The 71455-nt window shown below is 39.3% G+C and overlaps 5 protein-coding genes across 8 annotated transcripts in view; 3 read left to right on the top strand and 2 right to left on the bottom strand.

The window, feature by feature from the left end:
• The window catches only part of mrps18a (mitochondrial ribosomal protein S18A), a 5413-nt gene extending 2919 nt beyond the window's left edge, over positions 1-2494 (top strand). The window contains exons 5-6 of the mRNA XM_004541982.3: positions 1764-1836; positions 1935-2494. Of these exons, the coding sequence (XP_004542039.1) occupies positions 1764-1836; positions 1935-2079 (218 nt within the window). The 3' untranslated portion in view covers positions 2080-2494. The remainder of the gene's footprint in view (positions 1-1763; positions 1837-1934) is intronic.
• rsph9 (radial spoke head component 9) lies at positions 2325-6139 on the bottom strand. The gene is made up of 5 exons (XM_004541981.5): positions 5724-6139; positions 5440-5608; positions 5101-5230; positions 4541-4684; positions 2325-2829 (listed from the first exon to the last, which is right to left on the bottom strand). The coding sequence occupies exons 1-5, from the start codon at positions 5948-5950 to the stop codon at positions 2669-2671; spliced, it is 831 nt and encodes a 276-aa protein (XP_004542038.1). The 5' UTR covers positions 5951-6139; the 3' UTR covers positions 2325-2668.
• Positions 6140-19666: 13527 nt separating this feature from the next.
• Positions 19667-36710, bottom strand: tmem63a (transmembrane protein 63A). 4 transcript variants are annotated; one of them, XM_076873785.1, is made up of 24 exons: positions 36428-36710; positions 33399-33486; positions 31781-31957; positions 31512-31591; positions 31309-31387; positions 30738-30775; positions 30462-30604; positions 30137-30188; positions 29917-30025; positions 29674-29744; positions 29484-29564; positions 28915-29032; positions 27143-27276; positions 26454-26597; positions 25508-25661; positions 25318-25424; positions 25128-25214; positions 24701-24766; positions 24152-24314; positions 23898-24003; positions 23613-23780; positions 21953-22068; positions 21813-21863; positions 19667-21291 (listed from the first exon to the last, which is right to left on the bottom strand). In XM_076873785.1, the coding sequence occupies exons 3-24, from the start codon at positions 31931-31933 to the stop codon at positions 21130-21132; spliced, it is 2382 nt and encodes a 793-aa protein (XP_076729900.1). In that variant the 5' UTR covers positions 31934-31957; positions 33399-33486; positions 36428-36710; the 3' UTR covers positions 19667-21129. The 4 variants fall into 4 exon arrangements, with proteins under 4 accessions (XP_076729900.1, XP_076729901.1, XP_012772097.1 ...); XM_076873786.1 differs by having other exon boundaries at positions 36432-36710; XM_012916643.5 differs by lacking the exon at positions 33399-33486.
• Positions 36711-41274: 4564 nt separating this feature from the next.
• LOC143412767 (G-protein coupled receptor family C group 6 member A-like) lies at positions 41275-49033 on the top strand. Its single transcript, XM_076874556.1, has 6 exons — positions 41275-41349; positions 41612-41721; positions 42033-42770; positions 44453-44668; positions 45385-45511; positions 45922-49033. The coding sequence occupies exons 1-6, from the start codon at positions 41337-41339 to the stop codon at positions 47076-47078; spliced, it is 2361 nt and encodes a 786-aa protein (XP_076730671.1). The 5' UTR covers positions 41275-41336; the 3' UTR covers positions 47079-49033.
• A 4223-nt stretch (positions 49034-53256) lies between these two features.
• On the top strand, positions 53257-68251 carry LOC101467649 (G protein-coupled receptor, class C, group 6, member A). Its single transcript, XM_076874539.1, has 6 exons — positions 53257-53407; positions 63078-63199; positions 63472-63634; positions 64091-64221; positions 66265-66415; positions 67119-68251. The coding sequence occupies exons 1-6, from the start codon at positions 53257-53259 to the stop codon at positions 68249-68251; spliced, it is 1851 nt and encodes a 616-aa protein (XP_076730654.1).
• Positions 68252-71455: the final 3204 nt, after the last annotated feature.

Here is a 71455-nt window from a genome sequence, read left to right as displayed (position 1 = left end):
TGTTGGTAATTCCATTAAAAGACGGCAGAGAGATGCAGTTCAGTGAGTCCTGTTATTGGAGGGAGAGCCTAGCAGACACTGAATGGCTCTAGCTGCCTGTGTCAACAAATGCAACTGTGTCCTTAACTCTAGTATTCAGGTGGATGAGTTGTTTTAAAAACAAGTCTGGTCATGAAATTTCCTCTCTGCTAAATATTTCACAGTTAGTATTATTACAATAAAGTAGAAGTGATTTGGAACGACAGAAAATTAGAGTGGGGTTATGGGATGCTAAGGCACTTACTGCACTGAGGTCAAATCAACTTTCTGCAGAGTACTCACTACAGACCTCCAAGCTTCATGTGGCCTTCAGATAAGCTCAAGAACAGTGTGTAGAGAGGTTCATGGAGTGCGTTTTCATGGCCGAGCAGCTGCATCCAAGCCTTAAATCACCATGCTGTCTGGCAATCCGATGGATGAGTCTGGGTTTGGTGTTTGTCATGAAACCAGTACTTGTGTGACTGCATTGTGCCAAGTGTAAAGTTTGGTGGAGGGAGGATTATGGTGTGGGAGTTGTTTTTTTTTTTAGGAGTTGGGCTTGCACCCTTAGTTCCAGTGAGAGAAACTCTTGATGTTTCAGCATCCCAAGACATTTTGGACAATTTCACTCCCCAACGGGGCAGGGATAGCTCAGTAGGTGGAGTGGTGGCCCCGTGATCGGAAGGTTGGGGGTTCGATTCCCCTGAACAGCTACCCTGAGGTACCCCTGAGCAAGGTACCATCCCTACACACTGCTCCCCGGGCGCCCAATTGCTGCCCACTGCTTCACTGAGTGAATGGGTTAAATGCAGAGAGGAATTTCCCCACGGGGATCAATAAAGTACACTTTCTTTCTTTCTTTGTGGGATCAGTTTGGGTTTGACCCCTTCTGGTCCAACATGACTACTCACCAGTGTACAAAGCAAGGTCCAAAAAGAAATGGATGAGTGAGTTTAGTGTGGAAGAACTTGACTGGCCTGCGCAGAGTCACCTCACCCGACAGAACACCTTTGGGATTAGAGTGGAGACTGTGAGTCAGGCCTGGTCGTGAAACATCAGTGTTTGACCTCACAAATGTGCTTCTGGAAGAAATGCCCAAAAATTCCCATAAACGCTCTTAAACCTTGTGGAAAGCCTTCCGAGAAGATTTGAAGCTGTTATAGCCGCAAAGGTTAGGCTGACGTCATATTAACGCCTATGGATTAAGAATGAGATATCCTTGAGTTCATATGCGTGTAAAAGCAAACAAGCGAATACTTTTGGCAGTACACTGCATTTTCTTTGTACTTTTCAAAATCAAGCACAAATAATTTTAACTTTTGAGTTCTGTTTATACCTTCATTTTACAAAGCATCACAGCTTGTTATGAAAGGTTTGAATTTGACACTGCCTAAAGGCAAATAATTGTGCAACCTGGACCAAGACATGATAGTAGGGTTGTAAACTTGTTCTTGCTTGTTCCTCAAGTCTTTTATTCATTTTAGAACAACCTGAATTTGTCTGCTTCACGTGTTTATCATCTACTACGCAGACGATAAACACTGTCAGCTGTAACATTACATTAAATGAAAACTGAGCAGTAATTTGGTGACTGTAATGACAGTGAGAAGTAAATCTTAATGTGTCATCAGTACATTGTCTTTTATAACTGTCTTTTGAGAGTTTGTAACAGTATTTATTTTTTTTAATACAAGTACTGAGAAATTTAAGTTAATAAATGCATCTTGTTATTTTGTGTGTTCAAGGTCTGCTTCCTGACCATAAACCCAAACTTCCAGAAGACCATGTCCCAAAGAGACCCAAGCCCAAACTTAACAGGTGACGCATGTATCTATGTCTGCGTATGCTTTTTTTTCAACATTTGTATCCAGCGCAGTGCTGTTAATAATTCCCCTGCACCTCTGTTTGTTGTACAGATACCTGACTCGCTGGTCCATTGACTCAGTGAAACCCATCTATAAAACTGGACTGAAGTGGTGTAAGAAGCGTATGCCTGTTGGCCACCCAATACTAAAGAACAATGTGCGTTATGGTGTCAAGCCCTTGTACATAAAACACTGAAGGACCAAAAGCCTGAAAGATTGGTACAACTGGAGGAAAGTGGGTGGACCCATTTATTCAGGGATGAAACCACCATATCCCTGACTGCTAACCTTGACCGTTGTCATACGGTTCTGAGAAGGGAGGAAACAATTCCTAAAAGCTTCATCCATCTGTGTTTATTCTAACTTTTGTTTATTAAGCTGAGTCACTCTTTTAATGAATCACACTCAGACCCACCCGACACCATCTATTCTGGCTGTTGCTTTTCAAAAAAAAAAAAAAAAAAAAAAACTCTTGAAGGAAACCTGCTGACAACTTAATGCAAGCAACAACCTGATCAGTGTTACAGTTTCAAAGTAGGTGGTATGGTGACTGTGTATACTCAATGCAACACAGATGTGAAAATAAAATGTGTGTTTACTCTGCCTCTCAACATGTGTTTACTGTGTAGGCACGGCCTTTGTGAATTGGAAGTAAACACAACAAAAAGTCTGTAGACACTAAACTGACTGTACCAACCTAGTTTTATTTGTTTTATAATACAACAAGATCTTAGCAGATTTTGGTTTTGTGAATTACTGAGAGTATGCAGCTTGAAAAAAAGCTTTTATAGCATGAAAGGAAGGTCCAAATTCTTGGTCCCGTCACCTATATAGATGTATCCATGCTGTGGTGTCATTGGCACGTGGTAGAAGGTCAGGCCGAACCACAGCAGACTGCGAAGCACGCACACTTTTCTTGCGAACTCAAACTGAAGACTCCAAGATCCTAGACACAAACACACAAGACTTGTAAACAGTTAATAGGAAAAGCAGGACGCTGCTAAATTATGTTCTCCAACAGAACCGTGAAGCTGAGCTGAAATAAAGGCTAAACACTAATCTTTGGAAATCTTACACTATTCAGCCAGAGGATACACCAATGAATCACGCTTTTGTGCTTTTGATGTCTATAGTCTAACCCGTTTGCCAAGTATGTTCGGGGTGTGACCATGAACGCCAAGAACCTAGGGAATTAAAACAATGATTTAATTGGACCTGCTACTATGAAAACGTGATTACATAAAAGAGTTTAAAGGCCAATATTTAAAAAAAAAAAAAAAAGTTGCAACTTTCCTGTTTCTGGATTTGATTTCAAAATATGATGCAACTAAAAGTAAAAAAACCCACGTCAACAGTATGTAATGTGCGTAGCAGAAGGCGAAACAAACTTAAATCAGGAGCTGGAAGCGGTTTGAGGGATGGTTAAGGAAAAGGGGGAGAGCCCAGCTTTGGGTCTCAGAGGAAAGCACCTGTCTTTTGGTGGAGATACATGATCCTGTTTTTCCCCTAGTGTCCCGTTAAGAAATGTTAACTCTTTATCCTTTCAGGCAGGAACATGCAATCCGCTGCAGTGAGCGTGGCACTGAAACAGCTGTGTGCTGTCTGCTTTAGACATGATGCAGCTGACATCCACATCAACACAACGAACACACACCGACTTGTACACATGTGGAAGCTCTCTGTCAGACATCTGCTGCATGTTTGGTTAAGGGTGCTAAACCTTTTTTTCTCTCTCTCCCTCACACACCCTGTTAAATCCAGACACTCACTCTTTACATTCACTCTGGTCTGGAGCATATCCAGTCGCTAACCTCGCAGACATGACTTTGCATGTCTGCTTTCACATTATTCTTTGCACAGTGTTCACTGTTGATGTTTTCCTGCTATGTGTGATAGTTTTTTTCCCCAATAATGTGCAGCCAGGATTATCATGTCATGCTTTCTGCTACATTGCCACATAATGATAGATGGTAGTAGTCCGTAGATGATATTATAGTTTGAGTTTGACTCCCATCCAAATGTGAGAAAATTCCATTAATCATGCAACATCAGTTTGGTTGGTGGTCCTATTTTACTGGTTTCTCTCCTGGTTCTCATTTTCCTCTCTCCCCTCAGGAATTGTTTATGGTAGAAGGCCAAAATCAAATTAATGTGCACCAAATCCTGTACTCAAAGCCCAGATATTCCAAATCCAAAAAGCCTGAGTGTCAGACCAAAGCATATAAACTCTGGGTAAGTAGACACAGGGAAATTCTTCTAAGCATATATTCCCAAAAATCCTTCCCATGTGGCTGGTATGTTAATGTCAGACGGTTTTAGAGGTTTGTGTTTATTGGTAGCCTCACTTGAACCACCGTTTTACTGGTAAAATTATGCAATTTGTTTCCACTTGGAAGAAGACCCTTATGGTTTTCAAACAGCTGAATCACCACAAGCGTTTTCTGTGAAAATCACCCCTTGTAATGTAGCACAGCAAATGGAACACATATTAACGTCAAATCACCGCCCAATTCTGCTGAGATCAGTTATAAAATAAGAGCAATTAGCAGAAAATGAAATACTTGTTAAAAACAAATCTTAGGACCTGCACTGTTGAATTTATGCAATGAAAAAAATGTGACTGTGTGTTCAGGACAGATTAAGCTCTGTAGTGTCACCTTTCGGAATGTCATCACTGAGTGCATCCAGATAGTCCATTGCTGGGTTCCAATCACCCATGTCCAGGGCAGATTTCTTCTTATTTTTTGATTGTCTGAAGTGAAGGAAATTGTCAAGCTTCCTTGCTTCTGCCTCAGACAGACCTGAAGAAAAAAAAAATCACACAATCTTGCCCATGTTTTACAAAAGATACAACAAAATACTGTATTTGTTGTTGATAAATGCAATAACATGTCATTTTGTATGACATCAACGTTCACCATCATGTTGGCCCAAAGGTAACATGAAAAGGAATAACAGAAACAATGCACTTGTTTTAGTAGCCAAAAGTTTGTTGGCTGGCAAACTTAAGACAAGCCTTTCATGTGCCTTCTTGACTAGGGGAACATTATGGGTGCTGCAAGGTTTCAATCCATTACAGTGCGTTACCAATGCTGTTCTTGATGACCGTGGTCCTCCCAACTGCCTTCAGATCATTAAGAGACTGTTCATTTCTTTGTAAGTGAAGTGAAGCAAGGGGATCAAATTGTTATTTCCCCCACAGTATATACATATTTACCACAGAAGCTGCGGTTGAGCTGGACAAGACCACGTGGACTCTTGATGAAGGCGCCACGAGGCACCACAGACACTTCTGCATCGATCTGATGAACGGACACTGCCAGTCTTTTTTCCTCAGTTACTGTTATCTGTAACCAATATAAGCCAGAAAAAGAAGAAGAAAAAAATCAAACATTTGTCTTGTTTTTTTTTACATTATGTTCAGTTTGGTTGCATGTAGATTCTTGTTTGAATTCATTGCATCATCGAACACTGCAGTAACACTGAATGGAACAGGAAAACACTTCATCCTGTAATTCAATTCGCTGTCTTACTAAACAGCACTGATCACACTTACCACTGCCTTCTCATTTACAGGCTCATTTCCCTTTCCTTGCCTGTGGATCTCTTGATGTTCATACACAAATGACGGGTCTCCCATGAAGCGACCCTTTGTAGCTTTGGACACTTCCTCTATCATAGAGTCTGAGGCAGGGGGAAGTAGGAACCAGTCCATGCAGTTCAAGCTGGAGTTAACACCACAAAATAGCAGCCCAATGGTATATCTCACGATCTTAAATAAATGTACAGTGGCTAAAATTAAAAATAAAATAAAAAAGACACTTGAAGCGGATGTCTTACCTATACAGGTTCTTTTTGTCTTTCATCTCATCTTCTCCTCTCCCCTGAGCAATAAAATAAACCCCATTAATTCCTAATATTTTACCCCAAAACAACACTCGACTGAACTTGTAGTTTTTCTTCAGGAGCACTAAGGAAGACTCCAGGGCGGTTCTTTGCTCGAGGGTTAAAATATGTCCACTACCAGCAACGAGCTCCAAAGAATAATACAACGAATTTGAGTCCATTATGTAACAGCTACAAGCTTTTACAAAGTCGTTTTCAATTAAATTAACGTGTTTTTTCCGACTATTTGTTAGCTAAAATAACAGCTAAAAAGCCCTACAGGTCGTGTCTTTGCACTCTAATGGCAACAAACACAGTTGCCATGGTTACGCAGGGTTATTCGCTCATCGTGTTTATTTACTATTTTGAATAACTCCCCCCCCCCCAAGTGTTTCGTGCCTCTACGGGACATAACGATTAAAACAGACACGAAACATAGTTCATGTCGGGCGTGTTTGCTTATGATGTTTCCATAAACCAGACCACGAGCGACTGACGTCATCAACTCAAGTGTGTGCGTGCTAGCAGCGGTTCGGGGTGAAGCAGGCGGATAAAGTGCATAAACTTATAAATGTCAACCTGTCTGAATATGGTCGAGTTTGTGCCGGAGGGAAGATTTAATGAAAGCTTTCCGTCTTAACTCTTGAGACAGGTATTAACACACAAAAACATGTCGGAAGAAGAGCCAAGTAAACTACTGTGTCCTGGCTGCTGGCGGATTGATTTATTTTCTGTACAAGCAGCAAGTAAAAGTGTCTTAACCGAAACTTTACACAGGGCGTCACAGAAGCCATTTTTACTCAGGTGTTACTAATAACATTAACTTGGCCTCTGTACCTAAATAGAAAAACATCCTGTCAGCGTGAATGCTTTCATTAAGATCTGGTCATGCTGCAGTACTGTAAAAAGTATTGTAATATGACTATTAACATGTAAAATGGGTACATTTGGTTGGGGAAAAGTGCAAAAGGTAACTTCTGCCCCCCCCCCCCCCCCAAAAAAAACAAAGCAAAACAAAACAAAACATGAAGCCAACATGGAAATGGGGCAAAAAAACTGAAGTTTGACAAAGTGCCACTAGAGCACTCACCCATCAAAGAGTCCAATCTGGCCCACTGAAGAGTTGGAAAATGTGAAGAAGGGTATAGATTTTGGACTTTTTAACTTTATTTTGATAAATATTACAGCTTTATCTGCTGATAAAAAGCAAACTCATGGTCATTTTCTCTAAATTATCAAACTATTCTTTAATTACAACACAGACTGGGAAATATGCTGACAGAAATATTTTCTGTAATTTTACACATTTGTTTCTTACAGTTTAAGCCCAAAGATTTGTGCTGACAGATTTCTTACATTTACCATCTCAGTCTTGATGCATTCTCAATCATCCAGGAAAGGAAATCTCCAAAAAGTTGATTCTGTTCATCTGGACGTAGCGTTTTGTGGGAGAAACGTTTCGTCACTCATCCAAGTGACTTCTTCAGTCTCAGCTGACTGCAGGTTTCTCCAGTCTTATAAACAGTATATTTGCATAATGACTGAAACCAGCCCACTGAAGGAACAATGGGCTGGGAGGTCAGTTCCTTAAACATAATTATGCAAATTCATGACACCTGGGTTAAAATAAAATCTCAGGATGTACCACAATTCACGGATCACATTAACTCGGTGGACCGGCACATCAAATTCACCAGGGAGGATATGAAAAGTGGCAGGTTAGCCTTCTTGGAATGTGAGATTTCCATCAGTATGGGGGACATCTAAAAGCTGATGTGTACCGTAAACCTACACATACAGATCAGTATTTAAAGTTTGACTCTCATCATCCACTGGAGCACAAACTGGGTGTCATTAGGACGGTACAACACAGAGCGAACACCATCCCCACTGACACAGCGGCCAGGGAGGCAGAACAGCAGCACATCAAGAAGGCCCTGCGTAAATGTGGTTATCCCAGCTGGACGTTTGTCAAAGCTGGAAAGGCACCTAAAGAAAGCTCCAGCCAATCCAGGAGAGAAGGACAACCGCTGCCCAAGCGAAAACCTCTAGTGATCCCATATGTGTCAGGAGTATCGGAGCAGTTGAGATGCATTTTTTCTAAACACCGGGGCTCTGTGGCTTTTAAACCCCAAAACACGCTGCGCCAAAAACTGGTCTACCCCAAGGATCGGGTCCCCCGACACAAACAGAGTAACATAGTGTACGCTGTTAAGTGCCAGGAGGATTGCCAGGATTTATACATCGGGGAAACCAAACAACCTCTGGCGAAGCGGATGGCACAACACAGAACAGCTACCTCGTCAGGCCAGGACTCTGCAGTCTATTCACACCTACAGGCCAGTGGACACTCTTTCAATACACATCTTGGACAGGGAGGAACACTGGTTTGAGCGTGGAGTCAAGGAGGCCATTTACGTGAAAAGGGAAAGACCATCTCTGAATCGAGGAGGGGGCCTAAGGGTACATCTTTCGCCATCTTACAATGCTGTGATTGCAGCCATTCCCCAACTCTCTGTGAATGGTACTCATGGCCATTGATCAGTGGTCTTTGATCAGTGGGTTTTGGTCAGTGGTTGTTGATCAATGGTCATGAGAATTTGCATAATTACAGTTTTTTCTGAATGCTTAAACCCTAACTGTGATTCTTATAGCACAATTTCTAAAACTATTAATACTTATAGCAAAACCACTCACTGAGTTTGCAAAACTAAAAGCACAAACACTGCTTTGCACTCAGTTTGCCATTTTGTAACACACTTTGAAAACCTGTAGCTACAATCCACTGCACGGCACTCTTTTTGCAGAACTGTAAACACAACTCACTGCTTTACACTCAATTTCCAAATGATCAACGCACTTCTAGCAAAATTATACACATTTATGGCCATTATTTACACTATTTTGCCAACTGTCTGGCACACTGTCACATGTGAAAACTTTTTTAGATAATTAGTTCACTTTGCAATCAGCCTAAGCACTATAATACAGCTAAGCTCTGTGTGTGGAGTACAATGGAGGGAGCAGGAAGGGTGAGAAGTAGAGGAGGCCGAGGAAGAGGATGTGGAGGTGAAGAAATAGGACAAAGAGGACGACAAGGACAAGGAGGAGCAAGAGGAGGACGAGGAGGGGGGAGAGGAAGGGTAAGAAGAGTAAGAAATAGAATTGCTGATGACATCAGAGCTATAATAGTGGACCATGTAATCATCCATGGAGTGACCCTGAGGGAAGCTGGCCAACGGGTTCAACCTAACTTGAGCCGCTACACTGTAGCAAGCATCATAAGGACATTTTGAAATGAGAGTCGGTTAGTACAGTCACTTTGCACTAAGATTTGTAGCACTGCCATATGCCAATGAGAAACACAACAATACCATAGATGTAAAATTCCAGAAGATATTTTCCCCAGTGCTTGGACTAGAGGACATTGCATGTGATGTAGACAAAACTTTGTGACCGGACCCAGAGAGACGACACGATGTAGACTGATTTCTTTTTTTCCTCAGTGAAATTACTATTTTGTTTTGACTTGGAAATAAACACTTGTGTTTGTTTTGTTGTGTGTGAATAAACACCAGTACTTGAAGTTTGGATCCGTCTATGTTTATGGACCTATGACAACAGTATGAGCTCAATCTGACATGGCCTACCTTGTGCACAGAGAAAGCAAAAGCCAGATGTGTTTTTCATTCATACCATCAGTGTGTAGTTGGTGCAATGTGTGCTTATTAATGTGATGGCTTGTGTTAACTGTTGGATACCAAAATACCATTTTTACAAAGGTGTGGAGAGTTAAGCAAGGGTTATTCGCTTTTACAAGAAAACTACAATGTTTTGCTAATTGGGTGAAGAGTTTCCTTATTTGTGTGTAGAGTTTTGCAAAAATAGCCAATAGTTACAAAAAATGTGCTTAAGCCATCAGAAAAAACTGTAAGATTAAGGAACTGACCTCCCAGCCCATTGTTCCTTCAGTGGGCTGGGTTCAGTCATTATGCAAATGTACTGTTTATAAGACTGGGGAAACCTGCAGTCAGCTGAGACTGAAGAAGTCACTTGGATGACGCTACGCTACGTCCAGATGAACAGAATCAACTTTTTGGAGATTACCATCGCACTTTTTCAATAGCATGTAGAAAAACTGAGAGATGCTGGTAAAATGACACTTCTTTCTTGTTATTTTGAGATATCTAAAGGGATTAAATGTGTAGTGTTCTTTACACAGACAGAAAAGCCAGTTTGGTCCATTATGTAAAATCAGTTTGATGTCCTCTGCACTAAAGGCTGGCTCTAAAATGGATCAGATCCACAAAGTCTGATGTTAAAATGTTCAATTTAACAGTATTACAAAGCATATTTACAGTCTTAACCTCACATTTCCTCCACTGTTTAACATGGCAAATTGGGCAAGATTAAAACACACAATTTTTTGTTAGTTAAACAAAAAAAGAAAAAGGTTTTTACCATATTTTATTCTTTTACATATGCTGACAGCCTCTTGCAGCTTGCAGCACTATTCCTGGACACCTTGACCTTTCTGCACTCATTCCTGGCTGAGGAATTGTAAAATTTGTTGCTTCTATAGTTAAATAAATATTTGGTACGTTACTAAATATTTACTATCATATAAGTAGGGATGGGGAGTGTTTCTTTTAGAGCCGTGTCTTTAGTAAAAGAAGTAATAAAATGCTGAAAACAGCTCTTTACATATGAAACTGTATTATTGGCAAATTGTGTAAAAAAAAATCCCCATCAGTGTTATATTGATTAGTAGTACTGCTGTAGATGTTTAGAACCTAGCACTGTGTCATGTTAACTGTATGTACCTACAGCAGGATTAAAAATATTAATGAAAAATGAATCTATAAAAAAAACCCGGTCAAGTTGCTGGTTATATTATACTGGATGTGCAGCCTGAGAAGTGCAAGCTACAGCTTTGGTGAGTGAAATTCTAGTCATTTAGTAGTCCTACTCACATTGACTTACTCAATATGACTGCATTGCACCTGCACAGTCTTTGAATACAGATTGCTAACCAAGTTAGTTATCCTGATGAATTATCACTCAATCCTCTGATTCGTATAAATTAACCTCTAGCTGGAAAACGCAACATGGTGGCAGCGAAATGAATACACTGAAGCTTCAAGAATGCTGAAGTGTCTAACGTTGGCGTCATGGACGGGTTTCAAGGTTCCAGACCAATCTCTCCCGTTTGTCTTCTGCTTTGCCTCTGCAATCTAAGAGAGAAAACTGTGACTACATTTCACTGCGAATGTACTGTGTGTGGATGGTTGTAAGCGTGCAGTGAAAATCCATTATTTATTTCTTTTTTGGAATAGCAAAGTGACTTGAGCCCTCCTGTCAAAGTTGGTTGCTAGTTCAGTTCAAATGGTCTGCTGTCAACCTGTTGATGTCATGGTGGCTATGTCCTTTATTTATACTGTCGATGGAAAAGACCAAGCACAATTCCAGGTTTTCTAAATGGTGTGTCAAAGAGTTCAAGAATACAGTTAGATTTTCAGGCTCAAGTGCCCTCATACAGATGATTTTACATGAAAAGTGGCATGGCTTTGCAAAACTAGCCTTTTGACCTGTTACTATATTTTGGCTTGGGTTACATTCCTACTTAATTGTACAAAAGTATGCATTATACAGGGTGGGCTATTTATATGGATACACTGTAATAACACGGGAATGGTTGGTGATATTAAAGTCCTGTTTGTGACACATTAGTATATGTGAGGGGACAAACTCCTCAAGATGGGTGGTGACCATGGTGGCCATTTAGAAGTCGGCCATCTTGGATATGACTTTTGTTTTTTCAATAGGAAGAGGGCCATGTGACACATCAAACTTATTGGTAATGTCACAAGAAAAACAATGGTGTGCTTGGTTTCAACGTAACTTTATTCTTTCATGAGTTATTTACAAGTTTCTGACCACTTATAAAATGTGTTCAATGTGCTGCCCATTGTGTTGGATTGTCAGTGCAACCCTCTTCTCCCACTCTTCACCCTCTTCAGCCAGCACAGGCATCCAGTACCCGTAGTTTCAGGTGCTGCACATCTCGTATCTTCACACCATAGACAATTGCCTTCAGATGACCCCAAAGATAAAAGTCTAAGGGGATCAGATCGGGAGACCTTGGGGGCCATTCAACTGGCCCACGACGACCAATCCACTTTCCAGGAAACTGTTCATCTAGGAATGCTCAGACCTGGCACCCATAATGTGGTGGTGCACCATCTTGCTGGAAAAACTCAGGGAACGTGCCAGCTTCAGTGCATAAAGAGGGAAACAAATCATCATGTAGCAATTTCAAATATCCAGTGGCCTTGAGGTTTCCATTGATGAAGAATGGACCCACTATCGTTGTACCCCATATACCACACCAAACCCTCACTTTTGTTGTTCCAACAGTCTTGGAGGGATCCATCCAATGTGGGTTAGTGTCAGACCAATAGCGGTGGTTTTGTTTGTTAACTTCACCATTCACATAAAAGTTTGCCTCATCACTGAACAAAATCTTCTGCGTGAACTGAGGGTCCTGTTCCAATTTTCGTTTTGCCTATTCTGCAAATTCTGTGCGCCTATCTGGGTCATTCTTGTTGAGATGCTGCAGTAGCTGGAGTTTGTAAGGGTGCCATTTGTGAGTAGCTAATATCTGCCGAAGGAATGTTCGACTAATGCCACTCTCCAGTGACATGCGGCGAGTGCTACGCTGTGGGCTCTTGCTGAATGAAGCTAGGACAGCCACTGATGTTTCTTAATCAGTGACAGTTTTCTTGCGTCCACATTTTGGCAAATCCAACACTGAACCACTTTCACGAAACTTAGCAAGCAGTTTGCTAACTGTAGCATGGGAGATGGGTGGTCTCGTAGGGTGACCTGGATACTGCGTTCACCAGATATCAACACAATTTTGATCTGCTCCTCACGTGTTAACCTCTTCGACATGTCAATGGCTGTGAACAAAGAGAAACTTATAAATAACTCATGAAAGAATAAAGTTATGTTGAAACCAAGCACACCATTGTTTTTCTTGTGACATTACCAATAAGTTTGATGTGTCACATGGCCCTCTTCCTATTGAAAAAGTTGTATCCAAGATGGCCGACTTCTAAATGGCCACCATGATCACCACCCATCTTGAGGAGTTTGCCCCCTCACATATACTAATGTGCAACAAACAGGACTTTAATATCACCAAACATTCCCATTTTATTACAGTGTATCCATATAAATGGCCCACCCTGTATTATTGGGTCATAATCTTTGTTTTATTAATGTGTAATGAAACAAAGACAGACATTATTAGTAATGTGTATCATTTTGAAGTTCGACACAGGTATGATTCTAATGCAGGGCGTAATATAGGATATCATATTACTATATTTATATTTTAAAATCCATAAAATAACAAGTACTTGAAAAAAAGTATAAAATAAATCATAAGAAGTCCAATAAATTTAATAATAAATCAATTTAGTTTAGACTGTGCTCGCTTTAGGCACTGACTCTCTTTCACCCTTTAAGTTCAAAGAAAGGAAGACATACAGAGGACCCAAACCAGAGACTTTGGTTTGGCAATTTCGACCAAACTATGCATATAATTGGTTAAGCACTATAAACATCTGGTAGGACGCAAGCTTAGATCTCTCTGACTCGATGAGTGATTTGCACATGGAGAAAATAGCAATGCTAGCAAACCAGCTTAGTGTGCTTTTCCTGGGCTCACAGTCATTTTCTGTGTATGACAGTTCACTAAATATGCATAATTAGTGATGAGATATCATCCTTTCACAGACAATATATCATCACAGTTTACTGGATTGTGAAAATATATTTGTATGGGTGTCAAGCAATTTAACAACCAGGATCTAAGGCCTTAAAAGTTAACAAACAGTCTCTTCATTTGTCTGTTTCAAGGTTAAGGCAGTCTTGGCATGACATAATCTAGTGTAGGAGAGGAGGGAAAGGGTGCTATGTGTCAGTGTGTGCTGTCTGATTTTTACCATCATATTGAATATTTGCAGTCAGTTGTGCTATCTGTATTTGACAGTCAAATCTGTTTGCTTTTGAAAGATGATGCAACAAAGGGTTTTTATTTTGATAGAGAGATGCCTCCCAATCAGCTAAGCTGCTGTGGCTTGGTTTAATCACTTTTTGTAAAACTGTGTATTTAAAGGTCAGAATTTTGTGAAGAGACCAAACTTTTTTCCTCTTTAGTTTCTACCGTTATTCTTTTTCCAGTTCAAAAATAACTTACTTTCTCTCTGTCTTCTATTTGTAATATAGAGCTTTTGGACATCTTTTGTAGATTACATGGAACAATTAAATCTGGTTTCTCTTTCTTATGCTGTCAACTCCTTTCATTTACCATGCTGATTCACATCTGATCAGTCATCTGTTTACCAGTTTGCTCATTAAATGTCTTTGTAAATACATGGGCAACCATCCACCATCCCTTTCACCATGACAATTACCCAGCCATCTTGTAACAATTAACAAAGAGTCTTCATCTTCCAACCAAAAGGGTTTGACTCTAAATGATGATCCCTTCCTGTCTTTCTGCCTCTGTCTGTTGCTTCTTTTATTTGTTGGTATTCATACCAGTTTATTTCTAACAATATACAAACACTCACTGGTCACTTTATTAGATAAACTTTGCAAGCACTGGGTTGGACCCACCTTTGGCTTCAGAAGGACCTTATTTCTTTGTGGTACAGATATTTGAGCTTTCTCACATGGTGTAGTATCTTTCGGAATAAGTCATCAGAGTTGTTATAAAGCAGGGGTGTCCAACTCCCGTCCCCGAGAGCTACTGTCCTGCAGCTTTTAGATGCATCCTTGTTCTGACACACCTGAATCAAATGAGTGGTTTTTTTACCAGGCCTTTGCCAAACTTGATGACATGCTGACGAGGTAATCCAATCATTTGATTCAGCTGTGTTGGAGTAGGGATGCATCTAAAAGCTGCAGGACAGTAGCTCTCGAGGACTGGAGTTGGATAGCCATGTCATAAAGGACTGGATATAGTCAGGAACAATAGTGAGATCGGCATATTAAAAGTGTAGTGCCAAGAAAACATCCTGCACACTGTTATATCACCATAGTGATTCAAGGAAGGGTACAGCCATAATTTCATGTTGTACAACCAATTCTGACCCTACCTTCTGAATGTCACAGCAGGAATCGAGGCTTATCAAATTGATGAGCAGCAATTTTCAGCCTTCTCCTTTTCACGTTTGGTGGGCCTGTGCGAACTGTAGCTTCAGGAGTGGTACTTAGTGTGGTCTTCTGCTGCTTGAGCGCATCTCCTTCAAGGTTGGATATGCTGTGCCTTCAGAGCTGCTCTTCTGCATACCTTTTTTGTAACCAATAGTTATTTGAGTTACTTTTACTACCTTCCCATCAGCGCAAAGTAGTATGGCCATTCTCCTTTGACCTCAAGGATTTACAAAAACATTTTCACCAAGAGAACAGGCCTCACTGGATATTTCTTTTTTTCAGACCATTCTCTGTAAACCCTAGAGATGGCTGTTTGGGGAAATTTCAGCACATCAGCAGTTTGTGAAATACCTGTTTCAAATCAACATGCTCAAAGTCACTTAAATCACCTCTCTTCCCCATACTGATGCTCAGTTTGAACTCCAGCAGATCGTCTTGAATATGTCTACATGTCTAAATGCATTGTTTTGCTGCCTTGTGATTGGTCGATTCCATTATTGTATTAATTTGAACAGCTGTTCCTAAAACATTGGCTGAGCATATATACTGTATTTACAGTATATAGAGAGACTCAGCAGTGTTGGCCTCCTTATTGAGTATTGTATGAAGCAAATCTTGTTTGAGAGACACTAAGCGAACATCGGTTGTTTGGTTTATCCTGGCTCACATCCAGCAGTCTTAGCCAGAACAAGCAGCATGAACTTGGCTTAAGTTACACAGAAAAACATGATTGGCTACTGTCCAATGAAAGATTCTGGACAGTCTGCTGGGCAAATCTTGGCCATGATGATCCCATTGTAGGCCTTTACATTGCCTGACAGCTGAGCTTTCCACTATGTAATTTGTGCCATATGACTCGTATGCCCTTGCAATCCAAGAATGTGAGGGTTTCTGAGTTAGAAACCTCAATTACATACATACATGAAAACAACACAGCAGAATACAGGGCATTGTTTTCACTTCTCACCTTTGCACATATTTTATTCTTACCCAGCTGTCATAACCAATGAGAAAATAAATCCATATTTTTGGTCACATTTATAATCATTTTTTTTAATGCACTAATCATTCAATTACCTCCTTCTCTACATGCAGTAGTTTTAATTTTAATTGCGGGGTCCAGTTCACTCACTCTACAGCAGATTTACTGTAATCAAGTCAGCATAAAGGTTTGCAACTGTATCTCACTTACACTAGCTTCAGCGCTCACACTTCACTCACTCTTCACAGCTGCGTAGAATTACTGCCAATTCAGCTAATTCAATATCAAATAGAAGCGGTTGGGTGTGTGTGCACCCTGTGAATACTGTGAAAGCATCGTGAATTCGTTTACTAACAATAAAAACAACTGCATGGAGGATTCATTCAAAAAATGTAAACGCCTTTGGATTTTCACCCCATTTCTGATCACATTTGTGGTCAACAGCTTATTTGCCAAAGGGCTGTAACTCTCAGACCCTTGCAGATGTTTCCTCTCAGCAATCACAAAACGGATAATCAGGTTTTAATTATTACTGCCGTCCATTCATTCCCATGCTCGTCTATTCCCTTGTCACGCTGCATTTCCAGGACTGTGTGTTGGCTGTAACCATCCAAACAAAGGGGCCTCGGTCTGGAGTCACATGCTTCGTCAGCAGCGGTGATTTCAGCTGCCTGGCCCTCCGCCCTTCTGGCTAATGTAGTCCAAGAGAATGAGAGTGGGGTGACTTTTCTACAGAGAGCTCCACAGAGAAGAGAACACACAAGGACAGCCCCTCATCAACCCACCTACTCACCCACACAGACAAAACACACTTTGAGCTTGTGGCTCAAATTGGCACCTCATTAGAGTTGGCAGTCTTGGTGGAAGTTTTGGACTTACAGAATGACACGCACGCACATACACACTGCTTCAGTCCAGCTTTCCATTTGGCCAGAGAGGAAGTTAAGACTTGGACTCAAGCGGCCTGCTTCTGTGCTTGTCCTGCTGCTCTGGGAAACTCACCTCCCAGGCGACCAGCGTTGCCATGGCACTAATCCTGACGGACAAAAGATAGGAGTGCCACAGAGCATGATGCTTCCAGGGGTTCTCATTGGTTGGCACCATCCCACGAGATGTTGTGATTGGCCAGAACTGTGTTTATATACAAATTGCAGCAGTCAGAGGTCACTTCCATCGATCTTGGTGGTGACATGAAGGAAATCTGACCCCAAACCCTCAAAACACTAAATGGGCTTAATTCTTATTTGATACACACACACATACATCCACACACCCGAACACACAGAGCGGCTCTTTCTTAACTTCAGTGTCCTGGGAGTGCACAATTAACTGAATACTGAGAGAGAGGGAGGGAAGTGACATAATAGCATCTGTGGTACACAAAAGCACAGACGTCAACAATACTAAGAATGCATTTAGGGCACTGAGTTCAACGCTTTACACACCTATACAAAACAGCCAGAGAGGGTTTGGATTAACAGTGGATAAATTGTATTGTGTATGCAAGTACTAGCTAAGTCTCTGCTCTTTCATTTGATGAGGGGCCCCAAGAATCTACTCAAACACAGTAATTACTATAATCAATAGGCTTACCCACTCTCCTTAAATTTGCTTATTCTTTTTCTTATATACTTGAGAGTGATATCAAAGTTCCTAAGTCTTGGCAAGACAGCTAAAATAATCTCATTTTAATGCCAGTTAAAATAAAATAGTATTTCTTGTCATCCAGATAATTTCTGAACGATCCTTATTAACTGCTTAAATGGTTCCACTAAGCCACCATCCCAGCTGGTACTAATAGAAGCTGTTTAGCTGTTTACTAGCAAACCTTGAGGGCTATTTAAAGCTGGTTGGCTAAACATGGAAAAAAAAAAAAAACAACAGTGTAAGGACAGACACACGGTAATGCGCAGACACAGCATAAGTTTCCAATAATAAGTGAAAAAAAGAGGAATATTTGCCCAGGTTTAAATGAAGCATTTCTCCTAAAGACATTATTATTTTCCCGGAAATTTGTACCAAATGACACAACTGGTTTCCAAGAAAAGTCTTGGTAACTGTTAGGAAATAAATTAGAAAATTACAGCCATATAAATAAAGCTTTAGCAAACAAATTTATGTGATCAAAACGATATTTTTTCCACGTTTCTCTTTATGCGCAGTGTATGAATTCAATACTCAGAGGAGAAAGAAAATGAGAATAAAAGAATATGTGACTATCCAAGTGAATTCCTTGCATGTGAAATGCCACAAACGACTCCCAAGATTGCATGTGACTGGATCAAACTTCAGACTTTCACACACCCATGACATAAAGTCGAGCACAATGTGGGCCAAAGCAAGAGCCAATGAGTTTGTGGCGTTTTTAACATCGGGTCAGAGTTTGGTGTGTGGTTTTGGAAACTTGTACTGTACACTGTAGTTCTGGCTGCAGCTCAGAGCTCCTTCCCAGGCTCCTGCAGCCTTTAACATCAACATTATTGCCGCTCCACTGAGCTAGCAGAAGGCAAGTTTCTCCAGCAGCGACCATGCATTACATGTTCAAAGCACAGAGGATATATCAGGTGTCTAATATCAAAATCTAATCTTATTTCACCATCTCATCTTTGGAGCCACATGAGGATATGTGCAAGTTATTAGTTCCCCTGCATCCTGACCCTCTACAGCTTTTCTCATGTGACTTTCTCCAAGTTTTTCAGATCAGTTTCCAAATCTCTTTGCGTGAGACTCAGGCAGGTTTCCCCCTTTTCCTTCTCACTATTAGCTTTTCATTAAAAAGGTTACACTGAAAATTGTGTTATGACTTTAAGCATACTGGAGATCGAATAATACTAAGAACAGAACTTTATTGCTTAATCACTTTCACACAATACTAACACTTGAGAAAGGGTAAACATGTGAGAGGCTGTTTTGTAATACTTAATCTTTGTCAGACATTGGGGTAAAGCACAGTCAGTAACCTTTGTGCTCAGTGCTTACAAAATTTATATTGCTCAGGGGGAGTTTTTAAAAAAAATATTTCTTCATTTCTTTTTTTTATCATCTGGTACCTTCACTTAAGTAGCTGATGTATAAAGCTTCCAAGTAAATGCATGCACATTTATACTGGATTCTTGGGCCAGGATGTACGAGGACATAGTTGTCCCAAACCTCTTCAATAGTTACTCTTCCTGAACAGATTTTTTGTTCTTCAAGAGCTACTGCAAGGCTCCGTTAGTCTGCGCTGATATTCGTCTGGCAGGTCCGTACGTCTCCTTTCACCACAGCTACTAGATGCTTAGCACTTCATTACCCATATTTAACAACTACGGCACCCTAAAAGCCTTTTATTTGACAACAGTGGTCTTTCTCAGCTGAGGCAGGTACCCGTGGTGAGAAAGGGGAAAAGGTCAAGAAGAAGAGAAAGGGAACAGAAAAGGAGACAATAGCGAGGGATCAGGTGAGGAGGTGGAGCTGCTGGAATAGTTACCCAGTAAACTGGCTCATACCGATGTCAGAGTAAGTTAGAAATCCTTTATGTAGCATTGTGCATTACTGCTCTATGAATATTTCAGAGATCACACAAACCCACTGCAGCTCAACAGTGCCCCCCAATGACAAAACAGACTTATGAACGTTAATGTGTTGCCAATAACTGCATGATCTGAGAACATGTTATCTATTATAACTCCAAAGAATCAACACTCTGTTTACCCGCCACTGAACAAGTTTTCTTTAATAATTTGTTTCTTTGTTAAATGCTTAATTTAAGCTGCAAAAGATACATTTGACGCAGATAAACATTGACCTGTTTATAACATTCATTAAGTAATGCTTCAGAAATTTTATCTGACCTTAGACAACATTGTATATGACACCAACAATCAAAACATTGTTTTGGTTTCCACCTCCTGTAGAACTGATTGTATTACAAAAAGCAAAAACTGATTTTTTTTAGTAAACACAAGAAAGATACAAAAAAGTGCAATATTAAGGAGACCCTTGGCAGGTGCTCTGGCAATAATCAGCAATCAATCCCTTTGGCATTTGTAAATCAGTATGTGTGAGAAATTAATTCTGGTGTTCCTTTGCAAACATTATGACTCATATTCATTTGTTCATGTCTTCCCCCTTCCCCCCTCATTTTGTTCCTTAACATATCTACATCAATTAATGCCCATCTAGTAGATGGTTTGCCATGGTTTTAAACAAAGAATGAGCAGCTGCCTCAAATAAATCTAAATGCTCATTGCCCACCATCATATTCCAGCCAGAGCCAATAATGCTAACCGTCAGTCTAAAATGTCTCAGCTCTGAGTAAACCACGCCAAATATTCTGCTGCTGGCTGCAAGGGTGAACAAAGACCCTGAAGATTTCTTGCTTTTTTGGTAAAAAGGTTTGTACATTAGCACGTTTGCTACCCTTTTTCTTCGTGTACTCATACAGCAAAGATTTCCAGTAAAGTGTTCTCATTACAATATTTCCCAGTTTCTGTTTTCAAACAAACATGAAATAATGACTCAAAGGCAGCCTGGTGTAATGCAAACCAGCTGCCACTCCAAAGCCTTTTTAACCTGCTGCCCAGATGTTAATACAGCTGTGACGTCACCTGAGAATCAAACCAGTTAGAAAGGTGACAGCGATGTATAAAATGCTCCTTTTAAACTTTTTTTTCTTTAGTTGCCTCCCTCATGCCAGCTGACCGGGCTTTTCAGGAGGGGAGAATTAAAGAGAAAAGCTCAGGAGTGTTTGAGAAAGCTCCTGCAATTTACACTTGAGGTGTATTGAAACATTAAACCATATAAAGCTATCCCAGTGGACCCCATAAGCTTGTGAAATGAGCATAATAACAACTGACATGACATGGTGAGTTGGTCCTTATCAATTGGTTGTGCTTTATGACAGATAATATTAAAATCTTGTTTCCTATGTATACTGGTCAAACGTATTCTCTAGATATCCAATAAAAGTCCCACCCATAAATAGTAATTTTTTAAAATGAACAACACATTTTCCCTGAAACCATAAACTTATCTCACAGAAGAAATTAAATAAGTTACCACTTTGTAACATCGTAGGTGCTGATCTATGAAGGTTTCTGGACTCAACGGGACTGTCTGTAAAACCTCGAAGAAGCAAATTTATGATCAAGACAAAGGATCATCTTGACTTCAAGGGTTCAAATCACTGTTGGATTCTTCCATGTTTTTGTCTACTGGTGTGAAGCTGCAGGCTGCAGTGTCATCAAAAGACCCATAAGATTGCGGAGCTTGATCATCATTTTGTGGGATGCTGGCAGGTGATTTAGGGTTGAGTACTCTGGGAAGGTAAACCTGTTAACGTACAGCCAAGACAAAATGGATGAGCAGTGAAAACAAAAGAAAAGCGTGTTTCTCTATACTGATTTTTGTAAATTCTTAACTCTATGTGATGTGATTCATGCAATGCTGAAAGTGGTGGCCAAAGTATGACCTTGTGAAGACAGAAAGGAAAGATACAGCTTCGAAAAAACAAAACTGGAGTCAGCTTTGAACATAAGTGCAGAAACTACTAATAAGGCTCAAAGTTCACGACTTGAACAACCCTCGGGATCCACTGGGTAGACTTCCATTTTAGCTCTCTCGGGTCTATAATCCTCCAATTTTTTGTGTTATTTAAGTGCAGTTGCATTTTCTGTGGCAGCTGAAGCCAAAGTAATTCATCATTATGTTAGTCATTGCTTATTAATGACTAACAGGACAAATGACAAATAGGGCAAATGAATGGACATGCAGGTTGACGTAAGTTCAGGTCCCTCTTAAATATGCCTGAGCTTTAGTTATAATGTGGACATTTTAAAGAACAAATACAGTACCGAAGTGCTTTCGTCCACGCCCTCTCCTGGATCCTCGTCCTCGTCCTTGACCTGAGAGAGAACGCAAACACATTGAGCACTGATTGTGCAGGACGACATAGAAACAACAGAGTACTGATCACGCACAAGAAAATACTCACCACATAGTTGAGTGGACTGAGGTACTTGAAAAAGCCAAAGCAGGTATAGCTGAGGGAGATGATGATGGTGATACACAGGACCACCAAAGTAAACAGAGATGTGGGTGCCCAGAAACCTGAAACATTGCATGCACACACAAACACAATTTCTACGGAGCCCCTCTGATGACATGGTCCAAAAAATAAATAAATTGTGGCCACAAAATACTACTTCGTGGGCACGAAATGAGTATAATGTGCCCACGAAATACTTATTTGTGCCCACGAAATACTTATTTGTGCCCACGAAATACTTAATTGTGCCCACGAAATACTATTTCGAGGGCACGAAATGCTAATTTGTGGGCACGAAACACTTGACCAATACCCGTGATCCTTCCCAGGCCCTTACAGTTGGTTGACAATAAAATCTATCCCGGCGTCCAGGTCGTACTTATGTCTGTAAAGCAACTTGGCTCTCAATATCCTGTTTAAATGTCTTTCCGTAATAATGGTTCCTTGCATTGCAGGCTTTTCAAAATGCATTTGTAGCTCATTCCCAGCCTAAAATAAAACTCAATCATACTGTCTCTGTCCATGGTGTATAGGTGTAGCCTACTCTTATGCTTATGTCTCTACGCAGCTGTCCAGGAATTGTATCAATATGATGTTCGCATCTTATCTATTTCGTTGCCACAAATGTGTAATTCGTTGCCACGTTATACCCGATTCGTGCCCACAAATTAGCATTTCGTGGGCACGAAGTAGAATTTTGTGGCCACAATTTATTTATTTTTTGGACCATGTCATCAGAGGGGCTCTGTAGATTTCAGATACAGGTATGGAAAACTTTAATTCATAGCTGACAGGGGGGAGGGGGGTGCCTTTGGGTTGAAATAACCGTTCAATACTGAAGACGTGGACTCAAGTAAGCATTAAGTGTGAATGTATAATTTATCATTAAAAACAGATGAGGCAAATCAATTTGTGTAATTTTCATTTTATCTTCAAAATAAGCTTGTCCTGTATTTTTGGCTGCATTTGGCTTATCTTGAACTACAACTACGCAGAGCTAGTCTTCTGATGCTTGAAGTAGCAGTTTTTCCCCCAAAAATAACATTTTAAAAACTCAGTAGCAATGTCTCTCTGCAGAAATCATGACTCAGCTACTCAATAAAATATCCATAAACCTTTTTGTGAGCTCAAACTACTCAAAACAACTTAAAGAAGCGAACTAGCACCGTAGTGATAAAACTGTGACTCTCACAGCAAAACAATGTAGACAGGACATCAAAGGTCAGAGGAAAAGCGTGTACATTTGACTCTGAGATAAAATGTCCCTCAAGCATTATTGGCCATGTTTAGGGTTAAACACAATGGATAATTTGTGTTGCAGAATTTTAAAAGTGGCAGTCAGTGCCGCCTCACAGCAAGGAGGTTTTGAGTCATCTATGCCTGGCTAGCTAGCACGCCAGAGTCCAAAGACATGCACATCAGATAGCATGTTTATGAGGATTAAAAATTGGCAGTTTGTATGGATATGAATTAAAATGGTATGGTATTCTACTTCTATGTATTCTATCATCTAGTGTCTGCTGGGACAGAGTCTGCCTCTCGTGACTCTTTGATAATTTGAGAAACCCTTATGAAAAAGGATGAAAAAGGATAGATTATTTCTCACCCATTCTGAGGGCAGAAAAGAAGTAAAGCCATATTAGGCAGATGATGGGTGCGCCCAGAGCTTGATTCACAGCCTCCAGGTGAACTTGGCGGTCTAGGCGAGCAGACAGGTAAACAAAGCACAGGTTGTATCTGTCCACCAGGTACTTCAGGACCATGTAGATGAGACCTGATACAGTCAGAAAAGAGGCGATTAAAAACTGAAAAGTCAACAGACTATTAGATAATAAAGAAAAAAACAACAACAACAAACATCTAGCGGAGCAACACTTGTGTAGTTACTCACCAAAAGGCACTATTACAGGACAAATGATGCTGTAAGCCAGGATAACCGTGAATAAACAAAGAATCCAGCCGTACATGGCTCCGTATTCAAACTCATATGCCTGATTCTGTAACACGATGTTGACAAGTTATTCACCTTCTAAATACGAAGGGGAGAATCAGAAAGATATTCACAAACAATATATTCTCTAACAGTTGTAGATTTATGACAGAATGAAATTAGAGCAAAGTATAACAGTTAAAGCCACTACAAACCTCTTTGACATATTTCCTTTCAGCAGCAGAGCGAGCAATCATCAAACGAATGACGTAAAGCAGTAACCCTGGCAACCGCAACAACTCCATCGCAGAGCCCACGAGGGCTGCTGCAATTACGTAGTTGACAAAAAATGCCCCTTGGTCAGGTAAAAACACACACCTGGTGTAATCAAACCAGAGACCACCAAAAGAGAAGAACAGGGCAAAACGTTAATTTCGGTAAATAAATAGTTTGTCCAGGATCATAAGAAGCTATATTTAAAAACATTTACCCATTTTGTATGATATTACACTATTACACTGTCTAAGCATGTCAGCTTCAATCAAACCATTATAATCTCAGAAAAGCATCTAGCTGTAAATAAAACAACCAACAATCCTACTTTAAATGTAAAATTTATATTCTAAATCAATGTAAAGAACACAGTACAAAATAATCTTAAAAACAGGCAAGTTATTAATATGTTAGTAAAGCTTGTATTATATAATATCAAAGAAATGATGACTTAATCTCAACTCTATTAACTTTCAAGATAGCTCACTTACTCAAATCTCACTGTCCCATTGGAGAGAAATTCTTTGTCAAATAGCCATTGGAAGAACACAGCAAGACTAAACAAAAACACAGAAAGTTAGCCAAGCTTTCTTGGCTACATGTACCGACACCATTAAACATCTCTACACTTGGGGGAATTTTTATTTTACTGAGCAAACTACATATGAACATAAAAAGGATTTATTTCATGCAAAGCATTTACACTTGGCTGTGGCGACTGAGCTTGGATAGTTTTTGTCAGCGAGTCTTATGAAATGTAGGCCAACAGTGAGTTATGGCTTCTGATACATGGAAGTGTTTGAGTTCCTCCATTTCTTGCTGTATGCGACATACTGAGAAGTAGTTTCAGTGAATAGACAATAAACCTAGTTTTTTTGTAAACTGGTGCTTATTCAAACTGGCAGTAATAAAAATTACCTGGTGAGTCCTAGCGAGGGGAGGAGGAGTACCATGAAGAGCAGAAAAAAGTACAGCTTGCGCATCATGCTCAGCTGCTCGCTGGACCTGAGACACAGATGGCAGCGGAATAAAACAAATTACCTCTGAAACCAATCAGTACACTACTGCTCTGTGTGTGTGTGTGTGTGTTTGTTTGTGTCCTTTCTACCTGCTCCAGTGTGCCTCTCCTAGTGTAGAATAGTACACTATTGTAGGAAGCAGGGCAGAGAAGGCCCACAGCAGGAACGTGGGGAAGAACTGACTGATGATGGGGCTCTAGGGCAAAAAACAAACAAAACAACCTTTAGACTTGCTGCAAACCTGTGATGGTTAACTGTGTTTGCATGTGCAAGTCTCACATTAAGAGCGTTGATGGGCTTGGTCACGTTGAACTTATCCATGGTGTTGATAATGATAGTGGGGGTCGTGAATAAGGTCAGCAGGATGAAAAGGAATAAATTTAGCGCTACATAGCGCGCGTACCATGAAAAACCCTGCACTGAGAGATTTTCCCTATGGGTTAGGAAAAACGTGAAAAACAGAAATAACAGGAGAGTTACATACAAAGAGACACTGCAAAGAAAAGGCTGGTGTGCACCGTGAATACTTCCTCATAAATGTCTCCTGTTTCTGATGTGAACAGTATACATTAAGAATACAAATGTTGTGTGCTTGCTTTCTCAAAAAAGATTAAATTACTACGCCGATAAAATGTGACAGCAAACGCGCTCTAGTGTGAACCCTCAAAGCGGCCCACATGCGCAAAAGAAGACCATTCAAACAGCAGTCGCTTTCTAAAACATCAGATATGTATCGGATTCAGTACCACATACGAAAGTGACCCAGATCAGATTTGAAAATATCGCATTTGTGCTGTTCACACGGTCATACCATGATTGGATATGGGTCGCAAAGGGTCAAAAAAGTCAGATTTGATGCGCTTTCGCCTGCAGTGTGAACGTAGCCTATGTGCAGAGTATAGGTTTTGATGTTAGTACAGGCAGAACTTAGATGCTCAAATTGTAAAATTCTGGGCTGACACAAATAAAGGTACTTTTGACTGCTCCCTTTTTTCTAAATGTTGCCACAGTTTGGAGTGAAAGATAATAAACCAGATAACTTTGCTACATTCCACAAATACTAATGCTTACTAACAATTTTGCCAGAGTCAATGTATTTTTTTGTATTATTATTTTGTTATTGTTGCCACTTAGTCCATCTACATAGATAAATTAGTTTATGAGTAAAATTCTACGGAGTGCATGGGGAGCATACAGTGTGAAAGGTTAGTGTTTCAGATCTTACCAGTAAACATTCCTTGTATATGGTGCAAACCCGACGCGCCACTTGTTCACTTTCAGACTTTGGCTTTTGGATGACGGCTGGCGCTGCGCTCCACAACAGCTGCTCATGGTACCACACTTGACTGCATTGAAGTCTTTCAGAATTCTGCAGCAGGTAAATGATAACTTTTAACGATTAACGTTTGCATTAGCTTTCAGAAAAATTGCCACGAGGCATTTTCCCATTAAACGTCAACAGAATAAGAAATCTGATGACAACGCAATTAAGAGATCATGGTCCTCATCAGGGAAGAGGATAAACCACACAGAATATTGCTGCTTACAGAAAAACACTGACACACTTGGCATGCCAATGTTGGTTACACTGTCAAAGCATGTTGCTCTTACAAAAATAAAAATAATGGAAACAGCAGTCAGTCACCAAATGAGTTACAATGCAGTTGGACCCATTACATACAAAAGTAGCACATACTGTACAGCAAGTAATGATAGTACAGATAGTAAGAACACTTAAGTCACCGTCAGTGACAACCCCAACTGTAACCCTAACCCTAGGCTATTAAAATATGTATGTAATTATGCATTTTTTGTAAATTTGTTAATTTGGAAATAATCTGACACAGGGCAGAGTTAAGGTTAGGGTTACCACTTATGACTATTTGGACCTCAAAAGGTTACACTAATACTCACAATTTGGCCATGGCCTCAGTCTGTAAGGTGACAAAAGCAATCCCTAGGGGGTAGTGTGGTGCTATTTCTGCCTCTTGTCTCACCTCTTCCAGCAGTAACCTTTCTTTAGCATGGTAATGCTCTATGGCGTCAACCTGAGAAGACACAAACACAGAAAATATTATTTTAATAGACAGTACACGTTTTCTGAATCAGTTTCATTTTCAGATTTAGCACTCTGCAGTGTAGATCTTTAATTATATTTCGAAGATTAAGCTAAAAGCTCACCAACTACTTTAAATGCTTTATGGATCTTGTTCTGCATAGCATTGAAACTGAACATTTAAACATATTCCCTTAAAAAAAATCCTCTTTTGTCTTATCATTTTCTAATAACATTTAATTTTACGATACTGGAATACAAAGCAGCAGATAATACATTTCTGAAAGCGCTGTAACTAGATTTAAGCAAGTGTTTCCTCCATTATTTCTTCAATATTATGTGCAAACACAATGCAAACCATCTAAACTCTACTCCTACAAAGGTTGATTGTCTTGTTAATAGTGTTAAAGCCTCACTGCAAACGACCCTGGAAACTGTGGCTTAAAAAGGAAGGCAACAAATCAAGGATATTTAACTCCCTGGTATAACTCACAAACAAGCACCATGAAGCAAATAACTCAAAAATTAGAGAGAATATTGAGTTGTACACACTTAAAACACAACAAAACAAACAAACAAACAAACACACACAAAACCCCAACAACATTCTATGAACAAGCACTTGATGACAGTGGGTCATCAAGTGCTCTGTTGCAACCAGACAGATGGCCAATGAGTGGTTAGAGCTCTGTTGAGCCAAACATTCCTTTAACCATTAGAACTTTAAAAAAATTCATCATTAAGGATAGCAACTCGAATAACTGCTGATATTTACTGTGACTTTCTCTCCCACTGATCTGAGTTAACTTGAATAAATGCTTCCTCTAAACCATTAAGGTCCCTTTTAGCCCACATTCTTACAAGACTGCTCAAAGTAGTTTCACCATTAATTAGTGATTCATTTTTAAATATGATTCATCTATCTTTATTAAGAGATTACATACCACAGGCTTTTAGGGTGGCAGTAATTAAATCTTTACTTAAAAAGTAGTCACTTGATCCAACTGTCCTAGCTGATTATAGATTTCTAATCTTCCTTTTATCTCAGGAAATCTTAAAAGAGCAGCTGTAAAACAGATAACTGATCACTTGCAAACAAATGTTTATTTGAACAGTTTCAGTCAGGACTGAGAACTCATAACAGTACAGAAAGTCTTAGTGAAGGTCTCACATGGTCTTCTTGCATCCACTGACTGTGTATTAATTTCTGTACAGTTCCAGCGAGACTTCAGTGAAGAGTTAAACACCGTTAACTATAATATTTTACTATAGAGATTAGAACCTGCCGGAGGTATTTAAGATACTATGCTGCAGTGATTTGAATCATATCTATGTGAAAGCTAGTTAATCCAAGTTGTGCAGCTGTTTACATTATATGTTTCCCTTGGGTAAATGATTAAAATATTATTTAAAAAATACTGCATACATTTTCATTGCAATGCAGATGATACCCAGCTTTATTTCTTCATGATACAAATTAACTAGTTAAACTACTATGTCTTAAAGATATAAAGACCCAAATGTCCTCTAATTTCCTACTTTGGTACACAACTGTAATTGTGAGCTGGCGCTATATACATAATACTGAACTTAAAATGGTGCAGAACTCTGATCATCTGGCCTGGCTCACCTTCACACAGCTGACGCAGCAACATAAGTAGCCACACATACGGGGGGTGATGAACACACGTTGTCCTTTTTTCCGTAGGACATGCTCATAGTAGCACAGGTTTTTCCCAGCACGTATCCTGAGATGAAAAAAACCCACAACAACAAGAACAACAAAAAGACAAACTCAAAAACCAATAAAAAAACAAAAAAAAACCCCACACAGACTGATTGACACAGATTGACACTACTTGACAACTATGTGTACATAAAAAAACCCGGTCACACTTCCTAATGCTTGAATTTGCATAAAAGTCGCCAATGCTCTGCTGACTGACTGCTGCTCTGCCTACTTTCTGTGAAATTAACATCAGCACAAAATCTGTGCACCATGAGCTTCATGACCTGGGTTGCTATGGCTGAGCAGCTCTTGTAGCTGTAATGTGTAGGCGGTCCGCTACTTTTGTAAAAAGTTGAATATGCTCTACAAGATAGTGTTTGAAAACATTTTGAGGTTAGAAAAACAAATGTGAAACTGTCACACATTTGAACTTACTGATAAAGTATAAAATACACACATGATTTTCTTACCTTTCCTTATCAAGGTACATGAGCTTGGTCACATTATACGCCAAGGTGACAGCACACACTTGACAGGAAGGGTATGCCTCTCTTTAAACAAACACAGTTGGTTACAATTACTTGTCTCCATGCTCAAGACAAAATGTGAACAAAACCAGAATTTCATTATAATTTTTATTATACAATTCTGTTTACTCACACGAAATGGGTCTTTACATCTTCTGCTGTTACTTCTTTGGGGAGGGAACACACAAACAAGGTGTTTCTGGCCTAGGAAAAGAAAATCAGAAGGGGAACTTAACACTTCTCACAGAAAAATGCAATCCAATGTAAAAGGATAGTGGGAAACTAACATCCCAGCCATGTATTATCATAAATTTACATCAAATAGCATCCAGTCTAGTCTGAGTACTCTAGTCTACTCCGGTGCTCTGACACTCACTATCTCTCTGCGCGTGCCCTTCATTCGTGACACGTGACGCTGCAGCAGCAGAGCCGTCAGGATCAGGTAGATAACTGCAAATACTGTGTGTAGCCATAACAGGTTGTTTCTACAAGAAAATACCAGAAGGACAGTTATTCAAAGTAGACAATAAAGACAAGAAAATACCATCCTACGGTATCAGGGTTTGTTCAAACGTCATAATTTATAAAGCAGTTACCCCTTTTTCAGATTTCCAATAGTTGTCTCTCCAAACTTCTGTTTGTCAATATCTGAAAGAAATAAAACCTTTTTTTTTTAAATTAGCAAAAATATGAATAGACACATATCACAGAACAATGAATTTAACCTTTAAAAAAATGGCTTAAAAACATGCTTAATGGTCTGTGGGTACAAATCACTGATTATGAAGTGGACAGCTCAGCTCCTGAGTTCTTGTTGCTTGACTCACGCCTGACCTTTAATCAGTAAATTTTTTAACTTCAGCCGTTAAGCTGATTTTTTTTCTTGAAACACAAGAGTGAAGGGTACACTTTGAAACTTACTCAGAAGGCCTCCAGTCATGTTGACAGGTAGTATGACACCGATGGACAAGACGGTGAGAATCACCAGCAGGTAAATCAAATGTCGCTCGTATGACAGGTAGTGAACAGCATCCATGCCACACTTGGCTTTTATCTTTTCATCACTGCGACATAAGCATACAAATACAAAATCACACCTCACATATTCTGCCTCATTGTTGAAAGGATGACAAAGTAGGTTTTTGGAGTGAAACAATGATTAAAACAGGAAAAAAAAGAAAAAAGAAAAACACTCACTCTATTGTGAATAAATACCACAGCCAAGAGCAGAATCCCTGAACAAAAAGAGAGATCTGTTATTGCTCTAAAATACCCAAAGAAGACCTGCGTAAAGCCCTTTGTCACCTTTCAAAAACACGCTGAGACTAAAACCAACTTCCTACAATTGCAAGTCATGGTCACGGATTCAAAAAGGGCATAAGTGTTAGCAAAGCACATTATATTGATATCTTTGAGCAACCAACATTCCAGTGGATTAAAACTGTCTGCCTGCAATGCTATTAGGTATATGCGGTCAAATGTATTAAGTGAAGCCTGTGAACCAGTTTAGGTGAGGAACTTGAGCTCACTTCATATCCCAAACACACATCCTAATTTGATGGTTTGTTTATGTTTTAGTGGGTTTCATGCATTTTCAAAAGAAGGTAGTGTTTTAAAAAACCAAACAAAAAAAATCTGTTTTTTGATCATTACTACATCGAGTATTAACTGAAGTCAGTTTAACTTAACGATACCATTTATCTTTATCAGTACAACCACCGTTTTATGCTTTATTAATTCTCATTTTTAGTGGCATTCTTTTACATACCGTGTCATAATCTGGTTCCTCCATGTTGGACCCAGTGGATGACTTACGTCCATAGCGACGGTGTGATGAGCCAGTGAACCTGATATACAAAGTGGCTGTGTCAAAGACTAATGCAGATTCAGTTTACAATTTCAAAATCTAGATTCTGGGTAGTATGTGCACCACATGTCCTTCTGCTTAGATTATGCTCAAACTTAACTGACCCGTCATCGTCTGCGACCAAAGCTAAACGTCCGTAGTCCCAGAACTGCTTCCTGATAATCGTGAAGATGATCAGCAGAATCTGTGGATAGCAATACAACTGACCATTTATCACTATTATGTCTTAAATTGCTCTATTGGAAGAATTTACTTTTGCTTTTAAAACATTAAAAGGAAAGAATGTATTCACAAGACAAAGAACTGAGTTTTAAAGTATTTGTAATTATGTCTCCCTTTATCAGAAGCAGATCAGAAAGGGGCAGAAACAAACCACAAAGACAACGAAGTTGATTAGCAGGACAGCTGGCACTCCTCCAAATTCGAGTCCTTTTAGGACGGTGCTCTGTGTGGAGTTGAAGCAGACAGTGCCATCGCTACGGTTTGCAGGCAGGTGGGACTCTTGCTCCCACCACAGTGATTTCATTACTGGAGTGGACCAGCTGTCTCTCTGTAGAGAATAAAAGCACTGCACGATTAAAATGAGATCTCTCATAGTCACAGAAGTGGAAGACATATTAACTCAACTACTGATGACTTGTGGGAGTACCACCATTAAGGCTTTAAACTGTGTGATCACAAACAAATCTCAAACCAATGGTCCCTGAGTGCCGACTTTTGAACAATGATTTCCCCGATTAGCAAACCTTTGAATAAGGGATGCAACATTTTCTTTGAAATTGCAACAATCAACCACCAATTACTGCTATTATTGAGAAACATGTTACGATAAAATAAATAAATAGTCATAATGTAATTAATTATTTAATGAATTATTTAATTAAATTTTATTTTAACTTAATAATTAATTAAATTAATTGTTTCATTATTTTTAATGACTGTATTTACTTTTTAGTAGTGGACATCAGGTCTTTTTAGATCACAAAAAAAAAAAAATGTAATTAATGTCATTCTACCGTTACCGTTTGTGTGGATTTCTGGCCAAACTTGAATGGTTAAATGAAGGAAACATATCTGAACACTGAAACACCAATAACTTCTCAGAGTCTAACTTAAAAAAAACAATTAAAATCCATTCTACACACCTAATAGTCACACAAAGCTGGGTTGTTAAGTCTTGTCACTCATGGCACAAACAATGATCATGGATGAAAGGACAGAGGGCTGAGTGAGGCAGACAGGATTTTACTCAGAACTGTCAAAGTGGAGTCATACTTAGTGCTGTCAGGAGAGGAGCTGGAGGAGGGCCAGACAGTACTGCTGTACATACCATCTTTTGAGGAGCATTGGCAAACTAACAACACCTGAAGTCTGTTATTGAGTAATGTGTAAGCAATGGCTCTGAGGTTGTAGGATTTGGTTTATGAACTGCCAAACAGGACACTAGGGGTGGGCGGTATATAGTAGAAACCATATGAACGGTACTGCGATAGCGCATGTTAATGGTGTCATCATGGTAAATGGTAAGTGGACAGATTCTTATATAGCGTTTTTCTACTCTCCCGGATTGCTCAAAGCGACAACATGCCTCATTCACCCATTAGCCACCCACACAAGCACTTCTAAACACAAGTGCAAACTAAACTACATTCACATTCCAAAGAATGCATCAGTTAGTATCTTGCCCAAGGATACTTGGCATGCAGACTGGAGGAGCCAGGGATCGAACCACCAACCTTCCGATCAGTAGCTGATCTGCTCTACCACCTGAGCAACAGCCACCCACCATCAAGCCGGTCAAAAGGATTATGGTATGGTCAAAAGCATTGCAGCGGCTGCAAGCAATATCATCTGCAAATTATGCTGAGCGACAGTAGGGAGAAGATGAAGCACGTTTTGGAATATTAGGAAAGCCAAAAACTGTGCTTCTTCCATTTCCCTACCATTTATTCATTAATATTTAATGATGACGCAGTATATTAATGACTAACCTCAGTATTGTGGATGGATTATCTCAGTTGTTCTCCTGACTGAAGTTTGGTCCATTTACAGCATCCTGCCATGTGATTGCATTTGTCCCTAAACATCAGGAACACTCTGGTTAACTTTTATCAAATGGAAAAAGGTTAGCGTTCATCATCCAGCTTCACTGTGTTTATGTTATGCTAACATAAATGTGTCGCTAGTGATCACATAACACATCATTATATACCAGCTAGCCCAACTTAGTAACCCTAAAAAAGACACTGCTGTTTAGTTTTCTGTCTTCATTTACTTTGGAAGTGATAGCAGAGCTGTACATTTGAATTCTTTCAGAAATATCTCAGTCAGAACATGGTATATCACTTTTAGGTGGAAACTAGTGAGCTAACTTCCAGCTAACTTCTAAATTTAATAAATTCTGTGTTCATGGATGCCTGGATGTTAAACTTAATTGTTACACTGAACATTTTATTATAGATGAAATAATTTAGACAGTTTTTAACTCTCAGTGATGCCGCAGTGTTCGTTTGACTTTGGAACCTGAAGCCAACAGAGTTTTAAACCCAGAATACTTCGCGAGCTCCTGAGTATGGTAACTGTAATGCTCCGACAATCCATCAAGCGGTGCAGCTTGTTAGCCTAACAAAGTCATTCTAAAACATTTTTTGACAGATTTTTGACACTGTCGATTTTTGAGAATATTAAAGGATTTTAAGTGCGCCTTATAGTGCGGGAAATACGGTATACAGAAGAAAAGAATATATCGCAACATATATTGTTACCGCACATGCTTCAAATTATACCATGGATTTCAGGCCATATCACCCAGCCCTACAGGACACGTATGGTTTCAGCTGATTGAGGAAGGCTTGTGGCATTCTGTTTAAGGAAGTATCCTCTTAAGAGGGACATCAAGATCATGGTTTATCCTGACGGACTTCCTAATTTTGAATCTGTCTCGACTTATTGAACTGGCTATAATTAGGACCCATTACATTCAGATACTAGGTTGCCTAAGTCAAGCTGTGAACAGAGATATGCTGAAGAATTTTTTCAATTTTAATTCTACCTTCAGAGAGGACTCTTCCCCTCTCTGGTTTGCCTAGTTTCTGTTTGATTTAGATCAGAGGACTACCTGTCTTGTTGGTTGTGGGCAGAGTTGTCCTGTTTTCATGTTTCATGCTAAAAAACAATTTCAAATCAATTTCAGTACCATTTAAAATGAATTGATAAATACAGGAGATGTACAGTTTCATGCACTTTTAACATATATATAAATATTATAAAAATCAACAGGGTAAAAGAAGAAAATCTGTACCCTGCCTTCTGCTTCCTGAAGGATGGCCACAGGTTTAAGTCCTGCCGTCCACTTTTGTTTTGGAAGTAGTAAAATTACTGTACATTTCAGAAATCCTACTAAGTCAAAGATAAGACTCTAAAATTGAGGAAACTATTTAATATTTTTTAAGCAAAAGAGTCATAATATTAGCAAGAAAGGATCACTTAGCCTCCTTTGGGGCAATAAAATGTGGAAGCTGCAAATTCTCCGTCATTTTGAAATGAAAGTTAATGTTCTCTCTTAGCCCAACCCCCACAAAAGTGGCAGCACAATTAAAAACAATTTACAAGATGTCCTCTTGACAGTGCAGCAGGACTCAAACTGCATAAATGGTGTTTGATGTAAAAGTCTTAGAATTGTCCAGCCCGAGTAAAAGGAGGATATATGCTGGAAAAGCTGAAACCAGCAAATGTTTGCTAATAATCTAGCCATTTTCTTCTGCTCATCCAAATCAAGGTTTCAGTAGTATTTAAGCCTATGCCAGCTGTCACAGATACTGGTACGGGTCTGTCACATGGGTGAGACAGACAGCAATTTATGATCACATTCATGCCAAGAGCCAGCTCAGAAGCACCAACCTAAGAGGCATGTGTTTGGACTGTGGGAGAAAGCTGTAGTACCCAGTAAGAAGGAACCTTGCTATGGAGCACTACATTAGTTGCTATTTGACTTAATGACCTAATTAGTTAATTGATTATCAGAGTTTTAAGTGAGCAATAGCAAACAAATAGGCCGTAGCGTTTCACAACTCTGCAACTTTCAGCATTTCAAAAGCAAGTTTCAAGTCTTGCGGCTCTAGATTAAATCAGAGGATATTCCAGATTAAGACACTTGAACCGTGTTGCGATAATCAGTTTTTGCTGTCTGTGCATGCATTGGCAGCTGCTAGTTATAACTCCGAGAAAAGCACTGCAGAGATCTTATAACAGAAGTAAAAGTAGTAAGAGTGTAGTGTAGTAAATGCATAACTTTTGTATATCCAGCAGGGTCGTCTTTGTAGCTGTTCATATTAGATACAGTTGAATCTATCAACTGCTGTTAGGTAGGTGGTATTTTATACAATTACTTGTTTGTACTATGTGACTTTTTAGACTGCGAAACTAAGTACATGTGCGTTCCCCTCTGCTTGATTAACACTTGACAGCTTCCTGTAGTGTACTGCAGTCTGCTTTCTGAAATGCGTGCAGAAACCTGATAAGGTCTGTGGCTTTTTTTTTGTCGTGTGAAGTAATACTGGTGATGTGTCATTTAGCCACTTAGCTCCATGTTAACTAACATTCATCTCTAGTGATCCACCTTCACTGAAACAGATGCGCCACGCTGAGTCACGCGGATCAAAACTGCAATATAGGCCACGAGTTAAGAACTTTACTCAACGCTAGCACAAAATAAATTTACGAGTAACAACATTCACAGTACAAAAGCGGGACAACGTTGTTTAGTCTTAATCTGACTGAGACATTTCTATAAGTAACACAAGGTGAAACAAGTGTCTCTGAAACAGCTGTTTGACAGTTTGACTGAACGCACACAAAGAGGCTATTGTTAAAGTAAAATGCCCAAGCTCAAAATTAAACAAACGCGTAGTGTAAACTGGTTAACCGAAGCAATGGTTACACCGAAATGAAGCAATGGTTAAAATAGTTAAAGAACGAAAGAGTTAGCTAGTGCTAATAAGGTAAACAAAACTTTGCTTACCTACTCAAAGTCACGAAGCTACGTCAACATCCGCTAAACAACTTGATTAACTTGTTCAGACAGGGTGTAGGCGTGGTTTCCAGATTATCCGCAAAGATTTGTGCTGAGTAGCCTTACCGGTATGTCAATGGGTTTGGTTTTTTTTTTTTTCGTTTTATTTTGCGTGGAACAAAACTTCAATCTACTTTAAATAACTGAAGTCTGGTAAAACTTCGCCCCTCTCCCGTCTCTGCCCTCCTTTAATGAACTGAGTATGCGCAGACGCAGCAGAAGCTTTCTTGCGCTCGGGGTCCTGTCATTCCTTCAAACTGCAGGGAAGCAAGTAGTAGACAGGAAGATCCGCTTACTGCAGACTTTCAAACCACATGCGTAAATATCTGGAGGGACTACATTTTTGAAAATATCTGAACTGGTGAAACATGACAGTAATGTGAGAAAGCAATGTCACAGAGAAAGTGAAAACACCCCCTAAAACTGGGAAGTATTTATACCACGTCTTTTAGTATTGACTAATGGTAACATTATTTTTTGAACCGTGATTCAGAAAACAGCATGCATAGGTAATGAGGTTTAAGTTGACAAAGTTTAAAGTTGTACAGAAGACACCTCTGCTGGGAGTACAAAAATGTTGTTTTTTGTTTCTTTTTCTTGATTATCTGTCACAAACTAACATGTCATTCTTATAAAGTTAATCTTTATTGTATTGTATTGTATCATTGGCATAACTAAAAATATCAATTTGTGAAAACATAATATACTCTAATCTAAAGCTGACAAAACTTGCATAAGTAAGGACTCTGCAACACTAGGTGTGTAGTGCGTTGTGCTTGAGAGTAGTGGCACTGTGTACACTGAGACTCCCTATCAATCAAAAGCTGGCAGCCTTGCCAATAAGTTTAAAAACTGGAATGAAGGAAACAACCTGCTGTAGTTATGTCTGTAAAAGCTGTACCTCCGTCTTACTGTTAAGTCTTATCTTTTTTTTCTTTTATGTGGAACAAACCTTCCTGCTATTTTTAATATCTGAAGAATGACAAAAGTCCTTTCACACCTTTAAAACCTGCAGAGAAGCAGGTAGGAGACTGGAAAATCCACCCTGTGCAGACTTTCAACTGACATGACTATTTAAGGCCTTACAGTTGTGTGAATGCTATTGTAAGCAAATGTGGGAAAGAAATGGCACAAAGAAAGTGATAAAAGTCTCAAAACCTGGGAAGTACATAGAGTGAGTTGGTTTGTATTAATGGTTATTAACATTAGTTTGTGAACAATATTGCTGATTGAAATACACAGCATGGCTACTTAGTTTGTGTAAAACGTAGCACAGCTCCAACATTACGACAAGTAAACAGATTTTAATTGTTATAATTCTGTTTCACTTTTAATTTAAGTATTTTCATTGTCATTGTTATGCAAACATGTGCTGCACTGTTTGAAATGACTAGTTTGCTTTGAACATGACGCCTCAGTGTGTTCGCGGGATATTGTACTGTAAGTCACTTTTGCAATTGTAATTATAATGTATCTAAAGCTCTACTTCAGGTTTTTCACACTAGAATTGAAACTGCTCTCAGGCCACAAACAACAAGCACTTCTTCAAACTCACATCATACACATCATATTTCTCTACAGACTGCATGCTTATCCTTTTATACAGTCTATGTTGCTAATACAAAGTTATTCACAAGAGAATAAGTTTGATATTCGACGAGTAACAAAAGCAGAGAACAACAGGACTGTGGCATCTTATAGCGAAGGAGATACTTTCCGCTCCTCATTTATTCACAAGCGGTCACCACAGCAAGTAGCTCCACGTGCGTGATTTGGCAGATTTTTTTTTTTTACATCAGATGACTTGTGACACGACTTCTGTCAGATGCTCCATGTTCCAGTTTTCATGTTGACATAGTGATTTAAATAAGTAAAGCAGTGCCTTTTAACAGTGAAATCATATGTAATAAAACTAATAAATCTGACTTTCCTTCTTCCATTTTGTACTTTGCACTTGGATTTAGTTATCAGAAAAAAACTTGTAATTGTTATATTGTCAGAATCAATCAAGAGACATGTAGTGAAACTGACATTCAGTGCACTGGATAGATGCAAGAATGTTACTGATAACCTGATACTTCTGTTTAACTTCCTCTTTCATATGTGTGACCGTAGCACAAGATTGCTCCTTAACCCATTTAAAAAAATGAACTTTGATCTTCGAGAATTTTATCTCTTCTTCATTAGGACCACTTGTTCAACTGCTTGTTAAGAGAAATATCTAATCAGCCAATCACATTGCAGCATCTCAGAGCATTTAGGCAAGTAGGCATGGTTAAGATGGCCGAGCAACAAAATGGGAATGAAATGGCATAATTGTTGGTGCCAGATGGGATGGTTTGGGTATTTCGAAACTACTGATTTACTGGGAATTTACCACACAACTATCTCTAGTGTTTATAGAGTATGGTCTGAAACAGAGAAAATATCCAGTGAGCAACAGTTCTCTGGCTTTTTGATGTAAGAGGAGAATGACTCTCTCCACTCATAGGAAGGGAACACGAACTCAAATAGCCACTTGTTACAATTGAGGTATGCAGAAGAGCATCTCTAAATGTTCAACACATTGAACCACTGAACAAAGAAGCTATATGAGCAGAAAACCACACCATGGCTCAGTTTTCTCCTTTTCGCTGTCAGCTAGGAGGAGAAAACTGAGGTTTCAATTCACACAGGCTCACCAAAACTGATGAAGATTGGGAAAACGTTGCCTGGTCTGACGAGTCTCTATTTCTACTGTAACATGCAAGTGATAGGATCACAATTTGGTGCGAACAACATGAAAAAACAGCTCCATCGGGCCGCTGCTCCTGCTGGTATTATAATGTGTAGATGATATTTTCTCTTGCACATTTTGGGCCCTTTGGTACCAATTGAGGATCATTAAAAACCACAGACTACTTGAGTATTATACCTGACCATGTCCATTAATTTATGATCATCTCTGACTACTTTCAGCAGGATAAAGCACCATATCAGAAACCTTAAACTTTGTCAGACTGGTTCACTGTACTTAACAAAGAGTGCTTTGTACTCAAATGGCATCCAAGGTCAAGAGATTTCAATCTAAAGTGGAACAGGAAATTCACATCATGATATTTTACAAACAAAGCTGCAGCAACTGTGTGATGATTACTCATTTTAATGGGGCGGCATGATGGTTAGCACCATTGGCTCACAGTAGAAAAGTCCACTGTTAAAATCCAGGCCGGGGACTTTCTGTGTGGAATCTGTGCTTGAGTTGTCCCTCGGTACTCATGCTTCCTCTCACAATCCAAACATCCATAGGGTGGTTAGGTTGATTCTAAATTGTCCATAGGTGTGAATGTGAGCATGAACATTTGTCTGCCTTTCTTTGTTAGCTCTCCAACAGATCGGCAGCCTGTACAGGTTTCACCCAACCTCTTCCCCCGTGGCATCTGGGACTGGCTCTGGCTCAAGTGTCCCTGAATTGTGTACATGGAAGAAAATGGATGGACAGCACTTTTATGTGTAAATACACACTTTTAAATCCTCAAAGAGACTGCTAACAGCAGCATTGATGTGAATGTAGTTAAGTAAAAGTATTAGATGTAGTGGAGTATCAAAAAGCACATAAATCTATAAATTAAGCTTAAATGAACTTAGATACTTTCTATGCTTGGATATTTGTAGCCTTATGTATTTTTAGTAGCACATTTTCACTTGTATTAATATGATGCTATTTTTTTTTTTTTTACATATTCTTCTTGTGTTCTTTTGTAACAGAACAATTTGGGGTTTTGTTGAGGCAATAAAATCAGAAAAGCAGCCAAGAGAGACCAGGAAATGCATGCAGTGCAGAGGTGTGTGCAACAAATCTTGTTTAACCTGATTAAAGATCACAGTCAAAATCACAAACAAGTGTTACAGATAAGACATAAGTTAAGAATTTAGCACCAGAGCCCTCTTACTTCTTTTTCTTACTTTAGCATCTATAGAATTATTTTTAAGCCTATTGGGGAAATACCTAGCATTGTCTTGCCAAGTATAGTAGGATAGTATGTCAGTATTATATAACAGCACTGCCAACAGATTGGTTTACTGAACTGTAAGCCAAATTATCTTTATACACAGTGGATATGAGTAATGTCAATACAACACCTGTCCAAATACTTCTTATCTTTTTTTTTAAACCACACTGAAACTTATCAGAATAATTACCTGGAAGTAGCGATAACATTTTCACATTCCATGTCTTGAAGTGACATCAAACCCCATGTGACCATAAAAAGCCACCCCCCCCCCCCCCAAAAAAAAAAAAAAAAAAAAAAGATAAGCAGTATTTCAAGTTAAAGAGGTTTATCCACAGCTCTGTCTTCTGCAAACACACTGAAGGGAAACACACAAGTGATTTTTCAGAGCACGTTTTCGGAGATTATTCGAAGAAGATTTCTACTAACAAGATGGACAGCTGGAGGAAGATGAAACATTCTTTCAGCTTCTGCATCTTTTTTGTAGTTTTATCACACCATGGTACCAAATCCTTCGAACAGGCCACAGCAGAAGGCGACATCATTATTGGAGGATTGTTTCCGATTCACGAAAGCGTTAATGTCACTGTGAATTATGATGGCAGTGAAAACCAGATATGTGACAGGTGCTGTTACTCTTTAGCAATGAGTGTCAAAGTGTGTATTAAATTAGGGTATATTTGTATATAACATATCTGATTGTGTCATGCAGGTTTAGCACGGCTAACCTGGTCCAGTCTCTGATAATGGTGCAGGCGCTGGAGGAGATAAATCAGAAGCAAGAGTTGGGGAACCTCACCTTGGGATATCTTATACTTGACTCCTGTGGTGACGTTACTACCTCCCTGAGAAAAATCCCGTCCTTTATGAGGGGAAACTGTGAGTACTCTGAGGGGGAAAAAAGTGAAAAATATGAGAATTTTCTGGCTAGTCGGTTTGATTAATTCCTTTGTCTTAATTGTAGTTTCATAAAAGTAATATTATGTACATGCTGAAAAGCTACACTTAGTCAAATTTACACCTAAATAAAGATTTTTGCCCACAGTTTAGGTAAATGTAAATGTAACTGTTTGTAATCCTACTGTCTTAATATAAGTTAATGTAAATGCCAGTAATTGTGTCACTGAATACATTTTTGCAGGTAACACTAGTGCACAGCAGTCTTCCCCTGTCCTTGCTGTCATTGGTGGTTACTACTCAGAGATAGCCATAGCAGTTACAAGGCTACTCAACCTGGAATATATACCCGAGGTATGACTGACTATTTGGGTCTATTATGATGATGATGATGATGATGATGATTAGTAGTAGTAGTTATCACTGAATGTAAAGTCTATTAATCAAACAGCAGCAGCTATTATTCAGAGAATGGATGAAATGACCTGATATACCTTTCCATTCTGTACTCAGCTAACAAGCTGTGATAATACAGTGCTTAATTTTTTCAAACTTGTTGTAAAACATAACCATAAATATCCTTGCACTGTAAAAGAATGAGTGCAGGCAGAATATGAAAAGCATGTTTCACTTGTCCAAACAATGTTTTGTGATTATTTCCACAGATAAGTTATGGTGCAACCTCTGGCCTTCTAAGTGATAAAACCCGTTTTCCAAGCTTTATGAGGACTGTACCACAAGATAATCACCAAGCTCGTGCCATCTCCGAGATTCTTGATAATAATGGATGGACTTGGGTCGGTGTGCTGACAACCGATGGTGAATATGCTCGCTATATAACTGAGCGGCTCTGGTACTATACAAACCAAAAAGGCATCTGCTTCGCCTTCACCTCTGTTCTTCCAGATAATTTAAATGATTATTTGCTGGGAAAGAGCATTGAGTCTACAGTCAAAACCATCATAGATAATGAAAACGTCAGTGTCATTGTGTCCTTCGCGAAACCTGACCATATGATGTATATTTTTCAAAAACTTCTCAATGATCCTCAAGGAACAAGGAGAATTTGGTTGGCCAGTGATATTTGGTCACAATCACCTGAAATACTGAATACAAAAAAACATACTTTGAGTGACATAGGAACAATCATTGGGATCACTTTTAAATCTGGAAACACAACCAAGTTGAAGCGATATCTCGATGACCTTGATGAAAATCCAAGCCACCACAACAACAACCCATTTTTAAAGCAGCATGGGTCAACTTCATCGGAGAAGTTAAAGACTATGATATATCCATCTGCTGTGTTCAGTATAGAACTGGCGGTTAAAGCAATAGCTCAGGCTGTTGAAGACCTCTGCACTGAGAGAGACTGCAAGACAAAACGCCCATCCCCATTGGAGGTAAATGCTCTCTCTCTCTCTCTCTCTCTCTCTCTCTCTCTATATATATATATATATATATATATATATATATATATATATATATATATATATATATATATATACATACATACATACATATGACAGAGATCTCAGATCTCAAAACCAACCAGCTTATCTACACCATGGCAGCAGTGACCACTGAGATGCTTGGTACAAGATGGGTGGAAGATGAACAGCACAAGGAGCAGTACCCTCCATGGAGAAGGAGGCTAGAGGCCAAGATGCAGGACTGCAGAAAGGTGATAATGAAGAAAGGGGTGCCTAAAATTGCAGCAAGCTGTGCAGACCTGAGGCCTTAAAAACTTAAAGGCGAAGACTCACAGCCTTGTCAATAAAGCAAATGGAAGGCCACAACCCAAAAAAGGCTCAGTGGCTAGTTGATTTAAGAGCAAACCACATCTCCCTGAACAGGATCCAGTGACCATCACAGATGCAGACATCTAAAAAAAGGGTCCCTAGTATGAAGAGTTGAACAGCACCAGGGCCTGACATAATTCATGCCTACTGGCTAAAGAAGCTGACTGGACTTCACGAGCATCTGGCAGCATAAATGAACCAGCTGCCAATGGACGAGAGACACCTGGAATGGCTAAACGAAGGCTTGGACAGTAGAAGGGACCTGTCCCATGCAACTACCAGCCAATAAGACAAGACCATACTCACCAAGCTGTGCACTGCCTGGATGCCATGCCATGGATCCTGAAAAGTCTGGATTAAGAACTGATGAAGTAAGACCTTCATCAGGAATACAATGTGGCTGGGGGAAACAACTGATTCTGATTCTGATTCTGAACACTAGAGACCAACTTCAAGCCAATAGCACAAGTTTTCATCAAGTCTCCACTGCTGTTCTGCATGGGCTGAACCCCCTCAGTGAGATCATTAAAAAGACTGGCTATGGATTCCGACTATGGAATGGAGTAGTCAATAGCCACCTCTTCTACATGGATAACATCAAGCTGTATGCCAGTAGTGAACGAGACATCAGTTCACTGATCCACACCACTTGATCTACAGCAATAATATCAACGAAGCTTTAGGAGATATAGCTCCTCTCTCAGCTGGGCCAGTGACCTCCACACTGGGTGAGTGGCTTTGGCAGATTCCAGGAACAACATCTGAGATCTCTGTCCAGAGAAATGCAGTCCTAGAAACAGCAAAGATATTGCACAGAAACCTCAAGAACCCTAAAGCTCCCTCCACAGAACTCTCAAGCTGGAGCTTCAAGAAAAAAAAAAAAGATTGCAGGAGAAATGGGGTATATATAGTAGTTCTACCAGCCTTCACTCCCCATGTGTATCAGTCAGCCTTGGCCACTCATGATCATGTCACTGGTTCTATTGTTGGACTACTTTTGATAGATACTGACTACTGCAGACCACGAAAAACCCACAAGAGCTGACGTTTTGGAGATTTTCTGACCCAGTCGGTTAGCCAATTTTTCTTGCTTTTAATACATCAACTTTGAGGACAAAATATTCACATGCTCCCTAATACATCCCACCCACTAATAGGTCCTATGATGAAAAGACATGTCTCTGGTCATAATGTTGTACCTAATCTGTGTGTATGATGTTTTGTCCTGTCCACTTTAGATACATTATTTTTAATCAATATTTTCACACACACTGCAATTTCAGTTACGAGGAGCCCTATGGAAGGCAAAGTTCCACATGGATGGGAAAAACTATTCATTTGATCCCCATGGTGACCTCAACACTGAATACGATATCGTCCTATGGAAGCAGACTTCAGAGTCTCTAGACGTAAATGACATTGTAGCTCGCTACAGTATATTGCAAAATAGCCTGACGTTCATCTCGCAGGAAACAAAACATGCTTTCTACATTTACATTGTAAGTAATAACTTGCCCTCCACTGTCAAATTGTTTTATTCTTCTTCCATTCATTCATTGTTTTTATTTTTAGATATTCACATTATCTACAGTCAGTGTTGGCAGGATTAATATATTGTTGGACTCATTGGTGGTTCATTCATAAGCCATGTTGAATTGATATTTAAAAAAATATTTAAGATGTGTAGAAGATGAATCTTACCAATTCTGGTGATTCACTAAATATTACTCTAATGCTATGCTGATATTGATATTTCATATTTAAAGAAATCACTGTTGATTACCATGTTATTTGATACAGACTTTGGGTTAAATTATTAACTCTTGCACTGTCAAAGGTCATAATTTGTCTCTCTACTGATTTTGTGAATGAAATTAAAGGCAATCTGATCATACTTAGTTGTGCTAATATTGGCATACTAAAATGATAACCTAAGTATTTGAAAATTACCATTATCATCAGCAAGAACATAGGTTTATTTTATTTGTCATATATTTATCAATGTCAATACTCAATTTAAGGAGTTTTTCTTGAAAACTGAATGACTGTGTGTACTGGATTAGCTCCTCAGTTTCTTTTTTACTTTCCTTCCTTGTTTTTTTCTTGTTCTTGTGTTGTTTAAGAAGCAGTTAGCATATAAAAACTTGTGTGTTAGAATAAAGAGAGTACACTATACAGACTGTAAAAAAAAAATCATGATTCTTTCTTCTCTCAGGGAAACGTGACTTCCAGGTGCACAGACAGCTGTCAGCCTGGCTACAGTAAGATTTCAGTTTCGGGCCAGCCTCGTTGCTGCTATCAGTGTGAACCCTGTGCTGAGAACACCTTTTCCAATACCACTGGTATGTATTATAAAAGAAACAGTAAACTCCATTTGTATCAGTTAACTGTAAAACTACATAAAAGTCAAAATAAGTGTTTGGGGCAGGGATAGCTCAGTAGGTAAAGTGGTCGCCCCATGATCGGAAGGTCGGCGGTTCGAATCCACTTAACGGCTACCCTGAGGTACTCCTGAGCAAGGTACCGTCCCTACACACTGCTCCCCGGGCGCCTGCTTAGTGGGCTGCCCACTGCTTCACTGAGTGAATGGGTCAAATGCAGAGAAAAACAAGTAATTTCCCCATGGGGATCAATAAAGTATCCATTATTATTATTTATTTAAAATGCTTATATTGCAGTCTATTGCATTGACAGTTCAAGGAGTTTGAATCCAACTTACATATTCTAATGATCTTGTTTTCTTTCTTTTCAGATTTGGAGAAGTGCAATCCTTGTGAAAAAAACTATTACTCCCTAAAAGGCAGTTCAAAGTGTTTGCCAAGAAAAACTGATTTTCTGAAATGGGGTGATGTATATCTTATTGTGCTGCTGTCTTTTACTTCTTTAGGAGCAGTGCTTACCATTGTTGTTGGGATCATCTTCCTTGCACACTGGAATACCCCTGTTGTGCGCTCATCTGTTGGCCCAATCAGCATCATTCTCCTCCTCTCCCTTATGATCACATTTACTAGTGTTATATTATTTGGTGGTCCACCCAATAGCTATCAGTGTCAAGCACGGCAGGTGGTGTTTGGCTTGAGTTTTACCTTGTGTGTCTCCTGCATCATGGTCAAGTCCTTTAAGATCGTCTTAGCCTTTGAGTTTGACCCGGTCATTCAAAGTGTGCTGAAGAAGCTCTACAAGCCTTACCTCATTATTGCAGTCTGCATGGCAGGTCAAGTGGTTATTGTTACAACGTGGCTTATACACAGTCCTCCAACTGCTGACTCAGAGATCACACAGAACAACATGAAACTGATGTTTTGTAATGAGAAATTAATTCCTGCATTTGGAGCCATGCTAGTCTATATTGGCCTTTTGGCTCTAATCTGCTTTGGTGTTGCTTTTAAGGGACGAAAGTTGCCTGACTGTTACAATGATGCAAAGTTCATCACTTTTGCAATGCTCATTTACTTCATCTCCTGGATCATGTTTGGTCCAGTCTATGCCAATGTCACAGGCAAGTACATTCCAGCAGTGGAGATGGTTGTTATCCTCATCTCAGCCTACGGCATCTTGTTTTGTCAGTTCTTCACAAAGTGCTACATTATTCTGTGTAAGAAGGAAGCAAACACAGAGAAATCATTCCGCCGGGATATTAGGAATTATTCCAGGGATCACAAAGGCAGTGAGGATGAGCTGTCATCTAAGGGAATTCAAAACCCTACTTTATCTTTATCTTTGGAGTCATTCCCAAATTCCCAATTTTCAGACTCAATCACTGATTGGAGTTCCACCAGGCAGCCTAGTGATTCCTCAAACTCTCTCTCCCCAGTCTCGAACCCACAGCAAAACATACTTCAGAACAACCTAAATTCCTTTAACACCCTAAAGAGAATTTCAAGCTTGCCAACATCACTAATAAAATAATTCACAATTATTAAGAAGGCAACATAATGTTTCGAATTGCAGCACAAAGTGGAATAAATATGAAAGTCTGTGCATTTTTAGGACTGCCACTAACATTTTAAGTAATGGATAATAAGCACATTATTTTCTGATTCATTCAATTAGTTTGTGTCTTAAAATTTGTAATTTCCAACAAATTGTAATGTGTTTGGTCCACACTGTTGATGTAAAAATCCCCAAAACTGATAATATTTAGTTGATTTCAACAATTTTAGGAATTGACAGCATTCTGCATCTTTAAGTAGATGGATTGACTGGTTCGCAGGAGGATGCTTGCAAAGCCACTACAGACTGTTTATCCATTCATCCATTCTCTTCTGCTTATCCTCATCAGGGCCGTGGGGTGTGCTACGACAGGGTACACCCCGTACAGGTCACCACCCAGATGCAGTGCTAACACATAGAAACAACCACTCACATTCACACCTGTGGACAATTTAGATTCACCAGTCGGGCTTGCTCAGAGTGGTATGGCTGTAAGCTTGCAGACTGTTTGGTATTCTTCAAATCATCATTATCTTGCAGATTTATTGTTCTATTATTCTGGAATCACTGACTCGTTGAGTCAGGGTTAAAGGTCAAAAAAATACAACACAATAAATATAAAGAAAACTTTTTAAAATGTAAAACATTTGAAAACTTGTAAGCATCTTTCTGCAATTCTGTAGGGCATATTTGTTGGTGGTGCCTTTTAACATTATGTTGATGATTTACTGACACAGATTTGTTACATATTTGAATTTGATCATGTATTCTGTTATATTTTTGTATCTAAAGGCTTAGTGACTATATATAAGAAATACACATATACACTCACCAGCCATTTCATTAGTTCATCAGTTAACTCTTTTCCGGACAGTGTTGGGAACCCTTTTGGCTAACCATAGAGATGGTTGAGTGGGAAACCTGTTGGATTAGCAGTTTTTGAAATACTCAGATAAACAACCATGTCATGTTCAACGTAATTTAAATAATCTTTCTACCCCATTCTGATACTTGCTTTGAACTTCAGCAGGTCATCTTGACCATGTTTACATGCCTAAATGCCTAGAGTTGGTGAAAAATGATTGGCTGATCAGATGTTTGCATTAACAAGTAGTTGAACAGGTGTACCTTATAAAATGGCCTGTGGGTATATATGTAAGAGAATAACTTTTAGATTTTTTTTTTATCATCTGCTTGTATTCAGTGTATTCGGTTCTTAAAGAGTACTTCAATTCCTTATAATTGTTCATTCTTTCAGTGTTTCAGCCAAATCCTGAACTTCAACAGGTAACAAACTGATGAGCAGGCAGCATCCATTTCTGTGTTCATGTTGCTACAGTAGAATCACTGTGGTGATTGGTTTAAAATGTCTCTTTGTGCTGGTTTTCATTTTCGCTCTGTGTTTTCAACTTGTGTTCATACCTAAATCCTTACTACTAATCCTCATTAGGATCAGGATTTGTGTTGGTGTGTGGGACTTTAGTCTCAGGTGTATATTGTTAAATGGTAACTATGAGACAATGCATTGCAGATAATGACCAATGGAGACCGGGAACACCCCACAAGAGCTTCAGTTCTGGAGATGCTCTTACCCAGTCGTCAAACTATCATAATTTGGTCCTTCTCAAACAAGCTCAAATCTTAGGCTTGACAAAATGTTCACTTGCTCCATAATATATCCAACCCACTAACAGATGCTGTAATGAAGAAACAATCCAATGTTACTGACTTCACCTATCAGTGGTCATAATGTTATACCTGATATGTGTATGTTTGTTCTTTCTTGAATCAATTAAAAGGAGAGTTTGCCAGACGTAGAGTTTATATTCCTAAAACCCTGCCCCTACTATCTGCCGCGGGAATTCTCAGTTGTGTTTTTGGCTATTGTTTACATTCAGCCACAAGCTAGCTCCGCAGCAGCGCTCGGCAAACTCCATGACGTCATCAGCGCATTAGAGACAACTCATTTAGACGCTGTTTTTATCGTCACTGGTGACTTTAATAAGTGCAACTTATGGACTGTACACCCAAAACATCACCAACATATGGCCATTCCTACCCATGACAAGAACACCCTGGGTCATGTCTACAGTACAACCCCACATAGCAAAATTGGTATGGCCCGGATCTGGCCCACACAATGTGCTTACTCATGGCCCACATACCGCAAAGAATGACGGCCCTTTGGTGGCCCAGATCTGGTTTGCCAGAGGTGGCCCATACATGCTTCAAGACCACAACCCTCAATCCGTCTCCCCAAGAAAAGCCCAGCCACCTGCCTAAATGACTACAAACCAGTTGAACTCACTCCAATCATTGCAAAATGCTTTGAGAGAGTGGTGCTGGCCTACATCCAGAGAAACATCCCAGACACTCTGGATCCCCTGCAGTATGCCTACCGGGCCAAAGGGTCCACGCCAGATGCCATCGCTGCTGCCCTTCACTATTCCCTCTCCCATCTGGAAAACAAAGACTCATCCATCAGGGTACTTTTTGTTGATTACAGCTCCAATTTCAATACATTCATCCCTAACAAACTCACTCACAAGCTGGCAACAATCGACCCACACCCCACCCTCTGTGACTGGCTACAGGACTTTTTGACTGGCAGGCCCCAGTCCGCCAGGATCGGCACCAGGACTTCAGCCAGCATTATTACAAACACAGGCGTTCCACAGGGTTGCGTCTTCAGTCCCATTCTCTACACCCTGTACACCCATGACTGTGTCACATCCAACAAGGACAACACCATATTGAAGTTCGCAGAAGCAGCTTTAGATACCTGGGTGTCTACATCACTGAGGACCTCACCTGGTCACTGAACACCACACAGCTGGTCAAGAAGGCTCAACAGCGGCTGTACTTCCTGAGGAGGCTGAGGAAATTTGGTTCGTCGGGCAAGATCCTCAGCAGGTTCTACAGCTGCATTGTGGACAGCACATTGACCAGCTGCATCACTGCATGGTACGGCAGCACTACTGCTGTGGACCGCAAATGCCTGCAGAGAGTGATAACAACTGTGGAGAAGATCATCGGGACCCCGCTGCCCTCTCTGCAAAGCATCTACCATCACAGAGTCCAAAGGAGAGCTGCCTCCATTCTCAAAGACTTCACACACCCCCAACATAGACTGTTCACTCTTCTGCCCTTGAGACAAAGGTTTAGAAGTGTGAAATCCAGAACATTCCGACTCAACAATTCCTTCTTCCCCACTGCTATCAGACTCTTGGACAGCTGACCTATTTTTAACTATAATAATAATTTGTGCACATCAGGCACATTAAGCCAGCACATTAAGCTCATAGATATTTTGAACACACATCCATTTCAAGCTTAAATTTGTGTCTTTATTTATTTATACTGTTTTTATTTATCATTTCTATTTCCCTATATTAACCGGCATTTTTGTGTGGACAGCAAAGAAAGAATTCCATTGCACAGAGAAATGCTTTCTTAGCACATATGACAATAAATGCTTTGAATCCTTTAATGTGGTATAAATTAAATGTTTATCTTCAAACAAGCTTCAGCGTCAGCATCATCCACGCCTGCAGCTTCAGCTTCAGCATCAGTCTTGCCTGGTCCAGCCTCTGCGTCTTCATCCTCGCCATTGCCAGCAGTGCCAACACCTGCTCCAATGCCTGCAGCTTTCACACCATCACCGATAGCGTCACCATCCGCAGCTGTCACGCCGCCGTCTAGTCCAGCCTCTGCTGTCTCTACAACGCTGTCCGATCCAGATCGGCTTGAACCACCTCGCCTTTGCCGGCCACTTTCCAGGCCTTTAGCTGGATGTCATCGCCATCTGGGGGGGGGGCATTAAACAAGGTCGTCGCCACCACTGCCTTCCGCGTAGCCGGCCTCCAGTTCTTTCTAGTGTGACAGATATATGTTTTACTGCCCTACTTAAAAAAAAAAAAACCTAATACAAAAATATTTGAATTATTCTTTACTTGAGTAAAAGTACTAATAGTATACCAAAACTAAAAAAAATTTAAGTGAAAAACTCATGGAGAGGATTATAAAGAAAGCCTCTTTTGCACTCACCACTTCATTAGGTACACCTGTTCAGCTGCTTAAGTTAAATATCTATTCAGCAAATCATAATGCAGCAAATCAAAGCATTTAGGTACACATGGTCAAGACACCGGCTAAAGTTCAAACCAAGCATTGGAATGGGGAAGAAAGGAAATATAAGTGACTTGAACATGCCACAGTTGTCGGTGCTAGATGGGCTGGTCTGGGTGTTTCAGGAACTACTGAATTACTGGGGTTTTTCCCACACAATTATCTCTACGGTTAACTGACTTTACAGCTGAAAAAGAGGAGATATTCAGTGAGCAGAAGTTCAAATAACCTCACAGGCTCGTCTGTTTAGTGATCAGACAGAATGGCTGACTCCATTAAGAGCAAAGGAAAAGGAGTGCGCATATATTTTAATGATGACCAGTGTACATCTACAGACATTATCACCATGCACTGAACTCCTGATATTGGATATCTGGTACTGAAATGCTGACCATTCTACCCACCAAGAGAGTTTCGTGCGGTCTTAATCACAGCTCTTTATGTTCCACTACAAGCTAATACTAAGTTAGCTCTGCATGATACCATTAACAACTGGCTGAGCAAATATCCAGAAGTAGGTGTGATTGTAGAAAGAGACTTTAATTAGGCATAGTGAAAGACTGTAATGCCCAAACTGTATAACAATATACATTTCTGAAAAACGGGAAAAGAATATGACGATCAGGTTTACACCAGCATCCTAGCAGCATATAAAGCTGTCCTATCTTGACACCCTAGCCTCCCTGACCATCTCATCTTGAATTAAGTCCATCATATAGACCTCTATAGACCATGGCCAGCTGTACAAACTGTCCAAGCCTGGAGAGAAGAATCCATTTTACCGCAGCAGGACTGATTTGAAAAGACAGACTGAGTGTTGTCTGTACAGCGCTTGAAGAACACAGCTCTTCTATTCTGGCATGTGTAGCCTTCTCTACTGACAGCTCAGACGCCGCGCCTTGTTGTCGAGGCATAATTTTTGGTTTGGGAACACTGATGGTCTTAACCACCAAGATCATCCATATTCCAAGACCAAAAATGATTGCTCGAGAGCAAGGCAAGGCCTCAAAGTTGGCTTACAGTAATGCCCAAAGAGAGCTAACGAATAGTATTAAAAAAGACAAATATCCTGGGAGGAGCCTGACTTATTTTAAGGTGCTGAACCAACTTGCAGTTGTGTTCACTAAGATCTTTAACCTGTCCCTGTGAGAAGTTGTATATGGTACTATTGTCCCCATGCCCAAGGAACAAGGAAGCAGTCAGGTGTCTCAGTGATCATTGCCTGTTACTTTGACATTGTGGTGGACCACTGGAGGGCTCCAATCACACAGTTTACAGGAAGTGTTGTTGCTGTGTTTTGAAGGTAAAAGTATTCAGTTGTGTGGTGATGAGCAATAAAGGAAGTGTTAATCGAGAGCTCTGGTGCCGTCTGTGTTTATGTGTTTGCGATCGTGGCTCAAGAGTTGGCAGTTTGTCTTGTAATTGGAAGGTTGCCGGTTTGAGCCACGGCTCCGACAGTCTCAGTCGTTGTGTCCTTGGGCAATACACTTCATCCGTTGCCTACTAGTGGTGGTCAGAGGGCCCGGTGGCGCCAGTGTCCAGCAGCCTCGCCTCTGTCAGTGCGCCCCAGGCCGGCTGTGGCTACAATGTAGCTTGCCATCACCAGTGTGTTAATGTGTGTGTGAATGGGTGGATGACTGAATCTCAGGCCTGGGTGGCGGTACGGCTCTCGAACTGATGGAGCACATGCTATCCTTGGGCCGCAGCTCATCGCAGCTAATGGCTTTCCCATTGTAACATTCAGGAAAAGGTTGGTGACTGTTTGTTTTCATGCTGGGATTTCCAGTGAAGCTTTGTTGTTGCCGCTAGCTCTGTGCCTATTTTGGGCGCCGATTGTCTTTGTGCCCATGGACTGCTGGTCGATGTCTCTAACAGATGCTTAATCGATGCCCTGTGCTTCTCTTCAATACCCTGTTTCACTTGGGCCATTGAGCCCCTGAATCAGGCTAATTTAGTGACTTTGGGGAATGTTTTTCAGCGTTTGTTTTTTGAGTTTCCTTCACTGACTGTTCCGAATTTCTCGAACATGGCAATGGTGTTTGCGCATGCACACTGCCTCGACCCTGCGAAACTGTCCGTCGCTCGGGAGGAGTTTGCGGCCATGGAGCGCCTTGGCATTGTACAGTCCTCGAATAGTGCCTGGGCCTCTCCGCTACACATGGTGCCCAAATCAGATGGTTGGTGGTGGTTGTGCGGGGATTTTTGCCATTTGAATAATGTCACGGAGAACGACCGTTACCCCATTCCCCATATCCAAGAATTTTCCACACACCTTGCCAGCACCTCGATTTTTTTCTAAAATTGACTTGGTGCAGGGGTATCACCAGGTTCCTGTGCCGAAGACGTTCCCAAAACTGCTGTAATTACCCCTTTCGACCTGTTTGAGTTTTAGCGCATGGCGTTCGGCCCGAAAGGCGCTGCCTAGACTTTTCAGCGGTTGATGGACTCTGTGTTGTGCGGCCTGCCTTTCGACTTCATGTACCTTAACGAAATATTGGTGGCCAGCTGTTCTGAGAGTCAGCACACGTCCCATCTGCGTCAGGATTTTCAGTGCTTGGCGGCACACAGCCTGATTGTAAACCTTCCAAGTGCCAGTTCAGGTTGCCCGTTCTGGATTTCCTGGGGTGCCACATTTCCGCTGAAAGTGTGGATTCGTGTCCCATGTCGGTGAAAACGGTGCAGGAGTTCTTGGGGATGATCAGTTTCTACAACTGCTATTTTGTAATACAGCACTGTTGGGGTTTTTTTTTTTTTTTTTGAGCAGACAGCTAGGAAATTAGACAATGGGGATCAAAGGAATATCTAAAGGAGAAACCCATGCAACAAATCTGGTTTTACCTGGTTAAATATAGCCTCGGAGAGACATTGCAGATAAAACAGCTCTTAAAACATTTTAGTCAAAAGCCTCTTAGGCTTACCTACCTCATACCTGACTCCTGTGGTGAAGTTACTACTGCCCTGATACAAACCAAGGCCTTCACAAGGAATTACTGTGAGTACTCAAGATGAGAAATGTCTCTTGTTATATACAGTAGACCTTATTAATTACATTTTTGGGATCACTCGGGAACATAGCATATTAATTGTAAGATATGTAATGGATACAAAAATGGGCACTTGTGCAAAAGTGTGAAAATAAAACACATTTACTTTGGGTAGTTAGCTAGCTTAAACACAATTCACATTTTAACAAATTATATAAAATATAAAATAAAGGGAAAAATCATTATGAAACAAGCTGCTGTGGCTCTGCTTAAGAACTGTGACATATAATAGTACTATTGGGTATTCAAAAGGCAACTGGAAATATGTCTTTACACTGACACACTGAATAGGAACTTATATTATTTAGTATAATCCAAATAATATAAGTCTCTGTCAGTGCGCCCCAGGGCAGCTGTGGCTACAATGTAGCTTGCCATCACCAGTGTGTGAATGTGTGTGTGAATGGGTGGATGACTGGATGTGTAAGGCGCGTTGGGGTCCTTAGGGACTAGTAAAGCGCTATACAAGTACAGGCCATTTACCATAATCTAGAAGAACAAAAAAAACATGTTACATGTCTGAGTCATGACCCGTGAGCTGGTGGCCTGAAAGAAATGCTTCATCTGGTTTTGCAAGATATTAATGCACATTATCCATGCTTGGGTAAATGGTTCAGAACAAAGCTTCAGCAGGAAAGAAAATGAAACTCAAAGTACATTTGAAAAAGTAATGAAAGGCTAAAGACATTACAAACACACCAAGGCGTATCGGCTTACATCTTTTGGCATGTTGAAAAACAAAGACACAAACAGTAATTATAGAGTAATTATAACTTCACTCACCACAGGTGTGCAGCTCTGATTACAGGCACCATTGTCTGTCACTTGCAGAAGCAATGACGAGTTATGCATTTGCCCAGTCTTTAAGGCCAGTAGGAATAGAACTGAGTACATTTATACCCAGAAAATTGTGCCATTTAGAATTTAATGACATCAACATGACTCAGAAAAGATAGGACAAAGCCATGTTTGCCCCTGTGTAGCACTATTCTATGAAACAACATCCTGTAAATGTCTGGGAGTTATAGAGACCAGACATTTTACCAGACAGAGACCTGGAATGTTGGAAGAGGAATGTTATCTCATTCCTAGAAGGCAGAAACTGAACTCAAAGAGAACCACATAAACCAGAGACAATAAATTTAAAAAGTAATGAGGTAAGTGGAAACTGGTGCAGAACACAGGTAATCTAAAAACTAATCACAGAGGACATGACAATGGAAACAGAACTAAAGCTTCAGTGAAAAAGACTATCAAGGCAAAACAGGGAGTAAATTAACACAATGAACTTGACACAGATGGGAAAGGCTAACAAGAATAAGATACTAAACCAGATAACCTAAAGCAGAATGCTTCAGCATGAACTGAAACAGTTTCTTGAAAAAAGTTTCTTAGTAAAGTCTCGATTAAATAACCATGAACAATCAAACTAAGAACTAGAAATGGCACGATACCACTTTTTTATGTCCGATACCGATACCGATATCATAAATTTGGATATCGGCTGATACTGATATGAATCCGATATAGTGTGTTTTTTAATCAATAAAACTGTTTTTTTAATATCTTGCTGCATTTTGTATAAGTTCATACTCAAATTTAAAAAACAAACAAACACTAAAGCTATTCTGTTATACCTGTATGCAAAAAATACACTGCACCCAAAATATTTCATAGTTCAGCAATACTGATCAATCTAATAAACTTAAACCTACTCCATCTTCCCTATTCTGGTATTTTAAAGAGTAAGCAACCTAACTAATAGGGTTGGAAACTCCCAGCAAAAAAAATAGGGAACCACCCCCCACCGCATGATGCTGCTGTTGTTCAGCCGCTGGTTTCCTTTTTCTGGCGCGAAGTGGGCGATAAAAAACAACAGAGACGGACTCGTGACAGAAAAGCCGATCAGCTGATCATTGATCAGTTTCATGATTGAAGTAGCAGCAGGAGAGGGAGAGAGAGAGAGGCAGTCGCTCCATATATCGGTTGTTAAGCTTAACGCTGGAATGCTTTACAAACATTCAGAGATGAACTTACACACTTGCTTTACTTCTCTCTGGGATAACCTTCTCGGAGATGAAATGCCAGTTTGGTAGCGAGGCTACAAATACTCAACCAGACCGCTGACAGGTCTCACACGCCACAGCCGCCTACGGTTATGAACCGAGTTATGCCATGTGGCAAGTTTTGTGAGGTGCTTTTTTGATATTTAATGGATCGGATTACATTTTTTTATTTCTCTCCGATATCCGATCCAGTAATTTAGGTCAGTATCGGACCGATACCGATACGTAATATCAGATTGGTCCATCTCTACTAAGAACCAAAGGGAATATTAAATAATAAAGAAGAATTTCAAATGTCAACAAAATGAAAGAGTCCAGGATCATGACACTGGATAGAGGCATACAGTATATTTCTTTAAAATCCTTGAGAACTGATAGTGCCTTTCAGATATCTAAGCTCCTCATACTATCCAATCTTTAGGTCTGACATCACTGGCTCCAAAGTCAAACAAACACTACAACATTACTGAGAGTTAAAAACTGTCTAAATTCTTTTATCTTTAATAGAATTATCAGTGTGGAGGTTCTACCAGGTGTAACAATTAAGTTTAGCATCCAGGCATCCATGAAAATAGAATTTATCAAGTTAAACAGAGTTAGAAGTTAGCAGGGAGTTACCTTGCTAATTTCCACCTTAACATAATATACCATGTTCTGACTGAGGAATTCCTGAAAAAAAATTATGATATTCCCATATGCAATGTTCAGTATTGAGCTGGCAGTTTAAGTAATAGATCAAGCTGTTAAAGTCCTCTGTACTAACCGGAACTGTTGGAGGTAAAAGCACACAAAAGCAAACATAAATACACAAAATAGCTTGACAGAAAATCCTTTAACACTATCTAATTATGTTTCCTATTAATAATGAAGCATATAAATGCTAAGACTTGGCAGAAACCCAGAAAAGAGCTAAAAGTAGAGTAGATGTTGTTCTTCTATTCATCAAATGGCCAGAAACACATCCTATATTCAAAATCTTATTTGCTAAAACGCTTCTCATGCCTGCTTTATGTATATTATTTTAATATTTTTTTTCCACATTGTGCAATTTCAGCTATGACAAGCCTTATGGAAGGCAACATTCCATATGAATGGAAAAGACTATTCATTTGATCAGCATGGCGACCTCAACTCTGGATATGATATCATCCTATGGAGGCAGATACAAGATTTTTTGGATGTGCGCGACATCGTAGCTCATTACAGTATAGAGCAAGAGAGCCTGTCTTTTACCTCACAGGAAACAAGACAAGCTATCAGCAGTCAGATAGTAAGTATTTCCCTCCACTGGCAAGTTATTTGATTTTTCCAATATTCATTCATGGTTATTATTTTCAGGTTATCTATAGTCCATGTTAGCAGGATTTGTCATCAATATTGGACTGACTTGGAAAAAAAGGGGGGCTGAATTTCACCAACTCTGGTGATTTGCTGCATGCTACTCTATTGTTTTGCTGAGACTGTAATATGCCATCCTTAGTTAAATCTCTTGACAGCTGCTCTGATCATCGCCATTTTGTGAATGGTCCATCCCACTTAAAATTAAAGGTAGTACCATTAGACTTAGGCTACGTTCACACTGCAGGCGAAAGTGCATCAAATCCGACTTTTTTGACCCTATGCGACCCATATCCGATCATGGTTTGACAGTGTGAAAAGCACAAATCCGATCTGGGTCACTTTCGTACGTGGTACTGAATCCGATACATATCTGATGTTTTAGAAAGCGGCTGCTGTTTGAATGGTCATGTCGCATTAAATCCGTCTTCTACGTCACTGACACAAGACAGACGCCAATTATCAGCACTGGAGAAGACATTGCGAACGCTTGCTGGCCATCCAGTGAAACTGTTTGGAAGACAACGTTGGAGAAACGTGAACATTTCATTTGTACTGTATAATCTGCAGATTCTGACAGAAATCTGCGACTATCCTTTGAAGCACCGCTCCTCTCTAAAACAGCAATAAAGATAATTATTAGGCCATATCTAAATGACAAAGTAACTTAGAGCAAAATTGGGAAACGTAAAGTCCGAAACAAGTCTTTATATTAATGTCAATCAGTCAAACAATACTGTTTGGTCTGGGTCTAAACAGAGCGCGTTGTGTGTGACGTCTCCTTTTGCGTCTTCTTCTTTTGGGGGCCGCTTTGAGCGTTCACACTAGAGCACGTTTGCTGTCACATTTTATTTGTAGTGTGAACAAGCGCACAAAAAAATCAGATTTGATCAAAAATTCGGAATTGAGCATTAAAACCTGCAGTGTGAACGTAGCCATTGTTGCACGCTATATTCAGGGCTACTTGTTGGCTACCTTTTAGCATGCTAACATTTTGTTTGTGTAAGACGTAGCACAACTCCAACATTACGACAAGCAAACAGATTTAAATTGACAGTCTGTTATAATTCTGTTTTATTTTTAATACAGGGGTATCAGCTGGGTGTACATCAAGTGCTTTGATTGTCAGCGTTGTGCAAACATGTGTTGCACTGTTTTCATTTTGATGTGGTGAGACGAAATACCTAATGGGAAAGTAAATCAATTTGCAAATAAGTACAGCAATCCCTTTTAGAGATGATGTCATGTTGAAATACATATAATAAATCTGAGTATATGTTATGGTTAAATGGTGCAGAGGTAATGTAATTACCAGATCAACAACAGATTGTCAGTTTATGAAGACCAAGGCTGCCCACGTTAGTAAAATAAATTAATAACATATGGTTTATTAGAATAAACACATTGATAGATCTGAATATTAATCTAAAACTGAGCTTTACTTAAGAATTATCTACTCCTGAATCTGGTCTCTGCATAGTACAGTGCATCATCTCTTAGTTGAAAGAAACCCATAAACACTTTGCATCTGGTTGCATTATTTTTTTTCCAAGTTTCCTCAATTTCCTTCTTTATTTGTGTAATTGGCACCGAGATATTTGGTTATATGAAAATAATTGTGATTTTGTTCTAGAGTCATGATATTGTCATAATTATCCAGGCTTTCTAAGAAATGTGTAGTGAAACTAGTGTTCAGTCCACTGAATAGATCTATGAATGTGACTGATAGCGTCATGCTTCTGTTTAACTTCCACTTTACTGTGTGTCGGTTGCGTAATGTGGTTTCTTGTCTCATTAAAAAAATTACTTTGATTTCACAATTTTGAAAAGCAAATTATGACTTTTATCATTTCAAACAATATTATGATTTTCCATAATTCCCTGTGGCCACCTTGCCTCAGTTTTTTTTCTTTAAACCAAAGTTATTCTCGCTGTTGTACAATTCCACTCCAAGTCTTTCCCACTGAACGTCTTATACAATGTGAACCTTTACTTAAATGCGTTCAGTTTTATGTATGGTGAGATTGTGTATAGGCTACTTAATAAAGAAAAAAGTCTTGGATTATGTAGTATAAGTTCTACCATCAGAATCTTTATTTCCTATACAGTATCAAACATGTGCATTCAATGACTTCGTGATATTGCCCAAATTCTTCCTCTTTTTTTTTTTTTTTACTACAGATGTATTTTTGTTGTATTTAATGAAGTAGTTCTGTGTTTCTAAGAAATTTAGCATTTTTAAAAAAAGCATTGCCCTCTAAAATATACAATAGCGCAGTAGCATTGTGAAGTAATAAAAATTTCAAATGTAGCACAAGTACCTCAGAACTACAGTTGAAGACAGAAGTAGAAGTCAACAAAGAGCAGTAAACTGAGGCTACAGTGACTAATCGTAAATGCAAGTGGGTGACACCTTTTTGCCATTTAGGAGTGTTAAGATATATTTGTACATATATGTGTACAAATATGACATAATAATGCTGAGGAATTATTGTGTGAAACTTTTTAATGGGGTGGCGTGGTGGAACAGTGGTTGGCATTGCTGTCTCACATCAAGAAAGTCCAGGGTTTGAATCCGGGCTGGGGCCTTTCTGTGTAAAATTTGCATGTCATCCATGTGTTTGCATGGCTTCAATCCAGTGATATGTATGGGGGAAGATTAATTGGTGATTCTGAATTGGGCAAAGGTGTAATTGTGAGCATGAACAGCTGTCCACCTTTCTGGGTTAGAACTACAACAGCCTGGTGACCTGTACAGGTTCTACCCTGCCTCTTGCTCCATGTCAGCTGGGATGGGCTCTCGCTCAGGTGTCCCTGAAGAAAAGTGGAAGGCAATTGATGTGTAAGCACAAAATTATACATTCTCTAATTCAAACCAACTACAGCTGTCAAATCAATGTAGTTAAGTACAGAAATATAAAAACCTATATGAATTTGACACTACTTTATATAACAAAGTTTTACTTGTAATAATATAATAAAAATCTCAAATGTTTTGTGGGGACAACAAAGTCAGAAAAGCAGCCAACAGACACCAGGCAGGGCATGTAAACAAGTAAGAAAACTTTTGATTTGCAGACATACATGGCGGCTAATATATCAGAGCCTTTTTGCTTCCTTTGACTGCTATAGAATAATTTTTAATCCTCCTGGGAAAATACCTGGTATTGTCTTGCTAAGTATCAGATGCATAATATGTCAGTATTACATAACAGTACAACCACTGATAATACTTAGACTCAATTGTAACCAGAGTTGTCAAAGTGGATATATGTTGTGTAACAAAACTACAGCTGCTATAGTCCGAATAATTCATAAATCACTTGTTTTTTATAGCTCACAACTGTGAAACCTGTCAAAAATAATTACCAGGAAAAGTAAGTAAAGTAAATGGAAAGTAAAAGGACATCCCATTTCTCAGTGACATCGAACCCCATGTGACCAAAAAAAGAAAAGAAAAGAAAAAAAATGAAAGAACTGATAGTATTTCAAGTTCAAGAACTTTAACCACACCTCTGTCTTTTGCAGGAATGCTGAAGAGATACACACAAATTATTTTTCAGAGCAAGTTTTTGAAGATTCACTCATTTACACTCATAAGAAGCACACGGGGAAGATGAAAAATTCTTTCAGCATCTTTCTTGCAGTTTTATCACATCACTTTTCTGGTACAAAATGCTCCAATGAAGCCACAGCAGACGGTGACATCATTATCGGAGGATTGTTCCCGATTCATGAAAGCGTTACTGTTACTGTGAATGATGATGGCCGTGAAAACCGGACATGTGACAGGTAATAAACATACACAACTGATCATTGTACACATTTTATTAGGGTATATTTATATATAATATATCTGATTGTGTTGTACAGATTTAGCACAGCTCGTCTGGTCCACTCTCTGATAATGGTGCACGCACTGGAGGAGATAAATCAGGAGCGAGAGTTGGGAAACCTCACCTTGGGATACCTCATACTTGACTCCTGTGGGGACGTTACTACTGCCCTGATACAAACCCAGGCCTTCATGATGAGAAACAGTGAGTTCTCTCGGGGATAGAAATCTGCCTTGTTATTTGAGAATCATTTTTGACACGCAATAGTTCTTACTAATTGAATTTTCTTTGGAGATCATCATGGGAACATAGCACATCAACTAAGAGAGATAATGGATACTAAATTAGGCATTTGTGAACATTTTCTTAAAAGTTGTACATTTATATTTATATTGGTAACTGGTAATTATGGGACCGTGCATTTCAGGTAATTTTACAGAATCAGCAGGAAGTAATGTAGTAGTGTAACGAATAGTGTAGCAAATTACTTTCTCTGGCTTGTAATTAAGTGTTGTTCTAAATTACTTTTAACAAAAGTAAAGATTTATACATTCTTTGTCTGTGTATTCTCTTAAGTTACTCAATGTGAATAATGTATTTGGAATACTTTGGATTACTTGATATATTGTCATGCTTTTTAGCTTGTTAGCTGGCGTTAGCTGAGGTTAGTTCAGAGACCGCAGACTATTAGACTTGATGGATAGTATTAACAACCTGCTAGCTGCAAATAATCATGTGCAGTTCTGAAAGGAATACCAACTAGATTTTGAAATCTTAATATAAAATTAGTAACAGTAGGGTGGACATTAGGTAAGACAGCACTTCTTGCAGTGATCTGATATAGAAAACAATGTCTGTATCAGTAAAATGTTTTCTTTCTGCAGGTTGTCATGCAGCCTGTAATCCAGCCTTCAGTAATAGTAATAAATCACACAGCAATAGTACATCGAAGATACTGAAGTGGCACATAACCCAGGTAGCTACCACAACTATGACAAGGTAGTTGCAGTAGGGTAATGTTAGTTTTTAAAAAAGAACTTACTTCCAGGTGTTTCTTTAGGTTGGAGTATTTTCATGCTGAGAGCAGCTTGGTTGCTGGCAGACAGAGTTTGCATTGCACTCTCAGATTACATCCATTCCTTTCTTTGTGAAGTGGTGTTGGAATTTCCAAGTAAGAAATCCATCCCTGCCTGTGCACTGCTGGCTCTGTTGTGTTGGCTCTGGGTTCATTGTGTAACTGACGCCACCAAAATTAACAAGGCGCTTACATTAGAGCCTCTTGTTGCGTGTTTTGTTTGGATTTCCGGCAATATGTGGAATTACCAAAATTAGAGAAGGGATAGCCTAACATATGAAACAGAAAAGACCGCCGTGCAATCATGTATTTCAACAAAGTAGCTGTATTTTAATTATGACTTATTTGAGCAGTAACTGTAACTGAATACAGTTACTCATATTTTGTATTTTAAATATGTAACACCAGTACATGTATTCCATTAGTCCTCAACACTGTGTGTGTATCAGTTTAAATGAAGGTAATAGTATCAGTTAATTCATTTGTAGGTAATAATCGCCAAGCTTGTGCACAGCAATCCTCTCCACCTGTCCTAGTTGTCATTGGTGATTACTACTCAGAGATATCCATAAGCGTTACAGGTCAGCTCCATCTGGAGTACATCCCTGAGGTATGACCGACTTCTGAGGTTATGTTACCTAACCCTAAATGTAAAATCAATTGTACAAACATTAGCAGCTAATATTTGGATGATACATTTTGCATTCATGGATATGATGAACAGCAAAAAAAGACAACAAAAACGCAAATAGTATAGCTTAGCAACAAGAATTGAAAATAGGTGAAACAGACACACTTAGTCTAAAAATGAATGATATATGTGTACAGACAGAATATGAAATGTTTGTTTCACTTCATAATGTTTTGTGATATTTTCCACAGATAAGTTACGGTGCAACTTCTGGTTTCCTGAGTGATAAAACCCGTTTTCCAAGCTTTATGAGGACCGTACCACAAGATGATCACCAAGCTTGTGCCATTGCCCAGATTCTTGATCATTACGGTTGGACTTGGGTCGGTGTGGTAGCAACTGATAGTGAATACGGTCGCTATATAACTGAACGCCTCTGGCATCATGCAACCAAAAAAGGCATCTGCTTCGCCTTTGTCTCTGTTCTTCCAGATGCTTTAAATGATGAATTGCTTGAAGAGAAAATTAACTCTACAATCAAAAGCATCATAGATAATAGAAATGTTAGTGTTATTATTTCCTTTGTCAAAGCTTACTGTATGATAGATATTTTTGGGAAACTTCTCAAATATCCTCAAGCCAGAGGGAAAGTTTGGTTGGCCAGTGATATTTGGTCACAGTCACCTGAAGTACTGAGTTCTCAGAACTACAAATTGAGTGACATAGGAACAATCTTTGGGATCACTCTTAAATCTGGAAACACAACCAAGTTTGAGCGATATCTCGATGACCTTGATGAAAATCCCAACCACCACGAGAACAACACATTTTTGTCTAATTTTTTAAATGAGCATGGGACGAATTCATCAGAAGAGTTAAAGAAGTTGATATATCCATATGCTGTGTTCAGTATTGAGCTGGCAGTTAAAGCAATAGCTCAAGCTGTTAAAGACCTCTGTACTAACCGGAACTGTAAAAGACAGCCCTTACAGCCATTGGAGGTAAAAGCACAGAAACACATAAACACATACAGCACAGCATATTAGAAAATCTTTCAATACTAAGAAACTATATTCATTATTTTCTATTAATACTGAAGCACATAAATGATCCACAGAGGCGTGTCAGGTCTCACAGAGGACCTGACTTACCCATTAGTATTGAAACATCACCAATCTTCTAACTATATTCTAAATATATAATTCTATAGGTGCTATAGACATGAAATTCTTTCCATAATTCATAATCCAATTCCATGAATTAACTTATGTGTAATAATGAGAAATGACACAGGAATAAAATATTGAACACGCTTACTGAGATTTCTTTAATACTTCGTACAAAAGCCTTCATCGGTGATGACAGTTTGTATGGAGTCTAGTCGCATGCATTGCTCAGGTGAGATTTTGGCCCATTCTTCCACACCAGTTAAATCCTGGAGGTTCAGTGAACTCTGAGCTTTAGTTCTTTCCATTGATTTTCAACTGGATTCAGGTCAGGTCATTTTAGCACCTTTTTTTTCTGAAACCTCTGTAATTATTTTCTCCAAGCCATCAAGTTGTCCCCATTTCAAGAGTGCCCAAAGAAGTACTACTGTTAATGTTTATTCTTAAACATGATCAATTATTAATCGGCTATGTACCACAGGCCTTCAAATTGTTACTTAAAAAGTCATCATGTGACCCAGCTGTCTTAGCTAATTATAGGTCAATCTCCAGCCTTCCTTTTATTTCTATAAAGAGTATTTGTAAAACAGCCGAAAGATCTTCTGCAGAGAATTGGTTTGTTTGAAGAGTTTCAGACAGGTTTCAGAGCTCATCATAGTACAGAAAGAGCTTTAGTGAAGGTTACAAATGATCTTCTTATGGCCTCTGACAGTGGAGCCATTTCTGTGATTGTTTTGCTACACCTCAGTGCAGCATCTCACACTGCTGTCCATAATATTTTATTGCAGCAATTGAAGCGTGCTGTAGATATTGAAGATGCTGTGCTGCAGTGGTTTGAATCATATCTTTCTAATCTAATAGAGTCCATTATGTTCATCTAAATGGAAAGTCCTCTTCACACACTAAGCTTAATTATGGAGTTCCACAGGGCTCCATGCTAAGACCAATTTTGTTTACATTATACATGCTTCTCTTAGACAGTATCATTAGAAGGCATAGCATACATTTTCAATGCTATGCAGATGACACCCAACTTTATCTATCCATGAAGCCAGATAACACACACCTATTAGTTAAACTGCAGGAATGCCAGGAAAGACATGAGGACCTAAATGAGCTCTCATTTTCTGCTTCTAAATTCAGATAAAACTTAGGTTATTGTACTCAGCCATAAAAAAAGAAATGGCATTGAAATATTGTACCTAACCAGATGCTTACTCTGGATGGCATTACCTTGGCCACCAGCAACACTGTGAGGATTCTTTGAGTCATTTTTGACCATGATATTACCTTCAATGTGAATATTAAACAAATATGTAGGACTGCTTTCTTCCATTTGTACAATATCGCTAAAATTAGAAATATCCTGTTTCAGACTGAAGCTGAAAAACTAGTTTATGCATTTATTGCTTCTAGGCAGGATTTCCAAACAAACTACCTGAAAAGTCTTTAGTTGATCCAAAATGACAAAGCAAGAGTACTAACAGGAACAGAAAGAGAGACCATATTTCTGTCTTTCTATATATATGTTAAATCCAGAACTGAATTCACATTCTTGAATAATCAGGTCGCATCTTCTCGTAATGACTTTATAGTACTGTAGCCCCCGATTAGAGCACTAGATTTCATTTCTTTGCACGTGTTGATTGGATGAGTTGTTACATCTGGTGAGAATTCCATGTAAATAGCACCTTTAGAAATATATTTAATTTGTAAACTAGTTGCATGTTCAATACTTATTTTACCCACTGTATATTTTTGTGTATATGTATTGTACTAGATATTGAACAAGTGGCCAGAAACACAATCCACGATAAATGTTAATTTTTCTAACCGCTACAGGTAAATTATTTTTAATTTGTGTTTTCAAAACTTCAGCTACGAAGAGCTTTACGGAAGGCAACGTTCTACATGGAGGAAAAAAGTTATTCATTTGATCACCATGGTGACCTCAACTCTGGATATGATATCATCCTGTGGAAGCAGACTCAAGATTCTCTAGATGTGAACAACATTTTAGCCTATTACAGTATAGAACACCAGAATCTGACTTTCACCTCACAGGAAACACAACAGGCTCTTCAGAGACACATAGTAAGTGTTTACCTTTCACAGGTTATTTTACTCTTTAACTCTTTTATTACACTATTATTTTATCATTGGTACTGGGTTCCATTATAATAGCAAATATTGATATGCTAACATGCTAACTTAAGAGTTTGCACATGGCAAAAACTGCCATCATTGAGACTTTAGTCTCTTTTTCTGTTGATAATGTATATGTTAGTGTGTAAAAACATGCAAACCCTTGTGTCTAAGAACAGATGGTATATGCCACACTGATTTAAAAATAAAAGGGTGGGGGTGGGGTGGGGTATGATTACATATGGTCAGTAAATAAAATTGACGGCCATGATGGTGATTCTTTCCTCTATAAGGGAAATGTGACTTCCAGGTGCACAGACAGCTGTAGGCCTGGCTACAGGAAGACTTCAGTTACAGGCCAGCCTGGTTGCTGCTATCAGTGTGAACCCTGTGCTGAGAACCAATATTCCAACTCCAATGGTGTGTATTACAAAAACAACTCCTAACTCCATTTGTGTTGCAAACTGCAAAATATTATGAAAACAAGTGTTTTGAAATGCTTATATTACACAGTCTGTTGCATTGACAGCTCAAGGAATTTGAATCCAAGTTAAATATTCTCATGACCTTTTGTCCTCTGTTTCCAGATTCGGAGACATGCCATCCTTGCAAAGAAAACTATTACTCCAAAAACACCAGTTCAGTGTGTTTACCCAGAAAAACTGATTTTCTGAAATGGGGTGATGTATATCTTATTGTGCTGCTGTCTTTTACTTCTTTAGGAGCAGTGCTTACCATTGTTGTTGGGATCATCTTCATTGCACACTGGAATACCCCTGTTGTGCGCTCATCTGTTGGCCCAATCAGCATCATTCTCCTCCTCTCCCTTATGATCACATTTACTAGTGTTATATTATTTGGTGGTCCACCCAATAGCTATCAGTGTCAAGCACGGCAGGTGGTGTTTGGCTTGAGTTTTACCTTGTGTGTCTCCTGCATCATGGTCAAGTCCTTTAAGATCGTCTTAGCCTTTGAGTTTAACCCGGTCATTCAAAGTGTGCTGAAGAAGCTCTACAAGCCTTACCTCATTATTGCAGTCTGCATGGCAGGTCAAGTGGTTATTGTCACCATGTGGCTTGTACACGGTCCTCCATACATTGACTCAGAGATCACACAGGACAACATGAAACTGATGTTTTGTAATGAGAAACTAATTCCTGCATTTGGAGCCATGCTAGTCTATATTGGCCTGTTGGCTCTCATCTGCTTTGGTGTTGCTTTTAAGGGACGAAAGTTGCCTGACTGTTACAATGATGCAAAGTTCATCACTTTTGCAATGCTCATTTACTTCATCTCCTGGATCATGTTTGGCCCAGTCTATGTCAATGTCACAGGCAAATATCTTCCAGCAGTGGAGATGATCGTTATCCTCATCTCATGCTACGGCATCTTGTTTTGTCAATTTTTCACAAAGTGCTACATAATTTTGTGTAAGAAGGAAGCAAACACAGAGAAAGCGTTCCGTTGCAATATTAGGAATTATTCCATGGATCACAAAGGCAGTGAGGATGAGCTGTCATCCAACAGAGTTGAAAACCCTACTTTATCTGCATCAGTTGAGTCACAGGATAACTGGAATTCAGTCACACCGCCCTGTGTTTCCTCAAACTCTCTCTTTCCAGTCTCAAACTCATGGAATAATGTCCTTGAAAACAACCTGAAATCCACTAAGAAGACCCTACAGAGATACAATAGCTTACCACCATCACTAATCAAATGATTCACAATAGTTAAAAAGGTATTCAAACAATTGGAGTGTAAAGGGGACTAAATATTAGAGTCTATGCATTTTTAAGTCTTTAAAGTTGTTTATCAAGTTGTTGAACATCTTTATCGCCATCTTGTGCCAGTAAAAAATGTGACATCATCCAGGTTGGTTGGTTGGTTGCAGCTAATAGACTTACATTAATTTATGTTAGCTAACTAGTGACAGAACCAATAGTTTGGTGAAAATTAAGGAGACTAAAACTAAAACACAGTCTAAGGGGATCACTTTTGTTCTGCCCCTGGCTGCAGCAGGCAGTTTTATGTAAAAAAAAAAAAAAAAATAGAAAGAAAGAAAATCCACCTGTTAGCTGTAATGTTCAGGTTTTTAAAACACTTTATAATTGAAAACATCCATCAGCATCTCCATAGGAAAAAAAATCCTTCTTCTTCACTTACATTTGATTTTCCTGACTTCTAATATGAAACAATCCACTTAGTGAGATGATGTGAGAGAAAAAAAGATCTCCAAAACTAACTGCATCTCTTCCTCAGAGACTCCTTTTTTCTTTTCTTTTTCTTTTTTCTTTTGTTGCAAGGATTCCCGACCATGTTTCAGTAAGAAATTGAGTCATGTTTGTTTTGTGATGCACATATAGTAAACTGTTTGAATGTCCTTGTGTAAGAGACCATTATTATAATATGTAACAATGCCTCATCAATTGATTCTGCTGCTCGTATACCTGGCCCAAGGAGGAATACTCTGTGTCTGTCTCCAGCTTGTCGTTCTCTTGAATTACCAGGAAATCTGACTCAAACAGGCTCTCCTGCACACTGTCCTCATTTATAAAGTGCTTTACAAGCCTGAACATGGTGGCTAACAGGTGGATTTTACCGTTTCAGTGCAGTTAGCCAAACAACGAGGAACCACTTACTGCTTAACAGTCAGAGAGTAAAAGTGGACAAAGTGGACAGCATATCCTTGGCTTTTTTTTAACATAACGACTCACTGTGGCAGCCTGATCAGTACAAAAATGATCTCCTTTACACTACTTTTTATTTAGTTTCCTTATTTTTCACTGAGTCACTGATTCGTTCACTAGTTAGCTAAACTTAACTAATGTAAGTCTTTTAGCAGCAACCAACCCAACGACGTCATGTTATGTATTTGGACAAGATGGCATTAAAGATGTTCTCAAAACTTTAATTTAAACAGTTATTCCTTAAATCCAGCTTTGTGCGACTCCAGAACATCAACATGCTAGCAGCTGAGGTAACATAGTTGCTGTTGATTTCATGTTGTTAGTCTGGACAGATTTTGTCAATATGATGACTTCACACATTTATTAAATTAGTGTAGCCACATTCATTCAATTAGATGATGGCCTTTTAGTGGCCAGTATTCACATAATAATTGACTAGTCGGGGGTTAAAGGTGAAAAGAGTACAGTACAGTAAAAGATCATTTTTAAAAAGAAACATCTGAAATATTGAAAGCATCTTTCTTTACATTATGACTTTCAATATTTACCATCACAGATTTGTTACATATTTTAACTGAATTTGATCATGTCTTCTTCTGTTATATTTTTGTAAATGCATCTGAAGGAAAAGAGACTCTCTAAGAACTAAACTCACTTCATTAGCTGCAAGGTGCTAATACTTGGTCTAGTTGTACTAGACCAGGGGTCTCAAACTTGTGGCCTGGGTGCCACTTGTGGCCCACTTCCCCCTACTTGCGGCCTGTATATTGATGTGAAGAAATAAAATGCAATTTTTTCTAGGGAGGATTTGTTTGTTGTTGAATGGAATGTTAAAATAAGTTCTTTAAGTTATTTGTAAAGAAAACAATTTTCACTCGTAGTCAAAAACTAATGCATACATTTGTGTTTGCATTTTTATTTTGTTAAATACAAACAAAATCATAGCAGAAGTGTTTCCACGTATCTGGCCAGAAAGAGAGTACCAGTTTGTTTATTTAGTATTCCAATGAAAGGCTTCAGTTATTAAGAGTGAAAAAAAATTACATTCACATTTGCTGTTTTGTCTTGTTATACAATATTTGAAATTAAAAAAACAAAAAAAACAAAACGCTACATTTTCAGAAATATTCGTGGGTGTTTTCTCATTTGTTTGTTTGTTTTTTTGTATTACTTGACCATGTCTTCATGCCTAAATGCCTAGAGTTGGTGCCATATGAATGGCAAATTAGATATTTGTCTTAACTAGCAACTGGCCTTATAAAGTGGCCAGTTAATGTATGTATGGTAGAATAACTTTCTGTTACCTGTTACTTATATTCAGGTCACAATAAGACTTTGAAAACCAATAGTAACTCAGTTACAGGTGAACCAGTTATATAATACATGTACATTGTTTCATAGTTTGAATAAAGTAGGAATTATCTGTTTGAATCTGGGTGTAGGTTTTACCTGACACTTTTTAAGGTACACCTTCTTACTTGGTTGGACCCCCTTATGGCTTGAAAACTGCCTCCAGTCTTCATGGCATAGATTCAACAATAATGTCATACAGTTGCTGCAGACTTGTCAGCTGATGTGAACCTCCTGTTCAACCACATCTCAACGATGTTTTACTGGTGACTTTGGAGGCCAATGCACCTAACATCTGTAAGTGTAGTTTTCTTCTGTAGCTCAGACATTCGACTCAACGAAACCATCCAAAGAAGTGCCTAACTGTCATAAACAACAAGCCTGAGCTGATCCACCAAAGAGTTGCTATAATGTGCTCTTTGCAACATTTTCTTTTTAATCTGATCAGTGACTGGTCAGTGTTGTACTTTATGATATTTGAACAAGAATCGGCATGACATCAGCCATAGCGGAGCGAATGTGGATTGTTCCACATTTGAAACATCACATGAGATTTCTTGTCGCGGTTTGTAGGACAGAGCATTTCTAACCAATGTCATGGGCCCCCTATCTGATGTGCCAGTGGTCAAATTAACGAATCCAATGCAATTAGTCATTCAATTTACTGTGAGATTCTGTGGCTGCTCTGAGTATGCCCCTCTTTCCCTGTCTCCCTCTCTCGATTTTCTCTAGTTTTCCATTATGGGATTTTCTGTTTATCTGTTGTGGTCTTGACTGTTCATTTCTGCATCCCATGTCTTACTGTGTGTATTTGTGTGTGTGTTTCTTGTCTCAGGGCGAATGTGTGCACACAGAGAGGTAAGTGTTGTCGGTGTGTATACACCAAC

This window comes from Maylandia zebra, linkage group LG15 (assembly GCF_041146795.1).
Source record: "Maylandia zebra isolate NMK-2024a linkage group LG15, Mzebra_GT3a, whole genome shotgun sequence".
Classification (NCBI taxonomy): domain Eukaryota; kingdom Metazoa; phylum Chordata; class Actinopteri; order Cichliformes; family Cichlidae; genus Maylandia; species Maylandia zebra.
Note: the sequence above shows the minus strand (reverse complement) of the source record. Positions and strands in the feature narration are given on the sequence as shown.

What these genes read in the sequence shown, in the direction of transcription:
- LOC101467649 (XM_076874539.1), top strand. Translation starts at nt 53,257, where the DNA reads ATGGCAATGGTGTTTGCGCATGCACACTGCCTCGACCCTGCGAAACTG. An exon ending in ATCTGGAGTACATCCCTGAG is followed by an intron (nt 63,200 to 63,471) that starts GTATGACCGACT and finishes TATTTTCCACAG; the next exon opens with ATAAGTTACGGTGCAACTTC. An exon ending in AGCAACTGATAGTGAATACG is followed by an intron (nt 63,635 to 64,090) that starts GTCGCTATATAA and finishes CGAATTCATCAG; the next exon opens with AAGAGTTAAAGAAGTTGATA.
- rsph9 (XM_004541981.5), bottom strand. Translation starts at nt 5,950, where the DNA reads ATGGACTCAAATTCGTTGTATTATTCTTTGGAGCTCGTTGCTGGTAGT. An exon ending in GACAAAAAGAACCTGTATAG is followed by an intron (nt 5,609 to 5,723) that starts GTAAGACATCCG and finishes TGTTAACTCCAG; the next exon opens with CTTGAACTGCATGGACTGGT. An exon ending in CTGTAAATGAGAAGGCAGTG is followed by an intron (nt 5,231 to 5,439) that starts GTAAGTGTGATC and finishes TATTGGTTACAG; the next exon opens with ATAACAGTAACTGAGGAAAA.
- LOC143412767 (XM_076874556.1), top strand. An exon ending in AACGCCCATCCCCATTGGAG is followed by an intron (nt 42,771 to 44,452) that starts GTAAATGCTCTC and finishes CTGCAATTTCAG; the next exon opens with TTACGAGGAGCCCTATGGAA. An exon ending in ATGCTTTCTACATTTACATT is followed by an intron (nt 44,669 to 45,384) that starts GTAAGTAATAAC and finishes TTCTTCTCTCAG; the next exon opens with GGAAACGTGACTTCCAGGTG.
- tmem63a (XM_076873785.1), bottom strand. Translation starts at nt 31,933, where the DNA reads ATGAAATCACTGTGGTGGGAGCAAGAGTCCCACCTGCCTGCAAACCGT. An exon ending in AGGAACCAGATTATGACACG is followed by an intron (nt 30,776 to 31,308) that starts GTATGTAAAAGA and finishes CTTTTTGTTCAG; the next exon opens with GGATTCTGCTCTTGGCTGTG. An exon ending in AGCCCATCAACGCTCTTAAT is followed by an intron (nt 25,425 to 25,507) that starts GTGAGACTTGCA and finishes TTTTTGCCCTAG; the next exon opens with AGCCCCATCATCAGTCAGTT.